The following is a 69158-nucleotide window of genomic DNA, read 5'->3' on the forward strand; positions in this document are numbered from 1 at the left end:
CAGCGGCAGTTAGTAAGGCAAATAGGATGTTAGGAATTATTAAAAAAGGGATAGATAATAAGACAAAAGATATCATACTTCCCCTATATAAAACTATGGTACGCCCACATCTTGAGTACTGCGTGCAGATGTGGTCTCCTCACCTCAAAAAAGATATATTGGCATTAGAAAAGGTTCAGAAAAGGGCAACTAAGATGATTGGGGGTTTGGAACGGGTCCCATATGGGGAGAGGCTAGAGAGACTGGGACTTTTCAGTTTGGAAAAGAGGCGATTGAGGGGCGATATGATAGAGGTATATAAAATCACTAATGGTGTGGAGAAAGTGAATATAGAAAAATTATTTACCTTTTCCCATAATACAAGAACTAGGGGACACCAAATGAAATTGATGGGTAGTAGGTTCAAAACTAATAAAAGGAAATTTTTCTTCACACAGCGCACAGTCAACCTGTGGAACTCCTTGCCCGAGGAGGCTGTGAAGGCCAGGACTCTATTAGGGTTTAAAAAAGAGCTTGATAAATTTTTGCAGGTTAGGTCCATAAATGGCTATTAGCCAGGGGTAAAGTATGGTGCCCCTGGCCCTCAGAACAAGGGCAGGAGATGGATGGCAGGAGACAAATCACTTGATCGTTGTCTTCTGTTCTCCTTCTCTGGGGCACCTGGCGTTGGCCACCGTCGGCAGATGGGATGCTGGGCTGGATGGACCTTTGGTCTGACCCAGTATGGCCGTTCTTATGTTCACTGGTCTCCTCAAGGATGGAGCTCACAGTCCTGGGTTCAGCAGGCCAATGCTCAAACCTCTGCACCACCCCTCCCTGCTTGTCCTTGGGGCACAGCACAAGGCACCAGTAGGTGCCTCAAATCTGCACTAACAGAGAATCAGCCCAGGGTCTGAGTCCCACTAGTTTCAAGTCCTGAAATCAGCCACACCCGGACCCTACTCCCCAGGCTATTGACCTGAGATGTGAGATGTCTGTGGCGGAGGTGGGACTAACCGCTGGGCCCTGGTTGCAGGCGTATGCCATGAGGGGAGCGCGCCTGGCTCTCACTCTCTGTGTCACTGCCGAGCGAGAGGGAGCTGAGGAAGACATCCGGGCCCTGGACAGAATGTTCCAGACTTTGGGCTTTGAGAACCGCGTGGTCAGGGATCCCACCGCAGAGGTAAGTGTCTCCACTGCCCCCGGGAAGCAGGTTCCCTCGGTGACCCTCCCAGAGCCAGAATCATCCCTGGGTGGGAGCTGGTCAGAGCAAAGGTCTGTGGGCAGCGCCGTTGTAAATTACAGCAGCCTTGGGACTGCTCTAAGGGCGGCTCTGCTGAAAGATTGTCCTTGGGCGTGGACATTGCACTCCAACAGTGCCCCTGCCACAGGAATCCCAGCACCAGAGAGATGCCTCCCTATCGGCCAGCGTTCCCCTCACCCCTCGATTGTAATCCCTGGGGAGTCCCCTCCTTGGACCCACTAGCCTGCACTGCCTCCTCCCACTGCAGGGAGCCCCTGCATGTCCCATACTGTCTCTAATGGCCGTTTGGTTTTGTGGGGGGGACAGCTCCTAGAAATAAACAGGAAGAGAGATGGGGGAGACTGGGTCAGTCTCCTAAAACCAAAGAGGAAGAAGGGGCTTTCGAAGTGCGAGGGATCCTTTCGAAAGGCCCCCGTCTACACGGGCAGCACGTGACTCAAAAGCAGCACTTCATGGCAGCGCCTCATGAGCATCTTCCCAACTCGCTCATTACTGTGCCCCTTCTAAAAGGAAGGGGCTAGTGTAGACGTAGCCCTGGTGTTTTGTCTGAGTTTGCTCCATTTGGTCAAAGGGCTTCAAGAAACAGCTGAAGAAATTTAGAAAGGAAATGGACTCCAGGAGCGACCTCGTGAGCTGCTGCTTTGTGGTCATCATGGCGCACAATGGGAAGAGCAAGAAGCCTGGAGACCACCAGGTTGTGTTTGGTGCCGATGGGCAGGAAATGGAGCTGGAGGAGCTGTTTGCAGAGATGACTAACAAGTCCTGCAAAGTGCTGCGGGGCAAACCAAAGGTCTTCATCATCCAGGCCTGCCGGGGGGGTGAGTCACCATAAAGTCCAGGGACTGGAAGCCATTAGCTTTTCCTTGTCAACAATCACCACCTGCCTCTTTTGGAACCAGTCTCTGTCCTGTGCCTCACTGTTCTACCATCCCCTGAAATATCAGTGACCGCCTTTCAAACTCACAGTCCTTTTCTCAGCCCGGGGCCAACCTGCCCCTTTCTTATTTGCTACCTCGAACCTCCCCGTACAGACCTGATGCACTGAGTGTACAGGAATACGGCCGTATCCCTTGAAATGGGTGTGAGTTCTTTAGGGGCATGCGCTGTGGTCTCTGTCTAAGAAGCCACCCAAGCAGTGCATGTGTGTGTGTGGGTGAATCTGGGCCTGGCATGTAGGGGAAAAAATGGTTACTTGAGGCCATTACACAAATCTGAAAGGGAAGCTGTGTGGTTTCAGAGAGCAGAGACAAAGGCGTCCTTGGGAAGACATCTGACACAACTTACAGAGCTGGAATCAACAGTTCCTCCAACAGAGCTATCTCAGCCAGCTCTTCTTCTGATGAACCAGACATCATGAAGCTGATCCCAACACACACTGACAGCCTGTTCGTCTACGCATCTGCCCCAGGTAGGAGAGCAAACCCCTTCTCCTACACAGACAACGCCCCACAGCTGAAGGAACCATGTAAGAGAGGATAAGTCCATCAATGGCTTTTAGACAGGCTGGGCAGGGATGGTGTCCGTATACTGTTTGTCAGAGGCTGGGAATGGGCTACAGAGAGGGATCACTCGATGATTCCCTCAGAACAAAGCAGCAGAAATGTAGCACTCTAAAGACTAACACAATGATTTATTCGTAGATGAGCTTTCATGGGACAGACCCACTTCATCAGATCAATCTCATTTCCAACACAGACTGACATTTACAACTACAGAGGACCAAAAAAACTGCAATTAAAACTGACAAATCAAATACACAGGACTGAAGGAGAGGGATGGGGGAGGGGATGTGAAGTGTCCTGCCTGAGATAATTATGTGCATCAAAGGAAGGGAAGCCGTCCTTGTAAAGAGTGAGGTGATTGATGTCTCTGTTCATACCACATTTAATGTGTCCAATTTGAATATGAATTCCAACTCACAAATTTCACTCTCTAATCTGGTTTTAAATTCTTTTTGCTCTAGGACACAAATTCTCAGGTCTTTAACAGAGTGGCCCACTCCATTGAAGTGTTCACTGACCAGCTTATGTGCATTGAGTTTCTTGATGTCTGCTCTGTGTCCATTCATTCTTTGGTGAAGGTTTTGCCCAGTCTGTCCAATGTACATAATGTCAGGGCATTATTGGCACATAATGGCATATATGATGTTGCTGGAAGTGCACGAGAATGTACCTTTGATCTTGTAACTAACAATTAGGTCTAGTGATGGTATCCGCAGAATAAATATGTGGACAAAGTTGACAGCAGGGTTTGTTGCAAGGAAAAGTTCCCAGATTAGTATTGTTGTGGTGTAGCCTGATTGCTGGTGAGAATCTTTCTTAGCTTAGGAGGTTGTCTACAGGAAAGGACAGGCCTGTCACCTAGAGCCTTCTGGAGTGTAGCATCCTGATCTAGAATAGGTTGTAAGTTTTTAATGCTGAGTTGCAGGGATTTGAGTTGGGGGCTATAGGTGATGACAACTGGTGTTCTGTTGTTGATCTTCTGGGGCCTATGTTATAGTAGCTGGTTTCTGGGTATTCGTCTGTCCCTGTCCATTTGTTTGTTTACTTCTCCCGGTGGGTAATTAAGTTTTACGAATGCTTGGTAGAGATCTTGTAGTTTTCAGTCTGTGGCAGTAAGATCAGAGCAGATGCGATTGTATCTAAGAGCTTGACTGTAAATGATGGATCATGTGGTGTGAGGCGGGTGGAAGCTGGAAGCATGTAGGTAAGTGTAGCCGTCAGTGGGTTTCCGGTAGAGGGTGGTGTTGATGTGGCCATCAGTGATTTGTCTGTGGTATCCAGGAAATGTATTTCTCATGTGGAATAGTCAAGGCTAAGATTGATGGAAGGATGCAGGTTGTTAAAATCTCTGTGGAATTCTTCCAGAGGCTCTTTATGGATCTAAATGATAAAGATGTCATCGATGTAGCATAAGTAAAGGAGGGGAACAGGGGATGAGAGCTAAGGAAACGTTGTTCTAAGTCAGCCATAAAAATGTTAGCATACGGCGTGGCCACGCCAGTGTCCACAGCAGCACTGCTAGTCTGAAGGTAAAAGTTGTCCCCAAATAGGAAATAGTTGTGGTGAGGACAAAGTTACATAGCTCAGTCACCAGATTTGCTGTGGTAACATCAGGGATGATATTCCTGATCACTTGTAGTCCATCTTCATGTGGAATATTGGTGTAGCATGGAAAGGCTCTACCTCCATGGGGGGCCAGGATGGAATTGTCAGGAAGGTTTCGAATGTTTTGTAATTTCCTCGGGAAGATACCACTGACTTCTTGAGTGGATTGCTGTGGACTTGGTGGTCCCCCTGGAAAAGTCTGCTCAGGGGGCCTCAGCACATATTGGTAGTCCTCGATTATGCCACCAAATACCCAGAAGCCGTTCCCCCTAAGGAATACTAACTCCAAGACCATAGCCAGGGTGTTAGTTCAAATTAGTTCAAATCTTCTCAAGGGTAGGAGTACCCAAGGAGATCCTGACAGACCAAGGAACCCCCTTTGTCTCAAACCTCATGAAGGGCCTGTGTGATTGGGCAGCAAAATGGCAAATGAAATTTAATGTGGGTAAGTGTAAGGTAATGCACATTGGAAAAAATAACCCAAATTACACGTACTACATGATGGGGTCAAATTTAGCTACGACAGATCAGGAAAGGGATCTTGGAGTTATAGTGGATAGTTCTCTGAAGACATCCACGCAGTGTGCAGCGGCAGTCAGTAAAGCAAATAGGATGTTAGGAATAATTGAAAAAGGGATAGAAAATAAAATGAAGAATATCTTACTTCCCCTATATAAAACTATGGTACGCCCACATCTTGAGTACTGCGTGCAGATGTGGTCTCCTCACCTCAAAAAAGATATATTGGCATTAGAAAAGGTTCAGAAAAGGGCGACTAAGATGATTAGGGGCTTGGAACGGGTCCCATATGGGGAGAGGCTAGAGAGACTGGGACTTTTCAGTTTGGAAAAGAGGCGATTGAGGGGTGATATGATAGAGGTATATAAAATCATGAATGGTGTGGAGAAAGTGAATATAGAAAAATTATTTACCTTTTCCCATAATACAAGAACTAGGGGACACCAAATGAAATTGATGGGTAGTAGGTTCAAAACTAATAAAAGGAAATTTTTCTTCACACAGCACACAGTCAACCTGTGGAACTCCTTGCCGGAGGAGGCTGTGAAGACCAGGACTCTATTAGGGTTTAAAAAAGAGCTTGATAAATTTTTGCAGGTTAGGTCCATAAATGACTATTAGCCAGGGATAAAGTATGGTGCCCTGGCCTTCAGAACAAGGGCAGGAGATGGATGGCAGGAGATAAATCACTTGATCATTGTCTTCTGTTCTCCTTCTCTGGGGCACCTGGCATTGGCCACTGTCGGCAGATGGGATGCTGGGCTGGATGGACCTTTGGTCTGACCCAGTATGGCCATTCTTATGTTCTTGTGGTGCCTAAGCTGGACAGCAGCCTCCACTTCTGCAATGACTTTAGGAAGGCAAATGAGGTATCAAAATTTGATGCATGACCTATGCCCTGGATAGATGAACTAATTGATCAGTTGGGGAAGGCCCAGTTTCTATCCACTCTCGACCTAACTAAGGGATACTGGGAGATCCCCCCCAGCCAGGGAAGCCAGAGAGAAGATGGCTTTCACAACACCAGAAGGCCTCTAGCAGTACACTGTCCTCCCTTTTGGGTTACATGGGGCCCCAGCAATGTTCCAGAGGCTCATGGATAAATGGCTACATATGCATCGCCAGTATGCAGCCACCTATGTTAACAACATCGTCGTCCATAGCCCAGATTGGGAGATCCACTTAAACAAAGTAGAGGCCATACAGACACCTTGAGGGAGGCCAGGCTCACCGTGAACCCCAAATAATGTGCATTTGGGATGGCTGAAGCTAGCTACTTAGGGTACATTGTGGGGAGGTGTGATGGGGTTCAGGGGTCCCCCTGCACTGCACCCCGTCCGCTGGCAGGAGAGACTCTCACTCAGCAGGCACAACAGCAGGTTTATTAGGGAACAGATGTCCAGTTTCTCACAGAAGCAACAGCATAGCCGCCAGAGACAGTCCTTCCAACCTGTCCTGGGGGGAAGACCCCGAGGGGTGTCCCTCTGGGGTGTAGCTTTCCCCCTCCTCAGGCTGGCTGCCTTCCCTCTCCCTTTTCCTCGCCTCTAACTGCCGCCCCCGATTCAAAACCCAGCTCAGCTCCTCCCTGCTCTTTGTTTAGGCAGAGGTGTTATCTGCCAGTTGTAGCCCTAGGGTCATCCTTAGCCACTGGGAGCTGCTGCTTGCCTCGGACATCCAGCCTGACTCACACATGCACCCCCCACCACTCCATCACATCTCTCCCCTCTTCCAGACCGCACTGAGCGGGGTCACTTAGCCAGTGACCTGGGGAAGTTCGGGGCCCTCCCTGCGTGACAGGGCATCTGCTATGGTGTTGTTGTTCCCCTTGACGTGGACCACCTCCATGTCGTAGTCCTGCAGGAGCAGACTCCACCGCAGGAGCTTGGCGTTGGCCCCTTTCATGTGATGCAGCCAGGTCAGGGGTGAGTGATCGGTGTACATGGTGAAACGCCGTCCAAACAGGTACGGCTGCAGCTTCCCCAGCGCCCACACCATGGCCAGACATTCCTTCTCTATGGCTGCGTAGTTCTGCTCCCGGGGCAGCAGCTTCTTACTCAGGTACACGATGGGGTGTTTCTCCCCTTTGTCAGTCACCTGCATTAGCACCGCCCCCAGCCCCACGTCCGAGGCATCGGTGAACACCAGGAAGGGCTTGTTGAAGTCTGGATTTGCCAGCACTGGGGCCCTGACCAGAGCCTCCTTCAGCGCGCAGAGGGCCTCTTGGCACTGCTCGGTCCAGACCACCTTGTCAGGCTTTCCCTTTTTACACAGCTCCGTGAGGGGGGCTGCGATGGAGCTAAAGTGGGGCACAAACCTCCGGTAGTACCCCGCCATCCCAATGAAGGCCTGGACCTGCTTCTTAGTCTGGGGTGTTGGCCAATCTCTGACAGCCTCCACTTTAGCTGGCTCTGGCTTTAAGCAGCCGCTGCCCACCTTGTGGCCCAGGTAGGTCACCTCAGCCATTCCCACCTTGCACTTCCCCTGCCTTGATAGTCAGCCCGGCCTTCTGGAGTCGGTCCAGCACCTGCTTGAGTTGGGACACATGGTCCTCCCACGTCTGGCTGAAGATGCAAATGTCGTCCATGTAAGCCAGGGCAAAGCTCTCCATCCCTTTCAGTAGCTGGTCCACCAGACGCTGGAAGGTAGCGGGTGCCCCCTTGAGGCCGAAGGGCAGGACCAGGAACTCGTAGAGCCCCACAGGGGTGATGAAAGCCGACTTGAGCCGGGCATCTTCGTCCAATGGCACTTGCCAGTACCCCTTGGTGAGGTCAACAGTGGTGAGGTAACGGGCTTCCCCCAGCTTGTCTTATAGGTCGTCAGGCCTGGGCATGGGGTAGGCGTCCAATACAGTGATGGCGTTAAGCTTGCGATAGTCCACACAAAACCGAACAGACCCATCTTTTTTAGGGACTAACACCACGGGAGAGGCCCAGGGGCTGGACGAGGGTTGGATCACCCCCAGAGCCAGCATGTCTTCAACCTCCCGCTCTATGTCCTGAGCCGTCCTCCCTGTGGCTCTGAATGGCACACACTTGATAGGGGCGTGGGTGCCTGTCTCTATTCGGTGGACAGCCAGGTCAGTGTGTCCGGGTCTGTCCGAGAACAGCTGTTGATGCAAATGCAGCACCTCCTTGATCTCCGTCTGCTGGGCAGGGGTTAGCTGGTCTGAGAGGGGAATAGACTCCAGCAAGGAGCCGGCTCCAGTCCTTGTGAGTAAATCCACCAAGGGATCATCCCCCTGCCCCTCCCAGTGTCTGCACACGGCCAGCACCAAGTTCTGCCTGTCCCAGTAAGGTTTCATCATGTTCACATGATAGACCCGGTGGCTGTGGGCCCGGTTCGACAGTTCCACCACATAATTCACGTCATTTAGCTGTTTGACGACCTTCAAGGGCCCATCCCAGGCCGCTTGCAGCTTGTTCCGCCGCACAGGTATAAGGACCATCACTTGATCCCCGGTGGCATAGGCTCGGGCCCTGGCGTTACGGTCATACCAGACCTTTTGCTTCCTTTGGGCCATGGAGAGGTTCTCCCTGGCCAGGCCCATGAGCTCGGTGAGTTTTTCCCGGAAGGTCAGTACATACTGTACCACTGACTCCCCTTCAGGAGAGGCCGTCCCCTCCCACTCTTCTCTGAGCAAGTTCAAGGGTCCCCGTACCCTCCTTCCATACAGCAGCTCAAACGGGGAGAACCCCGTGGATTCCTGGGGCACCTCCCTGTATGCAAACAGCAGGTGGGGTAAGTACTTGTCCCAGTCATGGGGGTATTGATTCATGAAGGTTCTCAGCATCTGCTTCAGAGTCCCATTGAACCTCTCCACCAGCCCATTGGTCTGCGGGTGGTAGGCTGTGGCCCAGGTGTGCCGGACCCCACACTTGTCCCACAAGCTTTGCAGTAGGGCCGACATGAAGTTGGACCCCTGATCTGTGAGGACCTCCTTGGGGAACCCCACTCTGCTGAAAATGGACAGCAGTGCATCAGCCACGGTGTCAGCGTCGATAGAGGTCAAGGCCACAGCTTCTGGGTATCGCGTGGCAAAATCTACCACTACCAAAATATATTTCTTCCCCGAACGCGTTGCCTTGCTGAAGGGGCCCACTATGTCTATAGCCACTTTCTGGAAAGGCTCCTCTATGATGGGCAGTGGCCTCAAGGCAGCTTTCCCCTTGTCCCGGCTCTTCCCCACCCTCTGGCAGGGATCGCAGGACAGGCAATACAGACGGACAGCTGCAAAGATCCCTGGCCAGAAAAAGTTCTGTAACAACCTTCTCCTGGTGCGGTGGATCCCCTGGTGTCCTGCGAGCGGGACATCATGGGCTAGGTACAGCAGCCTGCGCCGGTACTTTTGGGGAACCACCAGTTGCCTCTGGACCTTCCATGGCTCCGCTTTGCGTCTGGGAGCCCATTCCCGGTACAGGAATCCCTTTTCCCACAGGAATCTCTCCCTGCAGCCCTCCCCCAGCTGTGGAGCTGGGCTGAGACTGGCCAGTTCCCTCAGCTTCTGCAAGGAGGGGTCTCTCTGCTGCTCTGCCTGGAATTCTTCCGCTCGGGCAGGAGCGGATGCTACTTCCCCATCCCTGCCTGGCTCCAGCATCCCTGGCCTGTGAGATCTGGTTTTTGGGGGCCCCCTTTCTCTCAGGGTTGGCCCCTGTGGCTTTGGCTGGGCCTGTACCCCTGAATCTGGGGAGCGCACCCCTCGTTTTCTTTGGCTACGGGTCAGGACCAGGGCACGAGGGCGTTCACCTTGCCAGTTCTCCAGGTCAGCGCCCATCAGTACATCTGCCGGCAAATGGCTGTGCACGCCCACTTCCTTGGGGCCTTCCTTCTTCCCCCATTTCAGGTGCACCCTCGCCATGGGCACCTTGAAAGGGGTCCCATCAATTCCTGTTATCGTCAGGTGGGAATCGGGTATCATGCAGCCCGGTGCCACCACCCCGGGTCGGGCCAGCGTCACGTCAGCGCCTGTGTCCCAGAACCCCGTGACCTTTTTCCCGTCTACCTCGAGGTGTTTGAGACACTTGCTCCACAGAGGCATTGCCGCCCCCACTCTGTAAACTGGCCTCTGAGCATTTGGTCCCCCTGAGGAGCTGGTCTGTGGGGCGGATTCGGCCCAAGCCGAGTGCCCATTGTCAGCACCACCCGCCTTGGCCGCCAGCCCCTCTGACTTCTGGGACCCCACCCAGTTGACTCCATGACCCCCCGGCCTGCTCAACCTGTCTGGGAGCCTGGGGCACTGGGCTGCTCTATGCCCCTTTCGCCCACAGCGGTAACAGCCTGGGTCTTGTTGTGTCCCTCGGGCCGGCTGCTCTGTCCGGGTTCTGTTTGGCTCTCTGGGGGGTGGGTGGCTGGCCCCTCTTTCCTGGGCTTGCCCAAGAGGTGGTCCCCTCTGTCGTACAGTTAGGGACCGGTCTCTCTGAGATTCTCGGTTTCTCCAGGACTCCCTCTCCCTCCGGGACTCCCTCTCTCTCCGAGACTCCCTCTCTTTGTGGGGCTCACTTTCAAACCTGGCCCGACTGTTTGTGAAGTCATCTGCCAGTTTCCCTGCATCATGCGAGTCCCCTGGCTTCCGGTCCACGAGCCACACCCTCAGGTCAGGTGCGCACATCTCGTAGAATCGCTCCACGACCGCCAGCTCGATCAGGTCCTCTACGGACTGGACTCCCATTCCGAATGCCCACTTCTGGTAGTATTGCTTCAGGCGGGCGGTTGTATCTACGTGGGTTTCCTCTGGCCTCTTCTGCGCCTCCTGGAACTTCTTCTTGTACATCTCCGGAGTCAGCCCGAACTTATGCAGCAGGGCCTGTTTGAACCGTTCATAGTCCCCAGGCTGCAGCCCCACCAGCTGGCTGAGCACCGCTGCGCCCTTCCGGCCCAGCAAGGGGGTGAGGTGCCGGAGCCACTCATCTGGGGGAACCTCATGCAACTCACAGGCTCGCTCGAAGGCGGTAAGGAACTCGTCCATGTCCCCTGGGTCCTGACACTGGGCCAGCACACGCGTCTCCAAGTGACTGGCCACCCCGAGCCGTCTGGCCCTCTCCCCGCTTACCGCAGCTGGGGCCTCTTGGCGTCTCGCCTCTGCCATGGTTCGCTCATGCTCCCGCTCTCGCTCTCTCTCCTCACGCTCTCGCTCTCTCTCCTTCCGTTCTCGTTCTTTCTCCTCCCGCTCTGTCTCTTGTAGCTGGCGCTCGTGCTCACGCTCTCTTTCTCGTTCCTGGCGCTCGTGCTCACGCTCTCTTTCTCGTTCCTGTCGCTCACGCTCTCTTTCCCGTTCCTGGTGCTCCAGTTCCTTTAATTTCACCTCGAGTTCCAGCCGTTGCAGGTCTGCGGTGGGGGACTCTGCCCGCGATGGACCACCGCTAGCTGAGCGCGACCTGGCGGGCACCGCGTCTGTCTGACGGCGTCGAGCCCCCGCTCCTGTCGGAGAATCCGAAATGCTTCCCGAGGCTGACCGGCCACTTTCTGCCAGGACAGGCTCTGCCCCCCCGGATCGGTCATTCTCTTCCAGCTGTGCAATCAGCTGGGCCTTGGTCGCCTTCCCCACGGTCAGGCCCCTCTCTCTGCACAGCCCCGCTAGCTCTGCCTTCAGGAGTCGGGTATAATCCATCTCCCCGCTATTTCCCGGGGTATCCACTCACCAGCAGCAGCTGCAGGAATGGCTCTGTTCTCCCTCTGACTCTTGTGAGACTCCTTCCTTCTCTGGTGCTCAGTCAGCCACTGCTGGGAGCTCATCCGTGGGTGCAGTGCATCCCACTCCTGACACCAGTGTGATGGGGTTCAGGGGTCCCCCTGCACTGCACCCCGTCCGCTGGCAGGAGAGACTCTCACTCAGCAGGCACAACAGCAGGTTTATTAGGGAACAGATGTCCAGTTTCTCACAGAAGCAACAGCATAGCCGCCAGAGACAGTCCTTCCAACCTGTCCTGGGGGGAAGACCCCGAGGGGTGTCCCTCTGGGGTGTAGCTTTCCCCCTCCTCAGGCTGGCTGCCTTCCCTCTCCCTTTTCCTCGCCTCTAACTGCCGCCCCCGATTCAAAACCCAGCTCAGCTCCTCCCTGCTCTTTGTTTAGGCAGAGGTGTTATCTGCCAGTTGTAGCCCTAGGGTCATCCTTAGCCACTGGGAGCTGCTGCTTGCCTCGGACATCCAGCCTGACTCACACATGCACCCCCCCCCACTCCATCACAGGAGGGTGTGATGAAGCCCCAGCTGAACAAGGTGGAGTGTGCTTGGAAGTGGCAAAGGAGACAGCCTGTCAAGAATATGTTGTTCACCGTCCCAAGCAGGCCAACCCCGCAGGGTTGAGCAGAGGGAGGGGATGTGTAACAGGGTCAGGGCAGCAGACCCCGGGTGGACGGCAGCCCAGAACCCAGCCTGGGCTAGGGGCAAGGCGGAAGGAGTGAATCAAACTCCCAGGTGGAGGCAATAGGGCGTGGTGCAGGTAGTCAGTTAGCAAGGTCCAGCTGAGCTAACTGCTGGGAGGCTGAAAAGCAGGGCGACAAGCAGAGCAGCGGGAGGAGAGAGGGGAGAGGAGGCAGAGGAGCGTGAGCGATGCTGGGAGGGAGGGAACAATTTAGCAAGCACGGATCGGGAGGATGAGAGCGCCGACAGCAGGGCTGGGCAGGGAGCAGCAGCGGGCTCCCCTTCCCACGCCAGGCCAGCAGATCTGTGAGGAGCAGAGGCAAGGGGCCCGAGCCGGGGCGGAGGGGGGCACCTCGCCACACAGGCTACAATGGGAGGATTCCACCTCTGACCCCGCAACTTGGTTACTTGCCATTCCCCAGGGTACGTCGCCTATCGAAGCCCACAGGCGGGATCCCAGCTGATCCAGACCATAGCTGAGGTCTTCAAGGAGTCTCGAGGCTTTCACGTGCTTGAGTTACTGACCGAGGTAAGGGGCACAGGAGGGGTGTTCTCCCACCTCTGCAACTGGTGAATCCTTTGTACAACTCTGTGTGCATCACTGGCTCTTTTAGCCAAGGCTGTGATCTGGAGGCTGAGCCAGATCTAAAAGTCCACAGGGAGAGAGCTCAGCCCTCCCCATGGTGCTCACAGCTCGGCGGTTGGACCTGGGCTCAGGAGCTCAGTGGACAATGACCTGGACACAGTTAAGTGTCACTAAACACCCCATCACTGTAATGTGCCTCAGCTCTCCCAGCCCCAGGAGCTCATTCTGTCAGTTGAACAGTGATACGGCTGCCCAGAGAGCAGAGGATGTGGACACTCGATTCATTTCACTGTGGACTGACAGGGCCTCGCTGTACGTCCGTCTGCGTCTCTAGTTGGCCAAAACAAAACTGTCTATACAAAGTGCTAATGCAGTTACCTTCTGGCATGGGACATCGGTAAGACCCACCCTGCATTTATGTACCCACTGCTGGTATGTGTTCCATAGAGGAGGCTGAAAGATTGGAGGAGGAGGAGAAAACAGCTGTAAGTTTGATCCAATGGCTGGGGAAAACAGTGAGAGACTTTAAGAGCTCGGCCTGTTTAGCTTCCCTAAAAGAGGACCGACAGGTAACCGCACAAGAGTGACAGTGACCATCCAAACAAACAAGTGTCCTTTTCCCTGCACAATTATTCAACACCATGTCCGAAGCCGGGGATTTTATCCACCCTGACAGCTGGGAAGTTTTTCCTTATGCCCAACCCAAGCCTCCTTTGCTGCAGTTGAAGCCCATTGCTCCTTGTCCTGTCACAAGAGCTTCAGAGAATCATTTTTCTTCCTCCTCTTTGTAACACCCTTTTAGGTACCTGAAAATGGCTCCCGTGGCCCCTCTCAGCCTGCTCTTTTCTACGCTAAGCAAGCCCAGGTCTTTCAGTCGTCCCTCACAGCTCCTGTTCTCTAGACCAGCGTTGTCCCAAAGCAATTGAATCAATCGCCACATGCTGCTCCCGCAGCCAGGTGCCCTGGCCCTCCTCCCCGGTGAGTCACCAAAGCTGTGACGCCAGAGCCTCCCAGGTCCGAAGAGCCGCGCTGCCCAGCCCCAAGCCACCCCATGGCCCAAGCGAACCACAGGAGCTGCCTCCGCCGCTGCTGCCACGCTTGTCCTGCCAAGTGAGGGGGGCACTTGGGCAAGGGGTGCTCCATGTGTGCAGCTCTAACGCGCCGCTTTCACCACGCCTTCCTGTCCAGTTTGCAACATGTGGTGAACATACAACATACTGAGCACTGTGGGGCCAGACCTTTCGCCATTTTGGTGCTCTTCTCTGGAGCTTCTCTGAGTTGTCCACATCTTCCCTGCAATGTGATGCCCAGAACTGGACACAGTTCTCCAAGCGCAGAGTGGAATGGAGGAAGGACTTCTCCTGTCTCACACGCAACACTCCTGTCAACGCGTCCCAGAACCACACCGGCTGGTTTTGCAGCAGCATCGCACTATTGACTCATACTGAGCTCGTGGTCCACTACGGCCCCTCGAGCCCTTCCTGCAGTGCTTCTTCCTCAGGAGTCCCTTCCCGTTCTGTATGTGTGAAACTGATTGTTTGAACTTCATCCTGTTTATCCAATTTGTCCAGATCTTTTTGAGTTCTGACCTTATCCTCCGCAGTGCTTGCAACCCCTCCCAGCTTGATGTCATCTGCAAACTCTATGACTGTGCCCTCTATGCCAATATCTAAATTGTCGCTGAAGATGCTGAACATAACCAGTTCCAGAACTGACTCCTGCACAACTCACTTGTTATGCCCTTCCAGCCTGACTGTGAACCACTGACAACTACGCTCTGAGAATGGCTATCCATCCTGTTACGCACCCACTTTATCGTAGCCCTATCTTAGTTGCATTTCCCTAGTTTACTGATAAGAAGCTCATGCAATACTGTACCAAATGAGTTACTAAAGTCCGGGTATACCACATCTACTGCTTACTCTTGTCCGCAAGGCTTGTCACCTTGTCAAAGAAAGCTATCAGATTGGTTTGACATGATTTGTTCTTTACAGATCCATGCATTTACTTATCACCTTATTATCTTCCAGATGTTTGCAGGTGAATTCCTTCATTATTTGGTGCATTGTCTTTCCTGGCACTGACGTTAAGCTGCTGGTCTGTGGTTTCCTGGGTTGTCATTATTTCCGTTTTTATAGATGGACACTATCTTGGCGGTCACTCAATAAGAAGTAGGATGTCTTGACATCACCCTCCTATTTTTGAGTCCATTGTTGGCTAATCAGCCCAATTCTGGAGACACAGATCTTATCACAGAAGTGGCAGGTGCTGGTGGCTGTTGGAGGGACGTGGGGCAGTTTTTGAATCTCTTTTCTTCTTCTCTGCCTCTCCGCAACTGCTCTGCAGTGGGACCTCTCAAATTGTGCCTCCCCCTCATAGATTGACTCTCTCCTCTGGGGACGGTCCTGGGCAAGATTCTCCCAAGTGTCAACACCAATGCTGCACTTTTCCATGTGTGCCTCCAGCACGTCCTTATATCACGTCCGCTGGCCCCCAATGCTCCTCTGTCCTTCCTCCAACTCGGAAGCAGAATCTGATGTGGGAGGCGCTGCTCAGACGTCAGAACCACGGGACCAGGCCAGCGATGTCAGTGGTGAATGGTAATGGCTTCAGTGCTGGTCATGTTCGACTCTCCCAGGACGCTCGCGTTCATGCGCCTGTCCTCCCAAGGCGTAGTTAGGGCTCTCCTGAGGCAGCGTTGATGATGTTGTTCAAGTGTCTTCAACTGACGCTTGTGTGTTATCCAGGTGTCACATGCGTACGGTAGCACTGGAACAACCACTGCGTGGTACACAAGGAGCTTTGTCTTGGGATAGATGTCCCAGTTCTTGAAGATTCTTTGTCTTGGGTGGGGAAAAGCAGAGCTTTTACAGCTCAGACGATGCTGGATTTCTGCATCAATGTTGACTTTAGTGGAAAGATGACTTCCCAGGTATGGGAAAGGCTCCACATTTTCCAGCTGTTCTCCATTGACTTCAATAGAAGGTACATGAGATTGTCCCAACAGCAAAGGTTGGTGGAGCACCTTGGTCTTTTTGATGTTCAGTGTGATCCCTCAGAAACCCACAACAGACTGTCTTGACCTGCCCCCTACAATGGACGAGGTCAAAAAGGCAAATCAGCCAGACCAGCTCTGGCAAAGCCCCTGGGATGGACGGTACCCTGCTGAAATTTTCAAAGCGACAGCACCAGTGTCACTTGAAGCCCTTCACAACATCTTGATCAGCATCTGGGAAGAAGAAGACAAGCCCAAAGACTTTAGGGATGCCACAGTCATCTCGCTGTTCAAGAACATGGGCAACAAAGGTGACTGTGGAAATTACTGGGGCATCTCCCTTCTCTGTACTGCTGGGAAGATCTTGGCTCGAATCATCCTCAACTGTCTGATCACCAGCATGTCAGAGGAGAACCTACCAGAGGCACAGTGTGGTTTTCGCCCAGGCCTCAGCACCATTGACATGATCTTTGCTGTTCATCAGGTCCAGGAAAAGTGCATAGAGCAGAACTTGAATCTGTACGCTGTCTTTATAGACCTGACCAAGGCGTTTGACACTGTCAACAGAGAAGCCCTGTGGATTATTCTGTCAAAACTTGGCTGCCCGAGAAGATTCATTAACCTCATATGCCCATTCTGCGATGACATGACCGGCTTTGTTCTTTCAAATGGCGAGTCCTCAGATCCATTTGAGATATCCAATGGTGTGAAGCCAGGGTGCGTACTGGCCCCAGTGTTTTTCAACCTCTTTTTCACGTGCATCCTCAGCCACGCAGTTAGGGACCTGGACCATGGAGTCTACATAAAATGCAGACTCAATGGGTCACTTTTTGACCTTCATTGTCTGAATGCTAAAACCAAGTTGCTTGAGAGGCTCATCCTTGAAGCCCTTTTTGCTGACGACTCTGCACTTATGGCACACAAGGAATCTGATCTCCAGCTCATTGTCAAAAAGTTTGCTGATGCCACTCGCCTCTTTGGTTTGACCACCAGCCTCGGAAAGACCCAGGTACTGTTCCAACTTGCTCCAGGATCTGCTGCTCTCCCCGCTTCAATCTTTGCTGAAGGATCAGAGTTAAAAACAGCAGAGGAGTTCAAGTACCTTGGCAGTGTGATAGCCAATGACGGCTCCGTTGACAAAGAAATCGATGCCAGAGTCTGCCAGGCCAGCCGGGCACTAGGACATCTGAGAACGCGAGTGTTGAATCAGCACAATATCCTACAGTCCACTAAACTGAAAGTGGACAAGGCTGTAGTCCTGACCAGTCTCCTGTACGGCTGTGAAACCTGGACCTTGTACAGAAAACATATAAAACTGCTGGAGCACATCCACACACGCAGCCTGAGGACAATACTGCACATTTGATGGCAGGACATAGTTACAAACCTGGAAGTCTTGGACAGAGCAGAAACCACGAGCCTCAAAGCCATGATTTTGAAAGCCCAGCTTCGCTGGACAGGGCACGTCACACGAATGGAGGAGTCAAAAATCCCTAAGCAACTCCTCTACGGTGAACTCTCCCAGGGCAAAAGGAATCAAGGCAGGCCTCACAAGAGGTATAAAGACCATGTGAAGGCCAACATTGCTCATGCTGGTTTAAAACCAGATCAGCTAGAGCAGCATGCAAAGGACCAAACAGGCTGGCATGCTCATGTACGACACGCGTATGACAACTTCGAAGAGCAGTGACGTGTACGCCTCATTCATTCTTGTGAGAGGAAGAAAGCAACAGCAGCAGCCGCACCAACAGAGCCAGCACAATTCCCTTGCCCCCACTGCGAACGCCCATGCCGTTGAAAGCTTGGACTCCTCAGCCACATGCGAGTCCACAACCAATGAGCTTATGCAGGGTCAAGACGTCATCGTCAGACACGACGGACGACCTACTACAATGAGGCCGAGATTCCCATATGCTTCAACAAAGGCACTTAAGATGGTCTGAAGGGCTGTGGGGTAAAGGGCAGCAACCATATTGTCATCCACGTCCTGGAGCTCCGTGATTGAGGCCATGGAGGTCTTGCTTTTAGCCTTCAGTCTCCTGAGATTTTCTATAGAAAGAATGGGAAGTTTTTCAGTCTTCACACCATCCATTCTTTCCTGGCACTGACGTTAAACTGACTGCTGTGTAGTTTCCGGGCTGTCTTTATTTCCCTTTCTATACATTGACGCTGTATTTGCCCTTTTCCAGTGTTCTGAAATCTCAGCTGACTTCCAGAACTTTTCCTAGATGATAGCTAAAGGCTCAGATACCTCCTCTGTCAGCTCCTTGAGTATTCTAGGATGCATTTCATCAGGCCCTGGTAACATGAAGACATTTAACTTTTCTAAGTAACTTTAACTCGTTCTTTTCCTATTTTAGCTTCTGAATCTACTCCCTTATCTCCAGCATTCACTATTATAGGCATCCAATCACCACCAAATGAGTCTCTCTTGACTTTTTACATTTCAAATACTCAGGCTGGTTTCCTTCTGGTGTGTGTGAAATCAAAGACAAGAAATTATTTTTCTTTTGTTTTGTTTTAAATGTAGATGGCTAGAGCTCCCTGAGACTGAATCAGGTCATATCCTGAGTGGTTGACACAGGGGATACCGTGACATGCCCTGGGCATCTGAGTTACACCTCTGTCATGGGTGGGCAGTTCACACCTCAGAGTTAGTTAAACCATCGCAATCCCGCGAGTGGAAGCTCTCGTTTTGGTTTAAGGGCAGCCTATTTTTGTTGAGCTTCAATCTGCTGCTAGTTTGTCTATGACGAACGGTAATGAGGAGTGTCCATCCATGGGGGTTGCCACTGGTTTAACTCAACTAATGCAAGTGTACGTGTAGGGATGGCTGGAGATGGTGAAATCAGACACTGGAGCAGTTGCTGTGAGTCTCGAGCTTTATTCAGTAACTGATCATGATTGAAACGGCGGTTGTGACATTGAGGCCTTTGCCAAATGAATCCTGATGTTCATTCTCACCCAGGTAATTCAGAGAGTTTCAGACACAGATTTTCAGGAAGAGGAAAACTCACTAAAGAACTATAAAATGAGCCCCATTTTCCAGAGCTCGCTGAGGAAGCTGCTGCTCTTGCTGGAGGTAAGCAGTCAGCCAGTTTCAGACACTCATCCTTTGCTTTGTGCTGCTAGGGCCAGGGTTCCTCCAATTGCTCTTGTTATTGCCCCCGCCGGTGCATGTGAGGCGGGAGGTAGGACCAACATTTAGGGGGAGACAGTGGTGAGAACAGAGGGTCCCGTGTTGAATGTTTGTGTGACCAATATATGAGTTTAGTCTTTTTCTGAAGGGATAAATTTATGCTGTAAAATGATCTGCAGGTGCTGGGCTTGGTGAGAGCAGGTGATGCATAAGCGTCCCAAATCCATCTATACTGTGCTGGTACCCCTCACTCTGCCCCACCAGCCCTGTCGGTGCCCCTCCCAGCCCAGCCCTGGCGGAGAAAGCAGCTTAACAGAAAACAGCTTAGGAATTTCCTGCCTCCAGTCTCTTCTGGCTCACATTAGGAAGCATCTTTTCTACTAATCAGAGGAAGTTTTTTGATGGGAGCAAGAGCTAGGAGCGACTGTTAATGTGGAGGTTTAGGTTGGACATTAGGACATTGGACATATGTGCCTGTCTCTGCAGCCCCATTATCCATGTTACTTAGCACCTGCAGACTCCAGGGCCCTTTCAAGCTCCTGTAATGGGGAATCTCTGGGTGACAAACAAGAGGAAGTTCTGTAGAGAAAGAGAGTGAGGAGCTGAAAAGGTCCTGCTGTGATCACTGTGAGTCAGAGTTGCAGGCTCTGTGTTACATTTACACTGCACCCCTGTGGTAACTCATCCCAGCTGTGAACGGGGAGTCCTCGTGCAAGGCCCAGGACTGTGCTAAAGAGATGGGCTGAAGGGGGCAGGGGGACACAGGAACATTCATGAAAGAAGCAGAAACTCTCTGTAAAGAGTTCTTTGTTCTTTAGGAAGAAGAACACCCACCACAGAACTACAAAATGAGCCCCATTTTCCAGAGCTCGCTGAGGAAGCTGCTCTTTCTGCGGGTGAGAGTTTGGCTCTTCCCAGCCCTGACCCCTTTGCTTTGTGCTGCTGTGAAATTTTGTGTCCTTCAGCTCAGTCCTGTCCCAACCTTCTTGCTATGTTCAGGAAACAAACCATGGACGCAGCCTTCCTCCTCGGCCAAATTCACGTCTTTGCCACTCAGTGGCTCCTGATGACTCTGGAGTTAGACTGCAGGTGCCTCTCCTCACTGGCATTTCTCGATTTCCAGAGAAGGAAATTACATCTATGCAAAAATTAAAACTGGAGAACAAAACTGGATTGCAAAGTTACCGAGAGCAGGATATTGAGGTAAGTACTGCAGCAGTTGGGTGTGTCGTGGGTAGCAGCGCAGCTGTAGTTACGACTGAGTCATTTACTGTTTAAAACTAACTCTTGCAAATACAGCACATGAGCACGCACTTGCTGACTTGGATCGGCTTTGGAGTTTGCTGCGCCTGCTGAGGGCACAGAGAGGGTTAGAGGTCCAACCCTGGGGTCCAGCCTTACTTTAGAGCTATTGTCAGTAATCAACTAGAGTGAGGATGAAAGACTCCAGTAAGGTAACAAAATCCTCGGTCGTGCTCCTCACACGTTTCCTGACCTAAAGGACTGTCTGCAATCACAGGAAAGCTGTTCTGGGTCATTTGGTGAAGGGGTTCCTGACACTCAGTGCCCCCTCTCCCCACAGTGCAACCTACTCAATGCACTCCTAGATTCAGATAACGCTCTTGCTGCAGAGCTGTGGAAAATCTAGGGCTCTGGCCCTTGTGAAATTCATAACTGACTGGAAGATGTGGAGCAGTTCACCTATTTGAGGAGTATTATGGGCAGAGACAGAGGAACAGACAAGGATATCAGTGCCAAGATAGGGAAAGCAACAGCTGCATTCAAGACTCTTCATCCCACATGAAGATCACCGATAATATCTGTGAAGACGAAACTGCGGCTCTTCAAGACAAATGGGAAGCGTGCGCTCTTGTATGGATGCAAGACCCACAGGACTAAAAACTCTTCCAATCACAAGCTGCAGACATTCATAAACAGATGCCTGAGGTACCTCCTTCACATCAAATGCAAGGCTTGGTCACAAGTGAGGAGCTTTGGAACAGAGCAGGACAAGAGCCACTTGCCATTCAAACCAAGAGAAGAAGGTTGGGATGGCGAGGTCACACTCTCAGAAAATCACCATCCAGAATTGCCCATCAAGCTCTCACATGGAACCTGTAAGGAAAATGCAAAAGAGGAAGAGCTCGGGCAATGCGGAGAAGTATCAGAGAGGTGGCCGAGTTAGTCTGAATCTTCAATAACAATGAGAAGTCCTTATAGGCTTGTGGGCACCTTATAGGCTAACAGATATTTTGGAGCATGAGCTTTCGTGGGCAAAGACCCGCTTCAGCCGATGCAGGAGTGAGAAGGTCTATTGAGATCGAAGGACAATAACCAGCACATTCTCAGAGCCAGCTGGAAGGTTTGGCCCAAGGCAGAGTGAAGTGGAGGAGACTTGTAGGTGACCTGTGCTCCGCCTGGAGTACAAGGGTTTAAATCAAGTGAGATCAGCTAGTGAACTGTACCAAGGACCAGAAACACTTCCAAAGTCATTGCACTTCTGAAACTTCAGCATCTTTGCTTCCTAGGAGTTGGTGGGCAGTGCTGGGTCAGGGACTCGAAGCTCAGATAGAGCCGTGGGGCTGGGGCGATGTGGGAGGGGCTAGTTTCCACAAAGAACTTGGCACCACAGTAGCCAGTGTAAGAGGCTCCTCTCAGATCAGTCCCTTCTCTGCCCGGCGCACTGAACGCCCGCTGGGAGGCACTAGGCATGATGGGCTAGGTCTGTTCCAGGCCTTGCAAAGCAAGAACTCAGGTGTCCTTGACTCTTACCCTTGTTCTTTGACTGTGTGGCTGCTCAGGACAGCAGTTTCGTTCCAGTTCTTGGGGAGTTACCTGACCTTGGCTTTCACGCAGCTGCTGCTGGAATACCACGTCCAATTCTGGAGCTCACAGTTTCAGAAGGATTGTGACAAACTGGGGAGGAGTCAGGAAAGAGCCCTGGGGATGACTCAAGGCTTAGAAAACCGGCCTACCAGGGAAAGTGCCGAGTCAGTCTATACAATGTAAGATTCAGGGGTGATTTGATATCTGTGCGGGCTCCCAGCCTAGTGAGAACAAGAGGCTGCTGCAGCTGAGAACGGACCGATTGTTTGTCATGTCACCCCGCAGAGATAGCAAAGCCCCGATGTGTGAAATGAGAGGCGCGTGTTGGCAGAGGTGGGACTAACCGCTGGGCCCTGGTTGCAGGCGTATGCCATGAGGGGAGCGCGCCTGGCTCTCACTCTCTGTGTCACTGCCGAGCGAGAGGGAGCTGAGGAAGACATCCGGGCCCTGGACAGAATGTTCCAGACTTTGGGCTTTGAGAACCGCGTGGTCAGGGATCCCACCGCAGAGGTAAGTGTCTCCACTGCCCCCGGGAAGCAGGTTCCCTCGGTGACGCTCCCAGAGCCAGACTGGCTGCACCTCTCCGCCCTGGGGAGACACGAGGGGCTGCGGCACGGCCAGTGTGAGCTGCTTCCGCCCCTCTTCTCGTGTGCGTCCTGCGCAGCCTGGGGCACAGGGCTCCCGTCGGGCTGCCTCAGCGAAGGGGCGACGGCGTCGTCTGCACGTGCTCGCCGGCTGCTCCAGGAGCATCCGGTCCCTCACGCGCAGTGGGAGAGCTTTGAGCAGCGGGCTTGAGAGCCATGAGCCAGCTCATCGGTTTATACCCCAGCCCACCCCCACACCCTCCCTCGCAGACCCCTCCCCCCAGCCCACCCCCACAACCTCCCTCGCAGACCCCTCCCCCCAGCCCACCCCCACGCCCTCCCTCGCAGACCCCTCCCCTCAGCCCACCCTGCACCCTCCTAATCAGGCCCCCAGCCACCAACCCCTCCTGCACCTTGCATCCCACCCAGACCTCCTCCACCGATCCCCCCAGCTCACACCCTTGCAGCCTCTCCTGCACACTGAACCCTCCATTTTGGCCCCACCACAGAGCCTAGGGCAGCCCCACAAAATCTGCTGGTCCTGGACCTCCAGAAGAGTTAATGCAGCCTTGCAGGGGAGCCCCAGGCCTTGCCCCCACCCCTTGGGCTGGAGCGTGAGGAGAACCGGGGGCCCCGAGTTGCACGAGTGCGGGGTCTCTCTTTTCTCCGTTTCGCATTTAGGGGCCATGTCCATGAGGGGTTTGTTCTGGGGGGTTGGGGGGTGGTTTTTTCGTATGTGTGTGGCCCCCAACAGACTTTTCCTTGGGTCCACAGGCCCTGACCCATAGGACATTCCCCACCTCGGTGCTAGGTGTGCAGAAAGCGGCTGCTTCTCTAGTCTCTGTTCTTCCTCTTTTCTCTGCTCCATAAAGCCAGGCCAGAACCCGCAGCCTCCATCCCGTACCCTGCACGTGCCACGCCCTGGGAAGGAGGCTGTATAAATGTCCCAACTGATCCAAGCTGAAATTCAGCTTCTCACCAACCAGCTTAGTGAGCTCACAGTTTTTTGCCAAAGGGTTTCAAGGAGGCAGTGAAGGAATTTAGAAAGAAAATCGACTCCAGGAGCGACCCTGTGAGCTGCTGCTTCGTGGTCATCATGGCGCATGGTCACAGCGGTGTTGTCCAGGGAGCCAAAGGACGGATGGTGCTGCTGGAAGAGCTGTTTGCAGAGATGAGCAATGAGAAATGCCAAGCGCTGTGTGGCAAACCCAAGGTCTTCATCATCCAGTCCTGCCGGGGGGGTGAGCCTCAGACCTTTGACTGTATGGTAGGAGGCCCTGGGGAAGCCTAGGAGCAGGGGTTTGTGCGTGGAGGGTCTGTCATTTGTTGCATAAGGTTCGACCTCTTCCTCTCAGCTGCATTTAGCACCTCCTGCCCATCTGAGGGCTCACAGCTGTGGCGATATTTTCCTCTCCTGCCCACATGCTGCATCTATAAATAGGTGGGGCGCACTTAAGAACGTAAGGACGGCCACACTGGGTGAGACCAAAGGTCCATCCAACCCAGTAGCCATCATCCGACAGTGGCCAGTGCCAGGCGCCCCCGAGGGAGTGAATAGAACATGCAGTGATCCCTCTCCTGTCATCTCTTTCCAGCCTCTGACAGGCCAGGGACATCTCCCTGCCCAGCCTGGCTAACAGCCATTGATGGACCAAGCCTCCAGGGGTTTATCTAGCTCTTCTCTGACCCCTGCTAAGTCCTGGTCTTCACAGCCCCCTCTGGCGACTTGGAGCAGAGCCGGTGCCAGGGGACTTCATGGGCCAGGGTCTGCACACAGAGTTCCTGCCCCCTCCACTTCCATGGCCCAGGGAAAGGAGTGAGCCAGTGTGTGGTAGATCAGCTGGGAGGGATTGAGGGGATGGTAGTTCCCTGCTTAGCAGGTCCATCATATTTGCCCTCCACCTCTCCTTGGTTCTGCACCGGGCACAATAGGGTCAGGCTGGAAGGTCAGGCCCACTGCGTGCAACCCTCAGCTCAGCAAGAGTCAAGGTGCGTAAGCAATGTCCTCTACCAACTACTGAGCCAAAGGGATCCACCCGCCACTGGTGCAAGACAGTGATGTAACCCTGCTGCCAGGGGCAGCCAGCACAGCCAGGCCCAGCTTCCGTCTGTAGGGGCTTCTCTCCATCCATCCGTCCAACACAGGCTTGAGCCCCCACCCAGTGACCTGGGAACTTCCACAGCTCCCGTGGGAGCTTGGGGGAGGCAGTGCGTCCTCTCTCACAGGCACAAGGCTCTGAGCGTAAACAAGAGATGGTTACTGACTGGGAGGGAGGTAACTTGGCAGGAATTTGGGAAAACACCACACAGGGCAGAGGTGATTCTTGATTTAGTCCTAAATGGAGCATAGCATCTGGTCCAAGAGAACATTCCTGGACCTCTTAGCAATAGTGACTATAATGTAATTAAATTTCAAATTCTGGAGGCTGGGAAAATACTACAGTGGCCCTAGACTGTACTATTTAATTTCAGAAAGGGGAATTACACAAAAAGGAGGAAGTTTGTCAAACGGAAATTAAAAGGTACAGGGCCTAAAGTGAAATCCCTGCCAGCTGCATGGAAGCTTTTTAAAGACACCATCATTGAGACTCAACTTAAATGTGCACCCCAATGCAGGAAACGTAGTAAGAGAACCAAAAAGTGCCACCGTGTTTAAACAATAAAGTAGGAGAGGCAGCAGGAGACAAAAGGGCATCCTTCAAAAAACGGAAGTTAAATTCCAGTGAGGAAAATAGAAAGGAACATAAACTCTGCCAAGTGTGGTGTAAAAATATAATTAGGAAGGCCAAAGAAAGAATTCGAAGAACAGATAACCAACGAGTCAAAAAGTAATAGCAAAAAAATGTTTTTAAGTGCATCAGAAGCAGGAAGCTGCTAAACAATCAGTGGGGCACTGGATGGTCGAGATGCTAAAGGAGCACTCAGGGATGATAAGGCCATTGCAGAGAACCTAAATGATTTCTTTGCATCGGTCTTCGTGGCTGAAGATGTGAGGGACATTCCCAACCCTGAGCAATTGTTTTCAGGTAACAAATCTGATGAACTGTCTCAAATTGAGGTGTCATCAGAAGAGGTTTTGTAACAAATTGATAAACTAAACAGTAATAAGTCACCAGGGCCAGATGGTATTCACCCAAGAGTTCTGAAGGAGTTCAAAAGTGAAATTGCAGAACTACTGATTGTAGTTTGTAACCTGTCATTTAAATCAGCTTCTGTTCCAGATGACTGGCAGGTAGCTAATGTAAAGCCAATCTTTAAAAATGGCTCCAGAGGTGATCCTGGCAACTACAGGCCAGTCAGTCTCACTTCAGTACCGGGCAAACTGGTTGAAACTCTAGTACAGAGCAGAATTGTCAGACACATTGATGAACATAATTGGTTGGGGAAGACTCAACATGGCTTTTGTAAAGGGAAGTCGTGCCTCGCCAATCTATTGGAATTTTTTGAAAGGGTCAACAAGCATGTGGACAAGGGGGATCCTGTGGATATAGCACATTTACATTTTCAGAAAGCCTATGACAAGGTCCCTCACCGAAGGCTCTTAAGCAAAGTTAACTGTCCTGGCATAAGAGGGAAGGTCCTCTCTTGGACTGGCAACCGGTTAAAAGATCGGAAGCAAAGGGCAGGAATAAATGGTCAGTTTTCAGAATAGAGAGAGGTGAATAGTGGTGTCCCCCAGGGTCTGTACTGGGACCAGTCCTATTCAAAGGATTTATAAATGATCTGGAAAAAAGGATGAGCAGGGAGGTGGCAAAATTTGCAGATGATGCAAAACTGGTCCAAATAATTAAGTCTCAAGTAGACTGTGAAGAGCTACAAAAGGATCTTAATAAGTTGGGTGATTGAATTTCATCTGCCATTTTGTTGCCCAATGTTGATAAAGGCAAAGTAAAGCCCTCATAGCTCAGGGGTTTTGAACCCTGATCAGTTTTGTTGCTGGCCTCCGGGCTCTCTCCCGTTTGTCCACATCTCTCCAGATGTCTGGCACCCAGACCTGAACTAAGGCCTTCAGCTGAGGCCTCCCCCGGGCCCAGAACAGTTACCTCCCACGTCTTACATGCGGCATTCCTGTTCATACAGCCCAGAGTGAGGGCGGCCTTTTTTGCAACGGCCTCTCCTCGCTCCTTCTGAAAGGGAAACTGCTCAATTGTAGGTAACAGAGACTCTGGTGTTCCTCTGGGGGACAATGCTGCAGTGGACTCTCTCGCGCCTGATAGCCAATCACCCGGCCCTGAGCGCTTCGAGCTGATCCCAACGCACACTGACAGCCTTTTCGTCTATGCGTCTACCCCAGGTATGAGGACAACCCACCCCCCACACAGCAGAAGGGATGGTGTAACTGCACAGCTGTGGGCTGGCTGCTGACTTTCCCACCGGGTGGCAACAGCATTCGGGTACATTTGCAGTCCCATGGTTACTCCAGGCAGCGCATTCCCATTTCCTGCTGGAGTTTCACCCCTCTCCAGACACTCAGTCTTTCCTCCAATAGTCCCTGTGTGGCTGTCCCCCCCTTTCTGTGCCCCGATACCACCCCACCCCACTGCTCCTGGGGGCTGTGGGGAGAGGCAGAAGGAGCACGGGGACAGACTGGGGAGGAAGCTGTAGGTGCTTGTGGAGGGGAGGGTGGGAGAAGGGCTGGAAGGAACTCCTGCAATGTGCACAGAGCAAGCAAAGCCTCCGGCTTCGGGGCTTAAGCCAGTCACTAGCTCGGAGATGCTGGGATGAGACCGAGCCAGCCAGTGCCAGAGGCTGTCCTGAAGCTTGTAGGGCTATGCTGAGGGTGTGTGACATGGGTACCTGCGCACCCTAGGGACTGAGGTGGAACATGTCCTTTCTCCCCACTGCCCCCGGCCTGCGGGGTGCCACCAGTGGGGGCAGCTGCAGTGAGGAGAATCCTTGAACCCTCAGACTGGAAGGGACCTCAGGAGGTTATTGAGTTCAGGGCCAAGGGATGACCTGCATTTATCCTGGTGGTGGGTGGGGGCTGGGAGGAGTGGTGCTGAAATGTTAAGGGAGATTAGAGAGGCTATCAAAATAAAAAACACAGTAATAATAGGAGATTTCAATTATCCCCATATTGATTGGGTGCATGTCACCTCAGGACGGGATTCAGAGATTAAATTTCTTGATGCCTTAAATGACGGCTTCTTGGAGCAGCTAGTGCAGGAACCCACAAGGGGAGAGTCAATTCTCGATCTAGTCTTGACTGGAACGCAGGATCTGGTCCAAGAGGTAACTGTTACTGGACCGCTTGGAAATAGTGACCACAATATAATAACTTTTAATATTCCTGTGTTGGGAAGAACACCGCAGCGGTCAAACACTCCAGCATTTAATTTCAAAAAGGGGAATTACACTAAAATGAGGAAGCTAGTTAAACAGAAACTAAAAGGTAGAGTAATTAAACTAAAATCCCTGGAAGCTGCATGGAAACTGTTTAAAGACACCATACTAGATGCCCAACTTAAATGTATACCCCAAATAAAAAAACACAGTAAGAGAGCTAACAAAGAACCACCATGGCTAAACAGCCGTGTTAAAAAGGCAGTGAGAGAGAAAAGGGCAGCTTTTAAAAAGTGGAAGTCAAATCCTAGTGAGGAAAATAGAAAGGAACATAAACACTCCCAAATTAAGTGTCATAATGTAATAAGAAAAGCCAAAAAAGATTTTGAGGAACAGCTAGCCAAAAATTCAAAAAACAATAGTAAAATGTTTTTTAAATACATTAGAAGCAGGAAGCCCGCTAAAAAAGCAGTGGGGCCCTTGGACGATAAAGATATAAAAGGAGCGATCAAGGAAGACAGTGCCATTGCAGAGCGATTAAATGATTTCTTTGCTTCAGTCTTCACGGCTGAGGATGTTACAGAGGTTCCTAAATCTGAGCCAGCCTTTTTAGGTGACAAATCTGAGGAACTCTCCCAGATTGAAGTGACATTAGAGGAGGTTTTGGAGTTAATTGATAAGCTGAATAGTAACAAGTCTCCAGGACCAGACGGTATTCACCCAAGGGTTCTGAAAGAACTCAAATGTGAAATTGCGGAGTTATTAACAGTGGTTTGTAACCTATCCTTTAAATCCACTTTGGTACCAAATGACTGGAAGACGGCCAATATAACGCCAATATTTAAAAAAGGCTCTAGAGGAGACCCTGGCAATTGTAGACCGATAAGTTTAACATCAGTACCAGGCAAATTAGTAGAAACACTAGTAAAGAATAAAATTGCAAGGCACGTAGAAGAGCACAAATTGTTGGGCAAAAGTCAGCATGGTTTCTGCAGAGGGAAGTCGTGTCTAACTAATCTGTTAGAATTCTTTGAAGGGGTTAATAAACATGCGGACAAGGGGCACCCAGTGGACATAATATACCTAGATTTCCAGAAAGCCTTTGACACGGTCCCACACCAAAGGCTTTTATGTAAATTAGGCGGTCATGGGATAGGAGGAAAGATCCTTTCACGGATCGGGAATTGGTTAAAAGACAGAAAACAAAGGGTTGGAATAAATGGTAAATTTTCACAATGGAGGAGGGTAACTAGTGGTGTTCCCCAGGGGTCAGTCCTGGGGCCGATCCTGTTCAACTTGTTCATCAATGATCTAGAAAATGAGGTGAGCAGTGAGGTGGCAAAGTTTGCAGATGACACCAAGTTGTTCAGGACAGTCAAAACTAAAAGGGATTGTGAAGAACTACAAAAAGATCTCAGCAAACTGAGTGATTGGGCAGCAAAATGGCAAATGAAATTTAATGTGGGTAAGTGTAAGGTAATGCACATTGGAAAAAATAACCCAAATTACACGTACTACATGATGGGGTCAAATTTAGCTACGACAGATCAGGAAAGGGATCTTGGAGTTATAGTGGATAGTTCTCTGAAGACATCCACGCAGTGTGCAGCGGCAGTTAGTAAGGCAAATAGGATGTTAGGAATTATTAAAAAAGGGATCGATAATAAGACAAAAGATATCATACTTCCCCTATATAAAACTATGGTACGCCCACATCTTGAGTACTGCGTGCAGATGTGGTCTCCTCACCTCAAAAAAGATATATTGGCATTAGAAAAGGTTCAGAAAAGGGCGACTAAGATGATTAGGGGCTTGGAACGGGTCCCATATGGGGAGAGGCTAGAGAGACTGGGACTTTTCAGTCTGGAAAAGAGGCAATTGAGGGGCGATATGATAGAGGTATATAAAATCATGAATGGTGTGGAGAAAGTGAATATAGAAAAATTATTTACCTTTTCCCATAATACAAGAACTAGGGGACACCAAATGAAATTGATGGGTAGTAGGTTCAAAACTAATAAAAGGAAATTTTTCTTCACACAGCACACAGTCAACCTGTGGAACTCCTTGCCGGAGGAGGCTGTGAAGGCCAGGACTCTATTAGGGTTTAAAAAAGAGCTTGATAAATTTTTGCAGGTTAGGTCCATAAATGACTATTAGCCAGGGATAAAGTATGGTGCCCTAGCCTTCAGAACAAGGGCAGGAGATGGATGGCAGGAGATAAATCACTTGATCATTGTCTTCTGTTCTCCTTCTCTGGGGCACCTGGCATTGGCCACTGTCGGCAGATGGGATGCTGGGCTGGATGGACCTTTGGTCTGACCCAGTATGGCCATTCTTATGTTCTTGTGGTGCCTAAGCTGGACAGCAGCCTCCACTTCTGCAATGACTTTAGGAAGGCAAATGAGGTATCAAAATTTGATGCATGACCTATGCCCTGGATAGATGAACTAATTGATCAGTTGGGGAAGGCCCAGTTTCTATCCACTCTCGACCTAACTAAGGGATACTGGGAGATCCCCCCCAGCCAGGGAAGCCAGAGAGAAGATGGCTTTCACAACACCAGAAGGCCTCTAGCAGTACACTGTCCTCCCTTTTGGGTTACATGGGGCCCCAGCAATGTTCCAGAGACTCATGGATAAATGGCTACATCCGCATCGCCAGTATGCAGCCACCTATGTTGACAACATCGTCGTCCATAGCCCAGATTGGGAGATCCACTTAAACAAAGTAGAGGCCATACAGACACCTTGAGGGAGGCCAGGCTCACCGTGAACCCCAAATAATGTGCATTTGGGATGGCTGAAGCCAGATACTTAGGGTACATTGTGGGGAGGGTGTGATGAAGCCCCAGCTGAACAAGGTGGAGGTGATTCAAAGGTGGCCATGGCCAGCCAGGAAGAAGCAGGTGCTGTCCTGTCCCAAAAGCTCAGGAAAGAAGAACGCCCCATCCTGTATCTAAGCCGGAAACTTGGGAACGAAGTTACGCCATTGTGGAGAAGGAATCCCTGGCAGTACAGCGGGCCATGGAAAGTGTTCGGCACTATCTACCAGGCTGGAAATTCACCTTAGCCACTGACCTTGAAGTTGATGCATCAGAACAAAGACAGGAATGCCCGGGTGACACGGTGGTTCCTGTCTCTCCAGCCCTTCCACTTCCAAGTGCAGCACAGGGCTGGGGCCCAGCACGGCAAAGGAGACAGCCTGTCAAGAATATGTTGTTCACCGTCCCAAGCAGGCCAACCCCGCAGGGTTGAGCAGAGGGAGGGGATGTGTAACAGGGTCAGGGCAGCAGACCCCGGGTGGACGGCAGCCCAGAACCCAGCCTGGGCTAGGGGCAAGGCGGAAGGAGTGAATCAAACTCCCAGGTGGAGGCAATAGGGCGTGGTGCAGGTAGTCAGTTAGCAAGGTCCAGCTGAGCTAACTGCTGGGAGGCTGAAAAGCAGGGCGACAAGCAGAGCAGCGGGAGGAGAGAGGGGAGAGGAGGCAGAGGAGCGTGAGCGATGCTGGGAGGGAGGGAACAATTTAGCAAGCACGGATCGGGAGGATGAGAGCGCCGACAGCAGGGCTGGGCAGGGAGCAGCAGCGGGCTCCCCTTCCCACGCCAGGCCAGCAGATCTGTGAGGAGCAGAGGCAAGGGGCCCGAGCCGGGGCGGAGGGGGGCACCTCGCCACACAGGCTACAATGGGAGGATTCCACCTCTGACCCCGCAACTTGGTTACTTGCCATTCCCCAGGGTACGTCGCCTATCGAAGCCCACAGGCGGGATCCCAGCTGATCCAGACCATAGCTGAGGTCTTCAAGGAGTCTCAAGGCTTTCACGTGCTTGAGTTACTGACCGAGGTAAGGGGCACAGGAGGGGTGTTCTCCCACCTCTGCAACTGGTGACTCCTTCGTACAACTCTGTGTGCATCACTGGCTCTTTTAGCCAAGGCTGTGATCTGGAGGCTGAGCCAGATCTAAAAGTCCACAGGGAGAGAGCTCAGCCCTCCCCATGGTGCTCACAGCTCGGCGGTTGGACCTGGGCTCAGGAGCTCAGTGGACAATGACCTGGACACAGTTAAGTGTCACTAAACACCCCATCACTGTAATGTGCCTCAGCTCTCCCAGCCCCAGGAGCTCATTCTGTCAGTTGAACAGTGATACGGCTGCCCAGAGAGCAGAGGATGTGGACACTCGATTCATTTCACTGTGGACTGACAGGGCCTCGCTGTACGTCCGTCTGCGTCTCTAGTTGGCCAAAACAAAACTGTCTATACAAAGTGCTAATGCAGTTACCTTCTGGCATGGGACATCGGTAAGACCCACCCTGCATTTATGTACCCACTGCTGGTATGTGTTCCATAGAGGAGGCTGAAAGATTGGAGGAGGAGGAGAAAACAGCTGTAAGTTTGATCCAATGGCTGGGGAAAACAGTGAGAGACTTTAAGAGCTCGGCCTGTTTAGCTTCCCTAAAAGAGGACCGACAGGTAACCGCACAAGAGCGACAGTGACCATCCAAACAAACAAGTGTCCTTTTCCCTGCACAATTATTCAACACCATGTCCGAAGCCGGGGATTTTATCCACCCTGACAGCTGGGAAGTTTTTCCTTATGCCCAACCCAAGCCTCCTTTGCTGCAGTTGAAGCCCATTGCTCCTTGTCCTGTCACAAGAGCTTCAGAGAATCATTTTTCTTCCTCCTCTTTGTAACACCCTTTTAGGTACCTGAAAATGGCTCCCGTGGCCCCTCTCAGCCTGCTCTTTTCTACGCTAAGCAAGCCCAGGTCTTTCAGTCGTCCCTCACAGCTCCTGTTCTCTAGACCAGCGTTGTCCCAAAGCAATTGAATCAATCGCCACATGCTGCTCCCGCAGCCAGGTGCCCTGGCCCTCCTCCCCGGTGAGTCACCAAAGCTGTGACGCCAGAGCCTCCCAGGTCCGAAGAGCCGCGCTGCCCAGCCCCAAGCCACCCCATGGCCCAAGCGAACCACAGGAGCTGCCTCCGCCGCTGCTGCCACGCTTGTCCTGCCAAGTGAGGGGGGCACTTGGGCAAGGGGTGCTCCATGTGTGCGGTTCTAACGCGCCGCTTTCACCACGCCTTCCTGTCCAGTTTGCAACATGTGGTGAACATACAACATACTGAGCACTGTGGGGCCAGACCTTTCGCCATTTTGGTGCTCTTCTCTGGAGCTTCTCTGAGTTGTCCACATCTTCCCTGCAATGTGATGCCCAGAACTGGACACAGTTCTCCAAGCGCAGAGTGGAATGGAGGAAGGACTTCTCCTGTCTCACACGCAACACTCCTGTCAACGCGTCCCAGAACCACACCGGCTGGTTTTGCAGCAGCATCGCACTATTGACTCATACTGAGCTCGTGGTCCACTACGGCCCCTCGAGCCCTTCCTGCAGTGCTTCTTCCTCAGGAGTCCCTTCCCGTTCTGTATGTGTGAAACTGATTGTTTGAACTTCATCCTGTTTATCCAATTTGTCCAGATCTTTTTGAGTTCTGACCTTATCCTCCGCAGTGCTTGCAACCCCTCCCAGCTTGATGTCATCTGCAAACTCTATGACTGTGCCCTCTATGCCAATATCTAAATTGTCGCTGAAGATGCTGAACATAACCAGTTCCAGAACTGACTCCTGCACAACTCACTTGTTATGCCCTTCCAGCCTGACTGTGAACCACTGACAACTACGCTCTGAGAATGGCTATCCATCCTGTTACGCACCCACTTTATCGTAGCCCTATCTCAGTTGCATTTCCCTAGTTTACTGATAAGAAGCTCATGCAATACTGTACCAAATGAGTTACTAAAGTCCGGGTATACCACATCTACTGCTTACTCTTGTCCGCAAGGCTTGTCACCTTGTCAAAGAAAGCTATCAGATTGGTTTGACATGATTTGTTCTTTACAGATCCATGCATTTACTTATCACCTTATTATCTTCCAGATGTTTGCAGGTGAATTCCTTCATTATTTGGTGCATTGTCTTTCCTGGCACTGACGTTAAGCTGCTGGTCTGTGGTTTCCTGGGTTGTCATTATTTCCGTTTTTATAGATGGACACTATCTTGGCGGTCACTCAATAAGAAGTAGGATATCTTGACATCACCCTCCTATTTTTGAGTCCATTGTTGGCTAATCAGCCCAATTCTGGAGACACAGATCTTATCACAGAAGTGGCAGGTGCTGGTGGCTGTTGGAGGGACGTGGGGCAGTTTTTGAATCTCTTTTCTTCTTCTCTGCCTCTCCGCAACTGCTCTGCAGTGGGACCTCTCAAATTGTGCCTCCCCCTCATAGATTGACTCTCTCCTCTGGGGACGGTCCTGGGCAAGATTCTCCCAAGTGTCAACACCGATGCTGCACTTTTCCATGTGTGCCTCCAGCACGTCCTTATATCACGTCCGCTGGCCCCCAATGCTCCTCTGTCCTTCCTCCAACTCGGAAGCAGAATCTGATGTGGGAGGCGCTGCTCAGACGTCAGAACCACGGGACCAGGCCAGCGATGTCAGTGGTGAATGGTAATGGCTTCAGTGCTGGTCATGTTCGACTCTCCCAGGACGCTCGCGTTCATGCGCCTGTCCTCCCAAGGCGTAGTTAGGGCTCTCCTGAGGCAGCGTTGATGATGTTGTTCAAGTGTCTTCAACTGACGCTTGTGTGTTATCCAGGTGTCACATGCGTACGGTAGCACTGGAACAACCACTGCGTGGTACACAAGGAGCTTTGTCTTGGGATAGATGTCCCAGTTCTTGAAGATTCTTTGTCTTGGGTGGGGAAAAGCAGAGCTTTTACAGCTCAGACGATGCTGGATTTCTGCATCAATGTTGACTTTAGTGGAAAGATGACTTCCCAGGTATGGGAAAGGCTCCACATTTTCCAGCTGTTCTCCATTGACTTCAATAGAAGGTACATGAGATTGTCCCAACAGCAAAGGTTGGTGGAGCACCTTGGTCTTTTTGATGTTCAGTGTGATCCCTCAGAAACCCACAACAGACTGTCTTGACCTGCCCTCTACAATGGACGAGGTCAAAAAGGCAAATCAGCCAGACCAGCTCTGGCAAAGCCCCTGGGATGGACGGTACCCTGCTGAAATTTTCAAAGCGGCAGCACCAGTGTCACTTGAAGCCCTTCACAACATCTTGATCAGCATCTGGGAAGAAGAAGACAAGCCCAAAGACTTTAGGGATGCCACAGTCATCTCGCTGTTCAAGAACATGGGCAACAAAGGTGACTGTGGAAATTACTGGGGCATCTCCCTTCTCTGTACTGCTGGGAAGATCTTGGCTCGAATCATCCTCAACTGTCTGATCACCAGCATGTCAGAGGAGAACCTACCAGAGGCACAGTGTGGTTTTCGCCCAGGCCTCAGCACCATTGACATGATCTTTGCTGTTCATCAGGTCCAGGAAAAGTGCATAGAGCAGAACTTGAATCTGTACGCTGTCTTTATAGACCTGACCAAGGCGTTTGACACTGTCAACAGAGAAGCCCTGTGGATTATTCTGTCAAAACTTGGCTGCCCGAGAAGATTCATTAACCTCATATGCCCATTCTGCGATGACATGACCGGCTTTGTTCTTTCAAATGGCGAGTCCTCAGATCCATTTGAGATATCCAATGGTGTGAAGCCAGGGTGCGTACTGGCCCCAGTGTTTTTCAACCTCTTTTTCACGTGCATCCTCAGCCACGCAGTTAGGGACCTGGACCATGGAGTCTACATAAAATGCAGACTCAATGGGTCACTTTTTGACCTTCATTGTCTGAATGCTAAAACCAAGTTGCTTGAGAGGCTCATCCTTGAAGCCCTTTTTGCTGACGACTCTGCACTTATGGCACACAAGGAATCTGATCTCCAGCTCATTGTCAAAAAGTTTGCTGATGCCACTCGCCTCTTTGGTTTGACCACCAGCCTCGGAAAGACCCAGGTACTGTTCCAACTTGCTCCAGGATCTGCTGCTCTCCCCGCTTCAATCTTTGCTGAAGGATCAGAGTTAAAAACAGCAGAGGAGTTCAAGTACCTTGGCAGTGTGATAGCCAATGACGGCTCCGTTGACAAAGAAATCGATGCCAGAGTCTGCCAGTCCAGCCGGGCACTAGGACATCTGAGAACGCGAGTGTTGAATCAGCACAATATCCTACAGTCCACTAAACTGAAAGTGGACAAGGCTGTAGTCCTGACCAGTCTCCTGTACGGCTGTGAAACCTGGACCTTGTACAGAAAACATATAAGACTGCTGTAGCGCTTCCAAACACGCAGCCTGAGGTCAATACTGCACATTTGATGGCAGGACAGAGTTACAAACCTGGAAGTCCTGGACAGAGCAGGAACCACGAGCCTCAAAGCCATGATTCTGAAAGCCCAGCTTCGCTGGACAGGGCACGTCACACGAATGGAGGAGTCAAAAATCCCTAAGCAACTCCTCTACGGTGAACTCTCCCAGGAAAAAAGGAATCAAGGCAGGCCTCACAAGAGGTATAAAGACCATGTGAAGGCCAACATTGCTCATGCTGGTTTAAAACCAGATCAGCTAGAGCAGCATGCAAAGGACCAAACAGGCTGGCCTGCTCATGTACAACACGCGTATGACAACTTCGAAGAGCAGCGACACGTACGCCTCATTGATTCTTGTGAGAGGAAGAAAGCAACAGCAGCAGCCGCACCAACAGAGCCAGCACAATTCCCTTGCCCCCACTGCGAACGCCCATGCCGTTGAAAGCTTGGACTCCTCAGCCACATGCGAGTCCACAACCAATGAGCCTGTGCAGGGTCAAGACGTCATCGTCAGACACGACGGACGACCTACTACAATGAGGCCGAGATTCCCATATGCTTCAACAAAGGCACTTAAGATGGTCTGAAGGGCTGTGGGGTAAAGGGCAGCAACCATATCGTCATCCACATCCTGGAGCTCCGTGATTGAGGCCATGGAGGTCTTGCTTTTAGCCTTCAGTCTCCTGAGATTTTCTATAGAAAGAATGGGAAGTTTTTCAGTCTTCACACCATCCATTCTTTCCTGGCACTGACGTTAAACTGACTGCTGTGTAGTTTCCGGGCTGTCTTTATTTCCCTTTCTATACATTGACGCTGTATTTGCCCTTTTCCAGTGTTCTGAAATCTCAGCTGACTTCCAGAACTTTTCCTAGATGATAGCTAAAGGCTCAGATACCTCCTCTGTCAGCTCCTTGAGTATTCTAGGATGCATTTCATCAGGCCCTGGTAACATGAAGACATTTAACTTTTCAAAGTAATTTTTAACTCGTTCTTTTCCTATTTTAGCTTCTGAATCTACTCCCTTATCTCCAGCATTCACTATTATAGGCATCCAGTCACCACCAAATGAGTCTCTCTTGACTTTTTACATTTCAAATACTCAGGCTGGTTTCCTTCTGGTGTGTGTGAAATCAAAGACAAGAAATTATTTTTCTTTTGTTTTGTTTTAAATGTAGATGGCTAGAGCTCCCTGAGACTGAATCAGGTCATATCCTGAGTGGTTGACACAGGGGATACCGTGACATGCCCTGGGCATCTGAGTTACACCTCTGTCATGGGTGGGCAGTTCACACCTCAGAGTTAGTTAAACCATCGCAATGCCGCGAGTGGAAGCTCTCGTTTTGGTTTAAGGGCAGCCTATTTTTGTTGAGCTTCAATCTGCTGCTAGTTTGTCTACGACGAACGGTAATGAGGAGTGTCCATCCATGGGGGTTGCCACTGGTTTAACTCAACTAATGCAAGTGTACGTGTAGGGATGGCTGGAGATGGTGAAATCAGACACTGGAGCAGTTGCTGTGAGTCTCGAGCTTTATTCAGTAACTGATCATGATTGAAACGGCGGTTGTGACATTGAGGCCTTTGCCAAATGAATCCTGATGTTCATTCTCACCCAGGTAATTCAGAGAGTTTCAGACACAGATTTTCAGGAAGAGAAAAACTCACTAAAGAACTATAAAATGAGCCCCATTTTCCAGAGCTTGCTGAGGAAGCTGCTGCTCTTGCCGGAGGTAAGCAGTCAGCCAGTTTCAGACACTCATCCTTTGCTTTGTGCTGCTAGGGCCAGGGTTCCTCCAATTGCTCTTGTTATTGCCCCCGCCGGTGCATGTGAGGCGGGAGGTAGGACCAACATTTAGGGGGAGACAGTGGTGAGAACAGAGGGTCCCGTGTTGAATGTTTGTGTGACCAATATATGAGTTTAGTCTTTTTCTGAAGGGATAAATTTATGCTGTAAAATGATCTGCAGGTGCTGGGCTTGGTGAGAGCAGGTGATGCATAAGCTTCCCAAATCCATCTATACTGTGCTGGTACCCCTCACTCTGCCCCACCAGCCCTGTCGGTGCCCCTCCCAGCCCAGCCCTGGCGGAGAAAGCAGCTTAACAGAAAACAGCTTAGGAATTTCCTGCCTCCAGTCTCTTCTGGCTCACATTAGGAAGCATCTTTTCTACTAATCAGAGGAAGTTTTTTGATGGGAGCAAGAGCTAGGAGCGACTGTTAATGTGGAGGTTTAGGTTGGACATTGGGACATTGGACATATGTGCCTGTCTCTGCAGCCCCATTATCCATGTTACTTAGCACCTGCAGACTCCAGGGCCCTTTCAAGCTCCTGTAATGGGGAATCTCTGGGTGACAAACAAGAGGAAGTTCTGTAGAGAAAGAGAGTGAGGAGCTGAAAAGGTCCTGCTGTGATCACTGTGAGTCAGAGTTGCAGGCTCTGTGTTACATTTACACTGCACCCCTGTGGTAACTCATCCCAGCTGTGAACGGGGAGTCCTCGTGCAAGGCCCAGGACTGTGCTAAAGAGATGGGCTGAAGGGGGCAGGGGGACACAGGAACATTCATGAAAGAAGCAGAAACTCTCTGTAAAGAGTTCTTTGTTCTTTAGGAAGAAGAACACCCACCACAGAACTACAAAATGAGCCCCATTTTCCAGAGCTCGCTGAGGAAGCTGCTCTTTCTGCGGGTGAGAGTTTGGCTCTTCCCAGCCCTGACCCCTTTGCTTTGTGCTGCTGTGAAATTTTGTGTCCTTCAGCTCAGTCCTGTCCCAACCTTCTTGCTATGTTCAGGAAACAAACCATGGACGCAGCCTTCCTCCTCGGCCAAATTCACGTCTTTGCCACTCAGTGGCTCCTGATGACTCTGGAGTTAGACTGCAGGTGCCTTTCCTCACTGGCATTTCTCGATTTCCAGAGAAGGAAATTACATCTATGCAAAAATTAAAACTGGAGAACAAAACTGGATTGCAAAGTTACCGAGAGCAGGATATTGAGGTAAGTACTGCAGCAGTTGGGTGTGTCGTGGGTAGCAGCGCAGCTGTAGTTACGACTGAGTCATTTACTGTTTAAAACTAACTCTTGCAAATACAGCACATGAGCACGCACTTGCTGACTTGGATCGGCTTTGGAGTTTGCTGCGCCTGCTGAGGGCACAGAGAGGGTTAGAGGTCCAACCCTGGGGTCCAGCCTTACTTTAGAGCTATTGTCAGTAATCAACTAGAGTGAGGATGAAAGACTCCAGTAAGGTAACAAAATCCTCGGTCGTGCTCCTCACACGTTTCCTGACCTAAAGGACTGTCTGCAATCACAGGAAAGCTGTTCTGGGTCATTTGGTGAAGGGGTTCCTGACACTCAGTGCCCCCTCTCCCCACAGTGCAGCCTACTCAATGCACTCCTAGATTCAGATAACGCTCTTGCTGCAGAGCTGTGGAAAATCTAGGGCTCTGGCCCTTGTGAAATTCATAACTGACTGGAAGATGTGGAGCAGTTCACCTATTTGAGGAGTATTATGGGCAGAGACAGAGGAACAGACAAGGATATCAGTGCCAAGATAGGGAAAGCAACAGCTGCATTCAAGACTCTTCATCCCACATGAAGATCACCGATAATATCTGTGAAGACGAAACTGCGGCTCTTCAAGACAAATGGGAAGCGTGCGCTCTTGTATGGATGCAAGACCCACAGGACTAAAAACTCTTCCAATCACAAGCTGCAGACATTCATAAACAGATGCCTGAGGTACCTCCTTCACATCAAATGCAAGGCTTGGTCACAAGTGAGGAGCTTTGGAACAGAGCAGGACAAGAGCCACTTGCCATTCAAACCAAGAGAAGAAGGTTGGGATGGCGAGGTCACACTCTCAGAAAATCACCATCCAGAATTGCCCATCAAGCTCTCACATGGAACCTGTAAGGAAAATGCAAAAGAGGAAGAGCTCGGGCAATGCGGAGAAGTATCAGAGAGGTGGCCGAGTTAGTCTGAATCTTCAATAACAATGAGAAGTCCTTATAGGCTTGTGGGCACCTTATAGGCTAACAGATATTTTGGAGCATGAGCTTTCGTGGGCAAAGACCCGCTTCAGCCGATGCAGGAGTGAGAAGGTCTATTGAGATCGAAGGACAATAACCAGCACATTCTCAGAGCCAGCTGGAAGGTTTGGCCCAAGGCAGAGTGAAGTGGAGGAGACTTGTAGGTGACCTGTGCTCCGCCTGGAGTACAAGGGTTTAAATCAAGTGAGATCAGCTAGTGAACTGTACCAAGGACCAGAAACACTTCCAAAGTCATTGCACTTCTGAAACTTCAGCATCTTTGCTTCCTAGGAGTTGGTGGGCAGTGCTGGGTCAGGGACTCGAAGCTCAGATAGAGCCGTGGGGCTGGGGCGATGTGGGAGGGGCTAGTTTCCACAAAGAACTTGGCACCACAGTAGCCAGTGTAAGAGGCTCCTCTCAGATCAGTCCCTTCTCTGCCCGGCGCACTGAACGCCCGCTGGGAGGCACTAGGCATGATGGGCTAGGTCTGTGCCAGGCCTTGCAAAGCAAGAACTCAGGTGTCCTTGACTCTTACCCTTGTTCTTTGACTGTGTGGCTGCTCAGGACAGCAGTTTCGTTCCAGTTCTTGGGGAGTTACCTGACCTTGGCTTTCACGCAACTGCTGCTGGAATACCACGTCCAATTCTGGAGCTCACAGTTTCAGAAGGATTGTGACAAACTGGGGAGGAGTCAGGAAAGAGCCCTGGGGATGACTCAAGGCTTAGAAAACCGGCCTACCAGGGAAAGTGCAGAGTCAGTCTATACAATGTAAGATTCAGGGGTGATTTGATATCTGTGCGGGCTCCCAGCCTAGTGAGAACAAGAGGCTGCTGCAGCCGAGAACGGACCGATTGTTTGTCACGTCACCCCGCAGAGATAGCAAAGCCCCGATGTGTGAAATGAGAGGCGCATGTTGGCAGAGGTGGGACTAACCGCTGGGCCCTGGTTGCAGGCGTATGCCATGAGGGGAGCGCGCCTGGCTCTCACTCTCTGTGTCACTGCCAAGCGAGAGGGAGCTGAGGAAGACATCCGGGCCCTGGACAGAATGTTCCAGACTTTGGGCTTTGAGAACCGCGTGGTCAGGGATCCCACCGCAGAGGTAAGTGTCTCCACTGCCCCCGTGAAGCAGGTTCCCTCGGTGACCCTCCCAGAGCCAGACTGGCTGCACCTCTCCGCCCTGGGGAGACACGAGGGGCTGCGGCACGGCCAGCGTGAGCTGCTTCCGCCCCTCTTCTCGTGTGCGTCCTGCGCAGCCTGGGGCACAGGGCTCCCGTCGGGCTGCCTCAGCGAAGGGGCGACGGCGTCGTCTGCACGTGCTCGCCGGCTGCTCCAGGAGCATCCGGTCCCTCACGCGCAGTGGGAGAGCTTTGAGCAGCGGGCTTGAGAGCCATGAGCCAGCTCATCGGTTTATACCCCAGCCCACCCCCACACCCTCCCTCGCAGACCCCTCCCCCCAGCCCACCCCCACGCCCTCCCTCGCAGACCCCTCCCCCCAGCCCACCCCCATGCCCTCCCTCGCAGACCCCTCCCCTCAGCCCACCCCCGCACCCTCCCTCGCAGACCCCTCCCCTCAACCCACCCCCACACCCTCCCTCACAGACCCCTCCCCTCAGCCCACCCTGCACCCTCCTAATCAGGCCCCCAGCCACCAACCCCTCCTGCACCTTGCATCCCACCCAGACCTCCTCCACCGATCCCCCCAGCTCACACCCTTGCAGCCTCTCCTGCACACTGAACCCTTCATTTTGGCACCACCACAGAGCCTAGGGCAGCCCCACAAAATCTGCTGGTCCTGGACCTCCAGAAGAGTTAATGCAGCCTTGCAGGGGAGCCCCAGGCCTTGCCCCCACCCCTTGGGCTAGAGCGTGAGGAGAACCACGGGCCCCGAGTTGCACGAGTGCGGGGTCTCTCTTTTCTCCGTTTCGCATTTAGGGGCCATGTCCATGAGGGGTTTGTTCTGGGGGGTTGGGGGGTGGTTTTTTCGTATGTGTGTGGCCCCCAACAGACTTTTCCTTGGGTCCACAGGCCCTGACCCATAGGACATTCCCCACCTCGGTGCTAAGTGTGCAGAAAGCGGCTGCTTCTCTAGTCTCTGTTCTTCCTCTTTTCTCTGCTCCATAAAGCCAGGCCAGAACCCGCAGCCTCCATCCCGTACCCTGCACGTGCCACGCCCTGGGAAGGAGGCTGTATAAATGTCCCAACTGATCCAAGCTGAAATTCAGCTTCTCACCAACCAGCTTAGTGAGCTCACAGTTTTTTGCCAAAGGGTTTCAAGGAGGCAGTGAAGGAATTTAGAAAGAAAATCGACTCCAGGAGCGACCCTGTGAGCTGCTGCTTCGTGGTCATCATGGCGCATGGTCACAGCGGTGTTGTCCAGGGAGCCAAAGGACGGATGGTGCTGCTGGAAGAGCTGTTTGCAGAGATGAGCAATGAGAAATGCCAAGCGCTGTGTGGCAAACCCAAGGTCTTCATCATCCAGTCCTGCCGGGGGGGTGAGCCTCAGACCTTTGACTGTATGGTAGGAGGCCCTGGGGAAGCCTAGGAGCAGGGGTTTGTGCGTGGAGGGTCTGTCATTTGTTGCATAAGGTTCGACCTCTTCCTCTCAGCTGCATTTAGCACCTCCTGCCCATCTGAGGGCTCACAGCTGTGGCGATATTTTCCTCTCCTGCCCACATGCTGCATCTATAAATAGGTGGGGCGCACTTAAGAACGTAAGGACGGCCACACTGGGTGAGACCAAAGGTCCATCCAACCCAGTAGCCATCATCCGACAGTGGCCAGTGCCAGGCGCCCCCGAGGGAGTGAATAGAACATGCAGTGATCCCTCTCCTGTCATCTCTTTCCAGCCTCTGACAGGCCAGGGACATCTCCCTGCCCAGCCTGGCTAACAGCCATTGATGGACCAAGCCTCCAGGGGTTTATCTAGCTCTTCTCTGACCCCTGCTAAGTCCTGGTCTTCACAGCCCCCTCTGGCGACTTGGAGCAGAGCCGGTGCCAGGGGACTTCATGGGCCAGGGTCTGCACACAGAGTTCCTGCCCCCTCCACTTCCATGGCCCAGGGAAAGGAGTGAGCCAGTGTGTGGTAGATCAGCTGGGAGGGATTGAGGGGATGGTAGTTCCCTGCTTAGCAGGTCCATCATATTTGCCCTCCACCTCTCCTTGGTTCTGCACCGGGCACAATAGGGTCAGGCTGGAAGGTCAGGCCCACTGCGTGCAACCCTCAGCTCAGCAAGAGTCAAGGTGCGTAAGCAATGTCCTCTACCAACTACTGAGCCAAAGGGATCCACCCGCCACTGGTGCAAGACAGTGATGTAACCCTGCTGCCAGGGGCAGCCAGCACAGCCAGGCCCAGCTTCCGTCTGTAGGGGCTTCTCTCCATCCATCCGTCCAACACAGGCTTGAGCCCCCACCCAGTGACCTGGGAACTTCCACAGCTCCCGTGGGAGCTTGGGGGAGGCAGTGCGTCCTCTCTCACAGGCACAAGGCTCTGAGCGTAAACAAGAGATGGTTACTGACTGGGAGGGAGGTAACTTGGCAGGAATTTGGGAAAACACCACACAGGGCAGAGGTGATTCTTGATTTAGTCCTAAATGGAGCATAGCATCTGGTCCAAGAGAACATTCCTGGACCTCTTAGCAATAGTGACTATAATGTAATTAAATTTCAAATTCTGGAGGCTGGGAAAATACTACAGTGGCCCTAGACTGTACTATTTAATTTCAGAAAGGGGAATTACACAAAAAGGAGGAAGTTTGTCAAACGGAAATTAAAAGGTACAGGGCCTAAAGTGAAATCCCTGCCAGCTGCATGGAAGCTTTTTAAAGACACCATCATTGAGACTCAACTTAAATGTGCACCCCAATGCAGGAAACGTAGTAAGAGAACCAAAAAGTGCCACCGTGTTTAAACAATAAAGTAGGAGAGGCAGCAGGAGACAAAAGGGCATCCTTCAAAAAACGGAAGTTAAATTCCAGTGAGGAAAATAGAAAGGAACATAAACTCTGCCAAGTGTGGTGTAAAAATATAATTAGGAAGGCCAAAGAAAGAATTCGAAGAACAGATAACCAACGAGTCAAAAAGTAATAGCAAAAAAATGTTTTTAAGTGCATCAGAAGCAGGAAGCTGCTAAACAATCAGTGGGGCACTGGATGGTCGAGATGCTAAAGGAGCACTCAGGGATGATAAGGCCATTGCAGAGAACCTAAATGATTTCTTTGCATCGGTCTTCGTGGCTGAAGATGTGAGGGACATTCCCAACCCTGAGCAATTGTTTTCAGGTAACAAATCTGATGAACTGTCTCAAATTGAGGTGTCATCAGAAGAGGTTTTGTAACAAATTGATAAACTAAACAGTAATAAGTCACCAGGGCCAGATGGTATTCACCCAAGAGTTCTGAAGGAGTTCAAAAGTGAAATTGCAGAACTACTGATTGTAGTTTGTAACCTGTCATTTAAATCAGCTTCTGTTCCAGATGACTGGCAGGTAGCTAATGTAAAGCCAATCTTTAAAAATGGCTCCAGAGGTGATCCTGGCAACTACAGGCCAGTCAGTCTCACTTCAGTACCGGGCAAACTGGTTGAAACTCTAGTACAGAGCAGAATTGTCAGACACATTGATGAACATAATTGGTTGGGGAAGACTCAACATGGCTTTTGTAAAGGGAAGTCGTGCCTCGCCAATCTATTGGAATTTTTTGAAAGGGTCAACAAGCATGTGGACAAGGGGGATCCTGTGGATATAGCACATTTACATTTTCAGAAAGCCTATGACAAGGTCCCTCACCGAAGGCTCTTAAGCAAAGTTAACTGTCCTGGCATAAGAGGGAAGGTCCTCTCTTGGACTGGCAACCGGTTAAAAGATCGGAAGCAAAGGGCAGGAATAAATGGTCAGTTTTCAGAATAGAGAGAGGTGAATAGTGGTGTCCCCCAGGGTCTGTACTGGGACCAGTCCTATTCAAAGGATTTATAAATGATCTGGAAAAAAGGATGAGCAGGGAGGTGGCAAAATTTGCAGATGATGCAAAACTGGTCCAAATAATTAAGTCTCAAGTAGACTGTGAAGAGCTACAAAAGGATCTTAATAAGTTGGGTGATTGAATTTCATCTGCCATTTTGTTGCCCAATGTTGATAAAGGCAAAGTAAAGCCCTCATAGCTCAGGGGTTTTGAACCCTGATCAGTTTTGTTGCTGGCCTCCGGGCTCTCTCCCGTTTGTCCACATCTCTCCAGATGTCTGGCACCCAGACCTGAACTAAGGCCTTCAGCTGAGGCCTCCCCCGGGCCCAGAACAGTTACCTCCCACGTCTTACATGCGGCATTCCTGTTCATACAGCCCAGAGTGAGGGCGGCCTTTTTTGCAACGGCCTCTCCTCGCTCCTTCTGAAAGGGAAACTGCTCAATTGTAGGTAACAGAGACTCTGGTGTTCCTCTGGGGGACAATGCTGCAGTGGACTCTCTCGCGCCTGATAGCCAATCACCCGGCCCTGAGCGCTTCGAGCTGATCCCAACGCACACTGACAGCCTTTTCGTCTATGCGTCTACCCCAGGTATGAGGACAACCCACCCCCCACACAGCAGAAGGGATGGTGTAACTGCACAGCTGTGGGCTGGCTGCTGACTTTCCCACCGGGTGGCAACAGCATTCGGGTACATTTGCAGTCCCATGGTTACTCCAGGCAGCGCATTCCCATTTCCTGCTGGAGTTTCACCCCTCTCCAGACACTCAGTCTTTCCTCCAATAGTCCCTGTGTGGCTGTCCCCCCCTTTCTGTGCCCCGATACCACCCCACCCCACTGCTCCTGGGGGCTGTGGGGAGAGGCAGAAGGAGCACGGGGACAGACTGGGGAGGAAGCTGTAGGTGCTTGTGGAGGGGAGGGTGGGAGAAGGGCTGGAAGGAACTCCTGCAATGTGCACAGAGCAAGCAAAGCCTCCGGCTTCGGGGCTTAAGCCAGTCACTAGCTCGGAGATGCTGGGATGAGACCGAGCCAGCCAGTGCCAGAGGCTGTCCTGAAGCTTGTAGGGCTATGCTGAGGGTGTGTGACATGGGTACCTGCGCACCCTAGGGACTGAGGTGGAACATGTCCTTTCTCCACACTGCCCCCGGCCTGCGGGGTGCCACCAGTGGGGGCAGCTGCAGTGAGGAGAATCCTTGAACCCTCAGACTGGAAGGGACCTCAGGAGGTTATTGAGTTCAGGGCCAAGGGATGACCTGCATTTATCCTGGTGGTGGGTGGGGGCTGGGAGGAGTGGTGCTTTTTTTTTTTCTTTTCCAAGGGAGAAAAGAAAAGGTGCCGGCACTCAAGCCCTGCTGGAAGCCTCAGCTGTGGGATCTCCAGCCAGGGCTCCGGGGAGACCTTGCGGCTGGGAGCCAGCTGGGATATGGACCCCTGCCAGCAGCCTCAGCCGTGGGATCCCCAGCTGGGGAGGTGCCTGGGTGGTGGGAAAAGTGCCAGAACACCGTTCTGGTGCGTTGCGGCAGAAAAGACGCTCTGGGGAGGAAATGCCCAGCAGAGGGGCAGGTGCGGCTGTCTGGGGAGGGTTTAAGGTAATTAAAGCACTTTCCCGTTCCCCAGGACACGTCGCCTATCGGAACACAAAGGCTGGATCCTGGTCGATTCAGACCGTAGTGGAGTTCTTTGAGGGGGGTGAAGGCACTCACATGCTGGACTTGCTTACCGAGGTAAGAGCACAGGAGACGTCCTCTCCAGCTGGCGACTCCCTTCTCAGCCAAAGGAGTTTGAGCTCAGGCTGGGATCTGGAGCGTGAACCAGATCCAGATGCCGGCAGGGAGAAAGCCCAGCCCTGCCCATAGCGCCCACAGCTCGGGCGCTGCTCCTGGGACCTGGGAGTTCAGTGGAAAACTTTAAAGCAGTGAACCCTCGAGTAATGGACTAATGCGGGGAGGGGTGCCCATCAATGGTGACAGTCTGTTCTATGGGGGGTTTACTGCACTCGTCCTGCCGCCCCCCAGCCAGGCTCCCTCAGGACACCCCCCCCCTGAAAAAAAGGGGCAACTCACTGTTGGAGCTACCGGAGCTGCTGCCATCGGAGGAGCTGCCACGGCAGCAGGAGCTGTGGCTGGAAGAGCCGCCTGCCACAGCCGGTGGCCCCAAGCCACGTGGCTCCTGCCACTGGAGCTGCTGCACGCTCCTCCTACCGGGGTGGGGGCACAGGCGAGAGCTGTCTGCCCACGTACGCAGCCCACCCCATGGGAAGGGTGCCTGGCAGCTCCGCCAGCAGCAACTGTCCTGGCAGCAGCAGCGGCTCCGGTGGCTGGGGCAAGTTTTTTCCTTTTTGAGGGGGGCAGATTTAGGATTTTACGGGCCCCCATGAAGTGGGTTTCAGGAACAATGGGGTCTGGTGGGCATCCGCTAAATCGGGGCCTGTAAAATTGAGGGTTTGCTGTATTAGCTTTCAAAATTATACACAATTTTTCAACACTGTGTTTGATGTTTGGTTGTTTAAATGGTCACAGCTATGGGCGATCATGAGGGGATGTTGGACAATTATTTAACGTCAGTAGTTGGTGAGATTCAAAGCGTTAAAACCTTATAACCCTTAAACCACAAACTGTCAACATCTTGTACCCAAATGTACCAGGTCAGCTTCCTTAAGCCAAATGCTCAGAACTTCTCAACTAGTGTCTCTTACTTCATCTAGTTATAAATACCAATTGTGGCTATGGGGAATGATTTGTCAGCGTGGAGGTGTGTACAGGGAACTGATATTGACCTACATTTACCGATTAAAAATGTGATTCCTTGCAAGCCTAGCTCAAAGGTGAATATTGTAACTCCTGCTTGTGCTGGGGTGCAGTCACAGCAGACCCCAGGGATATTCCCTGAGGTGCTGATCATGCCACTGCCACCCACCTTCTTGCTGTCTGGGGCTGCCCTCACCCCATCCTGTTGAGCCTCCGGTTTCCCTCAGCCGACGTACAAAGCTGGGGCTACTGTCCCCCCATGTGGCGCAAGGCACACACTGAATACTACTTCACCTCCAGATGATACAGTTCTAGGGCACTGCACCCCAGAAACCAACTCCCAAAGGAGACTCAAAGCCCCAAATATGTACATCTGACTCAGCGCAAAAGTTTTGCCCAGGGAAAGCTCATGAGAGGAATAAGGACATTTTGAAATGTGCAGGGTCCTTTTGAAAAGGACGCCTGTGTAGCCATGCCGAGCCGCGAGCATTCAAAAGTGGCACTTTTGAAGTGCCGCGGCCGGCAGCATGCTAATGAGGTGCTGAATATTCATTTCAGCGCCTCATTGGTATTCTCGATTTGGCCATTAGCATGGCCATTTCCAAGGTATGGCCAAGTGTGGCCACCCCCCAAATGAAATCAATGGGCAGCAGGTTTAGAACAAATAAAAGGAAGTTCTTCCTCAGACAGCACACAGCCAACCTGTGGAACTCCTCGCTGGAGGAGGCTGTGAAGGCTAGGACTGTAAGAGTGCAAAGGAGAGCTAGATAAATCCATGGAGGTTAGGTCCATCAAGGGCTGTTAGCCAGGGGCTAGGAATGGTGTCCCTGGTCTCTGTTTGTCAGAGGCTGGAGATGGCTGGCAGGAAAGAGGTGGCTTGATTGTTACCTGTTCTGTTTAGTCCCTCTAGCGCGCCTGGCACTGGCCACTGTCAGCTGACAGGACACTGGGCTGATGGACCTTTGGTCTGACCCAGTCTGGTCGTTCTTATGTTCTTACCCCATGGATAACCACATGACTAGATCACTTGTCCGTCCTTTTTTGGGGCGTTCTGCCGCTGATGGATTTCTAGATGGCACGTCTCCGCTAAATTCCTGAGATCTGGACTGGAGTCTGATGAGGCCATTTCTGTGTTCAGCCCATCTTCACCTGGCTGGGAGGTGGCCACACCTCCCATTGGGAACCTCAGCAGCACGTGCAGAGCCGCTCTTATCACTTCACATGCAAAAATGATACAGACATACAGGCAGCATAAGCCGACTCCGCGACTCGCCAGCTTTCATTAGGCTCTCCCCGGCCCGCTCGGCACAAGGTTTGGTGCAAACCTGGCACAGGGCTTACAGTAATGGGTCTCGTGGTCATTTTAACACCCAATAATGTTACACCCCAAATAAGCAAACAGATGATAACAAACCTGCAGCCACTTGTCTGCTGTCCCCCCTTAGAAGCCCAACATCACTGCTAGCCTCCAGCGCAACCAGTGGGCTGCTTCACCCTGCTCACAGCACCGCTCTGACAGGGGCCATTGCAGATCCCCTTTGGGATGTTCCCCGGGTGCTGAACATGCCCCTGTGTGATGGGGTTCTGGGGTCCCCCAAGCTCTGCACCCCGTCTGCAGGCAGGAGAGTCTCTCACTCAGCAGGAAAACAGCAGGTTTATTAGCCGACAGGACACAGCGTCGTACAGAGGAGTCAGTGCAGCAGGCAGAGACAGCCAGTCCGATCCATGTTGGGGAGAGGAGGCCCCGAGGGGCCCGCAGAGCTGGGGCCTGGGCCCCTCCTTTGTCTCTCTCTCTCCCAGCCCAGACTCACTGCTTCCAACTCCCAGTTCCAATTCAAACCCCTCAGGCTCCACCTCCTCCTTTGTCTGCAGAACAAAGGTGTTACCTGGTCGTCAGGGTTACCCTCAGCAGGAGCCTCACACCCTCTGTGAGCCCCACACACACACACACAGGTATCCCCCACTCCATCACACCCTGACACCCTCCCCCTTCTTCTCTGGGGCTCCCCACCACTGTGTCCTGCTGGGCCAGTCCCTCTAGTTTCCCCCAGCGCAGGCACAAAGTGGGGGTTGCTGCCCCCACATCCCACTTGGCTAAGGCTCTGGGAGGGAGTTTGTTTAGCAGACTTCCTGCTTCTGACATGCTTTAAAAATGCTGCTATTATTTTTGAGGTTCTGGCTGGCTGTTCTGCAAGCTCTTTGCACCGGCCTAATTCTATTTTTACGCTGCATTAGCCAGAGTTGATGCTGCTCTCTATTTTCCTCATTAGGGTTTAACCTCCACTGTTCATACAATGCCTGTATCTCTCACTGCTTTTCCACCTGGCTGTTAACTATGGTGGCACTTTTTTTGATTCTGTTGCAATCTTTTTGAAAATGTGGAGCACACATTTAAGTTGATCCTCCTTTACTGTGTCTTCAAAAAGTTTCCACGCAGCTTGTAGGGATTTAACTCTTGACACTGTACTTCTAATTTCTGTTCAACGAACCTCTTCATTTTTTTGTGTAGTTCCCTTTTCTGAAATTGAATGCCACAGTGGTGGGCTGCTGGGGTGTTTTTCCCACCACAGGACGTTAAATGTAATGACATTCACTGACTAAGCCATCCAGCTGTATGCAGCTCCTGGACCAGTTCCTGCACTCCACTTAGGAATAAATCAAGAATTGCCTCTCCCCTTGTGGGTTCCAGACCCAGCTGCTCCAAGAAGCAGTCGTTTAAGTGACAGCCGCACACAGTCAGAGTGACAAAGCACTTCGTTCTCTGCCAGGTGATTGGAAAGGTTTCTAAGAAACACTTCAGCGTAACTGAGAATGGAACGAGGAGTGCCAGAATTATGAGCCCAGTTTTCCAGAGCTCGCTGAGGAAGCTGCTCGTGCTGAAGGTAAGGGGTCGCTCAGCTCCAGCTCCAACTCTCCCTTCACTGTGTGCTCCTGTAGCCACACGCAGAACTGAGGTTTCTCCATTTGCCCTCTATCGCTCCTGCTGGCGAGCACAGGGCCAGAGGTAGGACTGGCAGCCGTTCCCGTGCTCACGGGGACAATGCCGATAACAAAGGAGCCTCTCACTAACACGCATCACGTTATACCTTGTGTTGGGTGTCTGTTAACAACAAGCACCACATCAAATAGGGAGTCTGGTCTCAGAACAACCCACGGGGATGAACTTAGATTTTCTAACCCCCTGCTGGTGCTCACTGTAGGAGCTGAGCAAGATGAGAGATGTGTAAACTTCAAAAACCCACTTCATCTAAGCACTGCTGGTGCCCCTCACCCCCGACCCGCAGCCCCTGCCAGCCCAGCCCGGGGCTCCCCCATGGGTGTCATGTGCACCCCCCATTCAGGAAGGGTAGTCTCTTCCTGCGGCCCTACCCCCTTCCTACCCTTAACAGCTGGTCCATCAGAGCAGTCCGGGTGAGCCCCAGCCTGAACCCAGGCCACCCAGAGCAGCTCTAAGTCCTGCCACAGCCCAGGGCCGACTGGAGAGCATTAGCAGAGGCTCGGGGGAGGCTTGGCCCCCAGCAGGTTGCTGGTGAGGGCTGCTGTAGTGCTCACTGTTTTGTACTTGCAGGGTTGGTTTTGCATTTTTATTTCTCCCTTGGGGAGAAAATGGGCGTGTTTGTCCAGAGCAAACCGCAAATCTGGTGGGCAAAACAGAAAGAATCTTCGGAAAGAGTCTGAAATGAAAAACTTGGCAGACTCCTTGTCTCTTGTTTTCCTGGTGATAACACATTTACCTGGTGGGGTTTTGTTGTTTGGTGTGTGTATGTGGGGTTTCTTCTTTCCTAGGATGGTGCTCTATAGTCTGGTGAGTGAGATGATTTCTGAAGAATAAGCTTAGCAACGAATCAACAGGTGAATTAAGGACTGGGCTAATTCATAGAGGGACAAAAGGCTGCCACCTTAACCCCTTCCTCTGTGGAGATACACCGCCAAACATCTTCTAAAGACTGACTTTCGACCACTATTGGTGTGTTCACCTGAGCTTTTCCGACTGGCATCACCTTTGTTTTATTGCTGTTTATCCTCAACCCAACTTTACCTGCTTCTTTTTCTAAACTTGTTGTCATGTCCTGCAAGCATTCGCCCATTTCTGCAAGCAGCACGATATTGTCAGCGAAGTCCAGATCTGTGAGCCGCCACTGATTTTCCCAAGTGATACCAAAATTCGTCCTGCACGTTGCTTTCCTCATAATGAAGTCCACAGCCAGAAGGAACAAGAACGGCAATAGAACACACCCTTGCCACACACCAGAGTCAATATGGAAGAAATCGGTCCTACCACTATCAGTCCTCTCACAGCAACTGGAGTTTAGGTAGAGATTTTGGAAGGTGTTGATGTAGTGTTGTGGGATACCATAACTATGTACAATGTTCCACAGTGACTCTCTCTGTACGCTGTCAAACGCCTTTTTGAAATCAATAAAGTTTATTGACCGCGACCGTTGAAATTCAATACTCTGTTCAATGATGTTACGCAACGTGAAAATTTGCTCACTGCATGAGTGTCCACGCCGAAATCCGGCCTGCTCCTCCTGCAGTGTATTATCCACTGCGGCCAGAAGCCTCCTGAGCAGGACAATACAGAACACTTTGCCCGGGACTGGTAGGAGCGTAATACCTCTCCAATTACTACAGTCAGTGACGTTCCCCTTTTCTGGTAACTTAACAATCACTCCCTTCGTCCAATCACTTGGGACACACTCTGCTCGCCAGCATGTGTTCAACAACCCCAGTAGCTCTTGCACGACACTGTTGGCCCCGTACCTTAGTAATTCGGCCGTGATTTGGTCAAGACTGGCGGCCTTGTTATTCTTCAGCCATCTAATGGCTTTATCAATTTCTTCAATTTGATCACGCCTAGGTCTACTTCTAGTTCGTCAGAAGGACTGGAATTACTAAAATCGTAGGTTGTGGCTGGAGCTGGCTGGTTTAATATCTCTTTGAAGTGCTCTACCCAGCGTGCATCTGGCTCTTCTTTACTTAGTAAGATCTTCCCGTTCTCATCCTTGACAGGAACGATGGAATTGCATCTTGCACCTGTTAGTTCTCGGACAATATGATACAGTGTCTTGGTGTCACGTTTCTTAGCTGCTTCTTCTGCTTCAGCACCCCTGCGTTCCAACCATTCTCTTTTGTCAGCCCGGCAGCTTCTCTGAACTTGACGATCCAGCAATTGGTACTTTACAGTAGCCTCTGCTATCTCGTTTGGCGATTTTGCCTGGGCTCTGTGATGGAGTGGGGGATACTTGTGTGTGTATGAGTGGCTCACAGAGCGTGTGGGTCTCCTGCTGAGGTTAACCTTGACGACCAGGTAACACCTTTGTACTGGAGACAAAGGAGGAGGTGGAGCCTTAGGGGTTTGAATTGGAACTGCGAGTTGGGAAGCAGTTAGTGTGGGCTGGGGGAGAGCGAGACCAAGGAGGGGGCCAGGCCCCGGCTCCGGGGGCCCCTCGGGGCCTCCTCTCCCCAGCGTGGATTTGACTGGCTGCACTGACTCCTCTGTATGATGCTGTGTTCTGTCGGCTAATAAACCCGCTGTTCTCCTGCTGAGTGAGAGTCACTCCTGCCTGCGGACAGGGTGCAGAGCTTGGGGGACCCCGAACCCCATCACAGTCTCTATGCTGTTTCGCGATTTTATGCTCATCTATCAGTCTCCAGGTTCTGTCTTGTATCCAGCGTTCTCTTTGCATGCCTCTTCTCCGGCCAATCGCCTCTTCCGCGCTCTTAGTCGCTGCTTGTTTGAACTGCATCCACTGGTCTTCGAGTTCATTTTCACGATGCATTTGTTGGAACTGATTCTTGAGTTCAAGCTTGTACTGTTCAGCCATGGCCTGAGCTCTCTGCTTTTCAACTGCGAAGGACCAGAGCCTTTCTCTTTTTGTTTTTGAGCGAAGGCGAAGCGATGCCATCAGAAGATGATGGTCCGATCCAATATCGGCTCCCCGATACACTCTTGCATCTAACAGCGCTGATCACCAGCGTTTGCTGATACAGAGATAGTCGATTTCGTTGTTAGTGATGCCATGAGGAGACCGCCATGTTTTCTTATGAATATTTTTGCGTGCAAAATAGGTGTTTCCAATGCGCAAGTTATTCATACTACAGAACAGCAGTATGCGCTCTCCATTATCGCTCGTCTGTGTCGCTGATCCCTATGGGCCAATCACATGTTCCCATCCTTGTCTTTTGCCATCTATTTGTGCATTCATATCGCCCATAAGTAGCCTCATGTCATGACTGGGGACACCATTGATAGTGTCTTGCAGCAGGTTGTAAAATTCATCTTTTTCGGTTTCATCAGCATCCTCAGTTCATGCATATACCTGAGTCACGGTAGTCTTTGCATGCCTCGACTGGAACCTCGCTGTGACAATGCGCTCGCTCATGGGCTTCCATCCAACTCATGGGCTTCCATCCAACAGAAAACAAAGGGTGGGAATAAATGGTAAATTTTCACAATGGAGGGGGGTAACTAGTGGTGTTCCCCAGGGGTCAGTCCTGGGACCGATCCTGTTCAACTTGTTCATCAATGATCTAGGAAACGAGGTAAGCAGTGAGGTGGCAAAGTTTGCAGATGACACCAAGTTGTTCAGGACAGTCAAAACCAAAAGGGATTGTGAAGAACTACAAAAAGATCTCAGCAAACTGAGTGATTGGGCAGCAAAATGGCAAATGAAATTTAATGTGGGTAAGTGTAAGGTAATGCATGTTGGAAAAAATAACCCAAATTACACGTACTACATGATGGGGTCAAATTTAGCTACGACGGATCAGGAAAGGGATCTTGGAGTTATAGTGGATAGTTCTCTGAAGACATCCACGCAGTGTGCAGCGGCAGTTAGTAAGGCAAATAGGATGTTAGGAATTATTAAAAAAGGGATAGATAATAAGACAAAAGATATCATACTTCCCCTATATAAAACTATGGTACGCCCACATCTTGAGTACTGCGTGCAGATGTGGTCTCCTCACCTCAAAAAAGATATATTGGCATTAGAAAAGGTTCAGAAAAGGGCGACTAAGATGATTGGGGGTTTGGAACGGGTCCCATATGGGGAGAGGCTAGAGAGACTGGGACTTTTCAGTTTGGAAAAGAGGCGATTGAGGGGCGATATGATAGAGGTATATAAAATCATGAATGGTGTGGAGAAAGTGAATATAGAAAAATTATTTACCTTTTCCCATAATACAAGAACTAGGGGACACCAAATGAAATTGATGGGTAGTAGGTTCAAAACTAATAAAAGGAAATTTTTCTTCACACAGCGCACAGTCAACCTGTGGAACTCCTTGCCCGAGGAGGCTGTGAAGGCCAGGACTCTATTAGGGTTTAAAAAAGAGCTTGATAAATTTTTGCAGGATAGGTCCATAAATGGCTATTAGCCAGGGATAAAGTATGGTGCCCTAGCCTTCAGAACAAGGGCAGGAGATGGATGGCTGGAGATAAATCACTTGATCATTGTCTTCTGTTCTCCTTCTCTGGGGCACCTGGCATTGGCCACCGTCGGCAGATAGGATGCTGGGCTGGATGGACCTTTGGTCTGACCCAGTATGGCCATTCTTATGTTCTTATGTTCTTATGTTAATGCCTGCGTTGCATCCTTGCTGAGTACCAGACCTACACCGTGCACATGTTGGTCATCATTTCCAGAGCATAGAATGGTCTTTCCATCACTAAGTATCCTCTCACTTCCTAACCACCTCATCTCGCTAACGCCGAGGATGTCCATTCGGTAGCTGTCAAATTCGCGAAGTAACTGTGCTAGCTTTCCACACTGTGTAATGTTCGTACGTTCCAAGTTCCGACTTTCGTTGTGGTTTTGGCACTTAGGATCGAGCTCTGCATCAGGCTCTGAACTTCCTTTCAGCTTTCATTCAGCGCCGTCATAAAGGTTTTTGTTTATTTTGTTTGGTTGCACTTGTTGTTTCTGTAGCAATTAATAGGTTTTATGGGATGGGGTTGCTAGCCCAATGCTCAACCTTCCTCCTTTTTCATCCAGGCCTAGGACCAGCAATGGCGGAGTTCATTTGCATACTTGGCTTAATCTAATTCTTGACCTTCCCCCCTCTTCTACCTCTCCACTCTCTGATTTGCTCACCTTGATCATTTTTGTGTGATTTGTCCTTCTTGATTACTGTTTTTGGTTCTCTGTGGCTTAAATATTGAGTCTGTTCTGGGCTGGCTCTGGTCTGAAGAAGTGGGTCTGTCCCACGAAAGCTCATCACCTCATAAATTATTTTGTTAGTCTTTGAAGTGCTACTGGGCTGCATTTTTGTTTTGATAGTGTATAGACTAGCCCAGCTTTCTCTCTGTTACTACGTACACACACGTATCCCCCACTCCATCACATCTCTCCCCACTTCCAGACCGAACTGAGCGGGGTCACTCAGCCAGTGACCTGGGGATGTTCGGGGCCCTCCCCGCATGACAGGGCATCGGCTGCACCCTCGGTGCTCCCCTTGATGTGCACCACCTCCACGTCGTAATCCTGCGTGGGGAGGCTCCAAGTCAGGAGCTTGGTATTGGCCCCTTTCATGTGATGCACCCGGGCAAGTCCCGTTGGTTCCCTCAGGTTGGTCAGTCTCCCTGCTTCGGTCTCTAGTCCATCAGCCACGTTCTCCAGTCGGGCAGGCAGAGCCCATACAGCTGCTGCAGCACCAGCAGATCAAACAGTTCTTCTCTGGTCTGGGCCCTGCCCCGTCTGCCCACCAGTCCATACAGCTGCTCCAGCAAATGTCTGGAATTCAGTTACAGTCCAGTAAAGGAAGGTACTAATGCTTTCCACCCTCGGCATTTAGCCAGACCACCACAATGGTTGTGTGCCTCAGTTTCCCCTTCCATGCCACACAATAGGTTTGGAAGGTTCCTCCTCATGTGAGAGGTTGCAGGACTAGTTACAGGGAACAACGGTGACATGTCAGAATTACAAACTCCTTCAACACACAACTCATGCTTCTACATCCATGGCATCATGTTACATGGCTCTGTCCAAACATTCAGTACACGGTACAATTCTACAGCGTTTGGTAGCAGCACCCACTGGTTACAGCAGTCAGTGTGAGTAACAGAACGAACCCATTGCAACTGTACATTCACATTGCTCTTTGGTAGACCACAACCTTTGTGTAACGTCAGTAGCAGCGAGGGAGCCGTGCTAGTCTATACACTATGAAAACAAAAAGCAGGGTCGAAGAAGTGGGTCTGTCCCACGAAAGCTCATCACCTAATAAACTATTTTGCTAGTCTTTAAAGCTCTACTTAACTGTTTTTTGTTTTGATTTTGTGTAGCACTGTTAGCCGATGGCCGGGTAATGTGGTCTGTGAGCCTTATCACATCCGAGTCTTTAACTGTGAGGACCGGCAGTCCCTTTGCAGCGGGCAGCCAGGATGGCTGTCGGGTGCCCCAAGAGTCTGCCCCATGGAGGCGACACGACTCAGCGCTCGGCTTCTACTGCACCTTACCCCTGACCAGGCTGATCTCGCCAAACGGCTCAGGTGCTTTGTTTGTGTTTGGCCGCGTTACAGTAACTGGGAGTCGGGCTCAAAGCTTAAATGGTGGCTATTTATTAAAAGCAGAAACAAGAATCTCAATGGTTACAAGGTTAGTGCTCTATCTTCTTAACTACTAGTAGGATGATACACATGACATGCCAATTAGATTGTGCAGGGAGATTGAAGTGTTCACCCCCAGGCTTCTGTCCATTGCTGTTCCTGATGTCTGATTTATGTCCATTCACACTCAGTGGCAGATTTAAGGGTGGCAGTTCTGAAACAAAAAAAATTTAAAAATCAAATGGAGAGAGAAATCTCTGAGCTTCCATTTATTGGCAACTTTGACTCCATTAACCAAGGATTAAACAGAGGCTGGGAGTGGCTCGCAGCTTACAAAGGCAGCTTCTCTGCCCTGGGTGTTAATATCTCCCCATTAGACTCTGACAAAGGCTCACATCCCCCTGTCTGATCTGACTTGTTTTTAACTGTTTTGGTAAGTGCTGTTGATACTGGGCCATTTCCACCCTGACTGGATAGACCTGGTCAGCTCTGACCCTCCCTCTTACTGGGACCCCCCTCTTTAAATACCCATCTGAAACACACACACACACACACACACACCCGCTGAAGTGGGTCTTTGCGCATGAAAGCTCATGCTCAAAATATCTGTTAGTCTATAAGGTGCCACAGGACTTCTTGTTGCTTTCTGAAAGTTGTTTTGTGAGTCCCAGACTCAGAATCCACATGAAGGAATCCCTGTTTCTCCCTTACTGGCCCACCAGGCCCACAGCTCCTTTGTCCTTCCACCTGCAACTTCTGCCTCCCCCTGGAATCAGAAGTGGAGCCCAGTATGAGCATATAAGTGTTTCCAGCATCTGGAGATGGGGAATTGCTGGCCCTCTCCTGCATCCTACAGAGATTGACTGTGCAGCTGTTTCACTTGGGTCTCACAGGGCTGCTCACATTCCCTGAGAGTTTTCACTTTCCTGGGACCAACTCCCAATTCCTGAGAACCCTTTACCCTGCCTGCTTTGGACCCTTGCAGAGCACAGCCAGTGGTTCACACTCAGGCAGGTCCTGGCCATCAGGAACTGACACACACTTTTCCCCAGGCAAAGGGCTGCTCTGGCTCTTACAGACAAGCACCTTTCCTATTCACTCTCCTTCACCTCACTCCCATTTCCCACAGTCCCCACAGATGGGTCAGGAAAAGTTTCAGGGAAATTCTCTTTCTCAAGAGCTCCCCCAAACAACAACTCACCCCTGTCTGGCTCCACAGGGGCACTGCTCCCTTGGGCCACAACCAGCTCCTGGGTTTCACCTACACCCAGGATCACTTCTGGCCCACCAGGCAGATTCCCACGTAATCCCCCTCCAGGCAGACAGCCAGTACCACCGGACAGAAGGTCAGGGTCCCTTTCCTCCCTTCTGCTACCAGCTTCTTTATCTTCAGCATAACTCCATTGCCCGTCTGCTCTTCCTGTGTCCTGGCTAGAGGATGACTCTGGTAGGACAGAGTCCTCTCACCCCTCCCAGTAACAGCTCAGCATCAGGCAAAGAACAAGTACTAGAATCATCTGGTCTCTGGGATTTCCCTGATGATGCTAACTGGATCGGACTGAGTTAAAGCATCATCCTCCCTGAGAGACACAGAGGTAGGCCCACTGCCCATCTGGGCTTCAGCTGCACTCAGATCCAGCCCTTGGATCTTGGCCCCATCTCAAGCCCCCACAGGCTGAGACAAAGGATTTAGTTTTGCAGAAGCAACTTTCTTGCACCAAGGACCAGCGTCCTTATCAGGGATACCACTGCCCATCCCAGAGCCATTCCCTCTGCTCCAGCCCCCATGGCTGGATTCAGAGTCACACCTGGAATGCTCTTTCCTGGTGATTCCCTCTTCAGCCACCCCAGGCTGGGGAATCTTCCTCAGACAATGGGCTAGTTTCCTTGCTGGCACCTTTTCCAAATGCAGGCTCTGCTCTCTCCCCAGGCTGCTGCTGCTGTTCAACATAGACAGACAATGGGAGACACTCTCTCCTTTGTCCCAGCCCCCCTGGCTGGTCTCCACACACACACAGAAGGCGAAGCAGCTTCTCTCACAGACAACTTGCCAGTCCCAGTGGACAAGCTGCTTTCCTGCACAGACACACAGGCACCTTCCTCAGCCCAGGCCTGGAAAACCCTTTGCAGGTCTGTCTTGGCCACTAGTAGATGATGGGTTGGAATCGCTCCTTCCCTCCTTGAGCTGTGGCAGGCCACTCGGTTCAGAGCTCCATGCAGTCCAGGGTTCCCTGCCCCGATCCAGGCTCACCTCTGCAGAAGTTTCCTTAACCCTCAGCTCTGCCACTGCACATCCACGCTGCCTTGTCCAGCTCCTTTAATCTTGATTCGGGTTCCAGGTGCTGCCGCTTCACAGCAGAGTTCCTGAGCGTGGTTGCAGCCTCTCAGGCTGACGCCCTCTGCACCCCACGATCCCTGGAAGAATCCCTTCAGTGTGCCAGGCTCCTCGAGGGTCACAAGCTCCCTGGGGTTAGGCCGTAGGCCCCTCCGCCCTCTGGGACCGACTCCAACAGACTCTCAGCGGAACCCCTTCTTCAGTGTGACACCCGCTCTCAAGGACCATGAGCACACTGTCTCGGGACGAACTCATTCAGCGTCAGCCTCCTCAGGGGTCACTTTCTCCGGGGGGTTGGGCCCTCGGCCCCACCACCTTCTGGGGCTGACTCCAACGGACTCCCAGGAGTGACCCCCCCTCAGGTAAAACAAAGTCCTGCGGCACCTCACAGACTAACAGAGATTTTGGAGCATGAGCTTTCGTGGGCAAAGACCCGCTTCAGCAGGTGCTTGAGTTGCGGGGGTTCAGAGGGGTATTTAAAGAGGGGGGTCCCAGTAAGAGGGAGGCCAGAGCTGACAAGGTCTGTTCAGCAAGGTGGAAATGGCCCAGTATCAACAGCACTTATCAAAGTTGATACTGGGCCATTTCCACCTTGCTGAATAGACCTTGTCAGCTCTGGCCCCCGTTACTGGGACCCGCCTCTTTAAATACCCCTCTGAACCCCTCCTCCCCACTTATGCATCTGCTTAAGTGGGTCTTTGCCCACGAAAGCTCATGCTCCAAAATCTCTGTTAGTCCATAAGGTGCCACAGAACTTCTTGTTGTTCTCGAAGCTACAGACGAACACGGCTCCTCTCTGATACTTCCCCGCTCAGGTGTGACACCCTCTCGAGGACCACATCTGCAGCTGCTCAGGTTCAGCCACAGGACCCTCCCCCTTGGGGACCTGCAACTCACTGCCCGTCAGCACACCTGGGTCTTGCTGGCCCCTCTTCTTCCTCCTGGGCCGCTGTCACTTACTGCTGGATGTTCCATCCTCAGGGTGCAGTACATCCCACTGCTGACACCAGTGTGATGGGGTTCAGGGGACCCCAAGCTCTGTGCCCCGTCCCCAGGCAGGAGTGACTCACTCAGCAGGAGACCAGCGGGTTTATTAGCCGACAGGGCACAGCATCGTACAGAGGAGTTGGTACAGCCGGCAGAGACAGCCAGTCCCATCCATGCTGGGGAGAGGAGACCCCAAGGGGCCCCCGGAGCCAGGGCCTGGCCCCCTTCTTGGTCTCTCTCTGTCCCAGCCCAGACTCACTGCTTCCAACTCCCAGTTCCAGTTCAAACCCCTCAGGCTCCACCTCCCCCTTTGTCTGCAGCCCAGAGGTGCCACCTGGGCACCAGGTTACCCCCAGCAGTAGCCCCCCACCCTCTGTGAGTCTCACATGTATCCCCCACTCCATCACACCTGGCTTACCCAGCACCGATCCCAGCTCTCGGCCCTCTCCACTGACTCAGAGTGGAAGCTGCGCGGCTGCAGTACAAGAGAGACCAACCGCAAGCCAGTGGTGTGGTTTCCCTGCTTCTGTATGAGCTGCTGAGGTGCAGCAGGGTCAGAGGGGGCAGGTCGCAGAGCTGCTGATACCTGCCCCACCCCCCACAGGAGGCTCCCAGGAGCAGCTCCAAGGCAGAGGAACTTAGGGGGTGACTGGGGAGCCAAGACCCCCCCCCCGGTTCCAAACCCCTCAGGGATAGGCTGCTTTGCCAGGAAATCCTACAAGCAGTGGCCAAAGCGCTTTCTAAGGGAGCAATGCAAAGCTTGCAGTGAGCATGTGCTGTGAGAGAGAAGCAACCTAACAACCACACAACGGTAACCCAGACAGCATTAAGGAGGCAGTGAGCGTATTGTCCCTGGCTTGGCAGGCATGTTGCTTCAGCCCCTGCCTCCAAGTGGTGGATTCCACATCCGCGCGGGGCCGCTCCCTGACACAAGACAGTTGTAAGAACTTCAGACCATCAGCCAGAATCCACAGTGTACAAATTCCACAAGCCCTCCCCTTTCCATGTTCCCTGCGCTTCCGGCACTCAGCCCCCAGGCAGGGACATGCAGCGAGGGCGTCCAAAGGGAGCTGCTTCCACATCTTCCCATTTGCTTACTAGTTTTCTTACCAGCGCTGCTTAATAACAGTGTCTGATCGGAAGCTGGTGCAGTGATCAGTGGGCGAGGGAAGCGGCCAGTGCAGACAGCCCTCGAGGGACACCTTGCCCCTTTCCTAAGTGACTGTGATAAGGCTGGGGGTGAAACCTCCCAGAAACCTGGGCTCAGAGTCTGCTGCATGAGAGATGAGACAGGGAGTCCTCGTGGCCGGATGGGTCTCTGAGTAATGGGAGCCGGGTCGAGGCCTCAGAAAGATCCTTTTGTTAGCTGATTACACCAGGGCTGTGCAGGAGCCATGAAAGTACCACGCAGCAGTGGGACAACACCTTTGCTTACGTGAAAGGCGTCGCGCACAGGGTCCTGTCCATAGTACTGGGTTTGTTGAATTAGATGTCTTTAGTGTGGAGAGCAGAAGGCTGAGAGGGGACACGGTCACACCTTTTAAGTACCTAAAAGGGTGTTAGAGGAGGAGGGAGAAAAATTATTCCCTTGAACCTCTGAGGACAGGACAAGCTGCAATGGGCTTAAACTGCAGCAAGGGAGGTTGAGGCTGGATGAGGAAAAGCTTCCCACCAGTCAGGGCAGTTAAACACTGGAATAAGTTGCCTGGGGAATCTGGAATCTCCATCCTTGGCGATACTCAAGAGCAGGTTAGACAGACATCTGCCAGGGATGCTGCTTGGTGAGGGCAGGGGACTGGACGACTCGCTGACCTCTCGAGGTCGCTTCCCGTTCTCGTGTTCCAGGATCCTATTGCTACGCGCATCCCTGCGGTTTCCCGGCTGGGTGGCTGCAGCACAGCCCAGGTCTGCCCAAGAACCCTCCCACGGCTGAAACTGAAGCACTAGGGGTCCTGTTTGCTGAACTCCAGTGCACATTTCTGTACCGGGCCACAGTGCACATCAGCCAGTCCATCGTCTGCAGCCAAACCCTACGGTACAGCGACCCGCCGACAGCACGAGGTGACGGCTGCTGTGGGTGGGACCCGCTGCCTCCAGTCTGGGGCGCACTAAGACTCGCGGGCTTGCGCAGAAGCGGGGAGCGTCGGAGGAGGAGCAGGAGGGGGAGTCGCTGGTCCTGCCCAGGGCCGGTGGAAGGAGGTGGGGCAGTGCAGGGGGTTGGGTGCCCCTTTCCTCCGCTCGTCTCCTCCTCCGCCCCAGCAGCCGCCTCCTTTCCTGTGACGCTTGACTCCGCCTCCGCCGCCCTGGGGCTGCCTAGCTCGGCCTGCAGCCCCCTGAGCCCAGCTGTGCTGCCTTCTTCCTCCGGCCCCCCAGCCCAGCCCCTCTCCTCCAGGTACCGCAGCAGCGCGAAGTGACCGATCTGCCGCGAGCAGCAGGCGCTGCCCCGCCCTCTCCGGCCCGGCTGGCTCCGCGTCTGCCCCCAGGCCGCTCTCCAGCCGCCAGCCGCGCCCCTTGCCAAGCGCGCTCCCCTCCTGCTGCCGAGGCCCTCGCAGGGGCATTTGCCCCTCCAGAGCAGGCCAGAGGGGCAACAAGCGCGCGCTCAGCCGGAGCGGGGGGGCAGGGAGGCGCAGGACGGAGAGCGGGAAGGACGGGTGGGGCAGTGCAGGGGCAGTGGGGGCTGGGAGGGCGGCCAGGAGCTTTCGCTTTCGCTTTCCCTTTCCTGTGACTCAGACTGCACAGGGCGGGCCGGGCTCAGAGCCGGAGAGCCCGGGGCTCGCTCAGCACCACCGCCCCGAGGGCGTCCTGCCAAGCCAGCCCCCCACACCCGTGGGGCGGCTCCTGCGGTCCGGGCGCTCGCTCCAGCGGCTGGGCTGAGGGCCTGGCTGAGAGGCGGCTGGGACTGATGGGCCAGGCAAACCAGGCCCGGGCAGGTCAGAGTCCCCACGAGCAGGCGTGGGCAGCGTGCTCGTTGCAGGGGCCGGCTCTGCAGCGTGACCGAGCCAGCCCCCGACGGGCGATGCCAGGGCCGGCACCGGCAGAGCGCTGGGTCCCTGGGTACAAGGCAGGAGGTTTGCAGTGTAACCGGGATGTCTCTGCAGCTGCCGGCCCGTCCCCGCCGCTCCTGGCGCCTGCGTGGAGATAAACCGACGGCGCTTGCTGGCCCCGCGCTGAAGCTCAGGACAAAGGGGGAGGGCTGAAGAGAACTCCGCCTCCTGAGATGAGTCCTCATGGCCAATGGGGCGATGCAGATACCTCTGAGTGACGGGGCAGGAGGCCAACGAGGGAGTTAGCAGCCCTGGGGCCTGTCCTCCGAGTGCGCTGGGGCCGAGCAGGGCAGCGCTAAGGGGAGAGGAGGTGCCTGTGCCGGGCAGAGGGCAATGCTGGGAGCTGGAGCGGGGGCAGCGCAGGGCAGCCGAGCCAGCTCGGGGTCAGGGCAGAGCTACAGCGGGAGCCCCGGCTCCAGGACTGGCCCTGCTACCCAGCTCTGGAGCCAGGAGCAGCGCGGCAGAGAGCGAGGGGGGCTCCACGCAGACCAGACTGGGGGGTCTGTGACCCGACTGGGGCTGACACTGGGTAGAGGTGCCTGGCAGGAGTGGTGGGGCAGTCGCCAGGCCAGAGCGACGTTCGCCCCGTGGTGTCGGCACAGAGCGGCCAGGGCCTGGCGGGGAGGCTGGGCTGGGCCGGGATCTGAGGTTCCTCGTTGCTTTTCCCTTTTCGTACGCTGTGTTTGGTTGGCCGGCGCTGCGGAGCTCAGTGGGCAGCAGGGACGTGCTGGTGCGGAGCGAGTGCCAGTCACCGAGGGGGGTCCCCAGGCCCTGCCCACCCCCTGCACAGGCAGACGTGGCTCTCACTCAGCTGGAAGGACAGAGGTGTTTTGGGCGATGGTGCGGTACAGAGGCGTCAGCGCAGCAGCCGGACACCGTCCGTCCAACCCGTCCTGGGGAGGGGGGCCCGAGTGGGGTCCCCAAACCTGGGTCCTTGGTCCCCCTTTGTGTGTCTCCCCCAGCTCGGGCTAACAGCCAGTTCCAATGCCAGCCAGCCAGGCCCCTCCGCTCTCCTTTGGCCTGGGTCCCTGGAACAACGGTGTCGCCCAGCAGCTCCCATCACACGGTGCATGATGCTGCCTGGTGGGACTCAGGGAAGGTGCGGGGACCTGTGGGGCATCGGGCAATGCTGCCAGCCAAGGAGGGGGTGAAATCCGCCCCCCACATCATCAGACCTCTGTCCCTTCCAGACCGAACTGAGGGGAGTCACTCAGCCAGTGACCTGGGGAAGTTCGGGGCCCTCCCTAGCTACGTCTACACGTGAACCCTACATCGAAGTAGCTTATTTTGATGTGGCGACATCGAAATAGGCTATTTTGATGAATAACATCTACACGTCCTCCAGGGCTGGCAACATCGATGTTCAACATCGACGTTGCGCGGCACCACATCGAAATAGGCACAGCGAGGGAACGTCTACACGCCAAAGTAGCACACATCGAAATAGGCGCTGCGAGGGAACGTCTACACGCCAAAGTAGCACACATCGAAATAGGCGCTGCGAGGGAGCGTCTACACGCCAAAGTAGCGCACATCGAAATAAGGGTGCCAGGCACAGCTGCAGACAGGGTCACAGGGCGGACTCAACAGCCAGCCGCTCCCTTAAAGGGCCCCTCCCAGACACAGTTGCACTAAACAACACAAGATCCACAGAGCCGACAACTGGTTGCAGACCCTGTGCCTGCAGCATGGATCCCCAGCTGCCGCAGCAGCAGCCAGAAGCCCTGGGCTAAGGGCTGCTGCACACAGTGATCATAGATCCCCGCAGGGGCTGGAGAGAGAGCGTTTCTCAACCCCTCAGCTGATGGCCGCCATGGAGGACCCCGCAATTTCGATGTGCAACGACGTTGAACGTCGAAGTAGGGCGCTATTCCCATCCCCTCGTGGGGTTAGCGACTTCGACGTCTCGCCACCTAATGTTGATGTTAACATTGAAATAGCGCCCAACACGTGTAGCCGTGACGGGCGCTATTTCGAAGTTAGTGCTGCTACTGCGAAGTAGCGTGCACGTGTAGACATGGCTCCTGCGTGACAGGGCATCAGCTCTGGTGTTGTTGTTCCCCTTGACACGTACCACCTCCATGTCGTAGTCCTGCAGGAGCAGACTCCACTGCAGGAGCTCGGCGTTGGCCCCGTTCATGTGATGCAGCCAGGTCAGGGGTGAGTGATCGGTGTACATGGTGAAACGCCGTCCAAACAGGTACGGCTGCAGCTTCCCCAGCGCCCACCCCATGGCCAGGCGTGGCTGGTTTGAGATGGAACTGGCAGGTGGGAGGCAGTTACTGTAGACTGGGGGAGAGACACAAAAGGGGGCCAAGGCGCCAGCTCAGGGGCCCCTCCCAAACTGGATTGGATGGACTGACTCTGGCTGCCTGTAGGGCACTGCATCCCCGTTGCCGAATCACCCGTCTGTTCTCCCTGCAAAGGACTGTGCTCCATAGCAAAGGGAAGGGGGCCCTCAAGGGCAGGCAGGACGCCAAGCCTAGGTGAGGGGTACCTGTGGGGGGAGGGAGGCGGGGGGGGGTCGCCCAGAGAAGCGGGGAGAGGACGTCAGGTGGCACCTCTGTAACCCTTGTGCCGGCAGGAGCCAGCGGAGCTGGGACCGGGTCAGTCTCTAGGGGTTCCTCTCTGTCCGTCCGTCCATCCGTCCAACACAGAACTGGCTCCCAGCCCCCACTCTAGCATCTTATCGCTGGTGTTTCCTTGTGCTAGCCCCTGACTCAGTGGATCTCCCCGGACCTGCAGGTAGGAGGGATGGAGCAACTTCGGGCAGACATCACCTGCTCCATCTGCCTGGAAACGTTGAATGACCCCATCTCCATCGACTGCGGCCACAACTTCTGCCGGGGCTGCCTCTTGGCTCACTGGAGTGATGGCTCGGCCCAGGGACACAGCTGCCCTGAGTGCCAGGCTCCCTGCTCCAGGCAGAGGATGATCCCAGACATGCGCCTCAAAAGCCTGGTGGAGAAAATCACTGAGCACCTGCAGCAAGAGCCACAGGGGGTGAGAATTGTCCTACTGGCTGGGGGAAAGGACCGTTCTGCTGTCGGGGTGCTGGGTCCAGTCCAGTCTCAGGGCAGGGACCGGCTGGCTCGGGGGGCACGAAACGGGACATGGGGCTTTCCCCTCTTGGGGGGACCAGCCCTGACCTGGGTACCGCATGAGACCGGCTGGCTCAAAGGGAGGCAAACAGGACACGGACTCAGAGATCTGAATGTAAAGCGACCAGGATGATGTTTTTCCAGCAGTGACACATGGGGGGCCAGAGGGGCCATGGGCCCCCCGGGTGGGAGGGGCCAGGTGGAAGGGCAACAGCGAGGCTGGGGGTCCAGTGCGGGCAGGAGGCGTCTGTGTCCCCACACCCACCAGCTGCAGGGATAGGGAAGCACAGCAAGGCGGCCCCAGCCTGCTCTGCTCTCCAGCCGCGCAGCTCCACTACATGCCAGTGAGTGCGGGGGGGGGGGGCGGGGGGGGGTCCCCCCCCACCCTCTGCCCCAGGGCGGCTCAGTGCCAGTTAGTGTGGGGGGATCCCACCCTCTGCCCCAGGGCGGCTCAGTGCCGGTGAGTGCGGGGACGTCCCACCCTCTGCCCCAGGGCGGCGCAGTGCCGGTGAGTGCGGCGACGTCCCACCCTCTGCCCCAGGGCGGCTCAGTGCCAGTTAGTGTGGGGGGATCCCACCCTCTGCCCCAGGGCGGCTCAGTGCCGGTGAGTGCGGGGACGTCCCACCCTCTGCCCCAGAGCGGCTCAGTGCCAGTTAGTGTGGGGGGATCCCACCCTCTGCCCCAGGGCGGCTCAGTGCCAGTTAGTGTGGGGGGATCCCACCCTCTGCCCCAGGGCGGCTCAGTGCCGGTGAGTGCGGGGACGTCCCACCCTCTGCCCCAGGGCGGCTCAGTGCCAGTTAGTGTGGGGGGATCCCACCCTCTGCCCCAGGGCGGCTCAGTGCCGGTGAGTGCGGCGACGTCCCACCCTCTGCCCCAGGGCGGCTCAGTGCCAGTTAGTGTGGGGGGATCCCACCCTCTGCCCCAGGGCGGCTCAGTGCCGGTGAGTGCGGGGACGTCCCACCCTCTGCCCCAGGGCGGCTCAGTGCCGGTGAGTGCGGGGACGTCCCACCCTGTGCCCCAGGGCGGCTCAGTGCCGGTGAGTGCGGGGACGTCCCACCCTGTGCCCCAGGGTGGCTCAGTGCCAGTGAGTGCGGGGACGTCCCACCCTCTGCCCCAGGGCGGCTCAGTGCCGGTGGGTGCGGGGACGTCCCACCCTCTGCCCCAGGGCGGCTCAGTGCCGGTGAGTGGGGGGGGGTCCCACCCTCTGCCCCAGGGTGGCGCAGTGCCGGTGGGTGTGGAAATGTCCCACCCTCTGCCCCAGGGCGGCTCAGTGCTGGTGAGTGCGGGGACGTCCCATCCTCTCCCCAGGGCTGCTCAGTGCCAGTGAGTGCGGGGACGTCCCACCCTCTGCCCCAGGGTGGCTCAGTGCCGGTGAGTGCGGGGACGTCCCACCCTATGCCCCAGGGCGGCTCAGTGCCGGTGAGTGCGGGGACGTCCCACCCTCTGCCCCAGGGCTGCTCAGTGCCAGTGAGTGCGGGGACGTCCCACCCTATGCCCCAGGGCAGCTCAGTGCCGGTGAGTGCGGGGACGTCCCACCCTCTTCCCCAGGGCGGCTCAGTGTCGGTGAGTGCAGAGAACATCCCATCCTCTGCCCCAGGGTGGCTCAGTGCCGGTCAGTGCGGGGACGTCCCACCCTCTGCCCCAGGGCGGCTCAGTGCCGGTCAGTGCGGGGACGTCCCACCCTCTGCCCCAGGGCGGCTCAGTGCCGGTGAGTGTAGGGCATCTGCCACTGCCACCCTCTGCTCCATGAGTCCCCGGGCACTTCGGCTAGGCAAGGAGGCAGGGTGGGCAGAGCAGAGGTGGGGCAGGAGCAGGGGCATGTCTTGGGGCAGAGGGGGTTTGTCCTGGCCCTTCCCTGGGCTGGGTGAAGTGCAACCCCACCTCAGGATCCCCTTCCAGCAGTGGCCTTTGCCTTTTGCACACTGCAGGCCATGGCAGCTCCCCCACCCACTCCTGTAATGAGCTGTGAAGCTCTGGCTGCGTTACTGCCCTCCTCAGATCCCAGAGTGTACTGAAAAAATGAAGCACCTGCCCAAACCCTGGCATTGTGGGGACTTCCAGAGCTCACAGAACAAGCCCCTTGCCTGCCTGTTATCTGCACCCATTGCTCAGCTTCAACTGCTAAACAAATCCGCAGCTCAGCTCGAAATCTTCATGCGCCCGGTGCAAATGTCAGCACCGTGTTTTCTGATACAGGCATCATCATCAGTAACTGTGGGCTCAGCGCCCGTTGGTGTCTGGTCCCTCTCTCACTATTTCCTTCCAGCTGTCCCTGCCCGGTGCAGCGGCTCCGTTTCCGCAGACAAGCTCCGCACCAATCTACTACATCATCCGCCCATTCGCTGGGGGCTCGGCCTCTCCTCTTCCACCCGTCCATTGTGCCCAATACCAGGGTCTTGATTTTTCGTTCGTCGGCCATTCTGCAAATATGTCCAAAGAGTTGTAGCTTCCGTTGTATAACCTTCCGCAGCAGGTTCTCTTCCGGCTGGGTCTTCCTGTAGAATTCCTCACTGGTGACCTTCTGCCTC

At 53.0% G+C, this 69158-nt stretch overlaps 4 protein-coding genes across 7 annotated transcripts in view; all 4 read left to right on the forward strand.

The window, feature by feature from the left end:
* Positions 1–1024: 1024 nt before the first annotated feature.
* On the forward strand, positions 1025–20592 carry LOC142015214 (caspase-14-like). The gene is made up of 7 exons (XM_074998630.1): positions 1025–1162; positions 1815–2061; positions 2592–2708; positions 12647–12753; positions 18774–18887; positions 19763–19840; positions 20527–20592. The coding sequence occupies exons 1-7, from the start codon at positions 1025–1027 to the stop codon at positions 20590–20592; spliced, it is 867 nt and encodes a 288-aa protein (XP_074854731.1).
* Positions 20593–22142: 1550 nt separating this feature from the next.
* On the forward strand, positions 22143–39320 carry LOC142015215 (caspase-14-like). The gene is made up of 7 exons (XM_074998631.1): positions 22143–22280; positions 23370–23621; positions 26489–26648; positions 31374–31480; positions 37502–37615; positions 38491–38568; positions 39255–39320. Exons 1-7 carry the CDS (start codon positions 22143–22145, stop codon positions 39318–39320), a joined length of 915 nt encoding a protein of 304 aa, XP_074854732.1.
* A 1550-nt stretch (positions 39321–40870) lies between these two features.
* LOC142015216 (caspase-14-like) lies at positions 40871–52217 on the forward strand. Its single transcript, XM_074998632.1, has 6 exons — positions 40871–41008; positions 42176–42427; positions 45295–45454; positions 46481–46587; positions 50379–50492; positions 52149–52217. Exons 1-6 carry the CDS (start codon positions 40871–40873, stop codon positions 52215–52217), a joined length of 840 nt encoding a protein of 279 aa, XP_074854733.1.
* A 10445-nt stretch (positions 52218–62662) lies between these two features.
* Positions 62663–69158, forward strand: part of LOC142015050 (E3 ubiquitin-protein ligase TRIM50-like) — a 12978-nt gene continuing 6482 nt past the window's right edge. Inside the window, exons 1-3 of one of the 4 annotated variants that reach the window (XM_074998441.1) lie at positions 62663–62877; positions 63584–63839; positions 66242–66532. In XM_074998441.1, coding sequence (XP_074854542.1) covers positions 66284–66532 — 249 coding nt within the window. In that variant the 5' untranslated portion in view covers positions 62663–62877; positions 63584–63839; positions 66242–66283. Of the gene's footprint in view, positions 62878–63583; positions 63840–65675; positions 65690–66241; positions 66533–69158 lie in introns of those variants that run through there. The other 3 variants (XM_074998442.1, XM_074998440.1, XM_074998443.1) reach the window with 3 other exon arrangements.

Source organism: Carettochelys insculpta, chromosome 6 (assembly GCF_033958435.1).
Source record: "Carettochelys insculpta isolate YL-2023 chromosome 6, ASM3395843v1, whole genome shotgun sequence".
Taxonomy (NCBI): Eukaryota; Metazoa; Chordata; order Testudines; family Carettochelyidae; genus Carettochelys; species Carettochelys insculpta.

Excerpts from the sequence above, each read along its gene's own strand:
- LOC142015214 (XM_074998630.1), top strand. The coding sequence starts at position 1,025 with ATGAGGGGAGCGCGCCTGGCTCTCACTCTCTGTGTCACTGCCGAGCGA. Across the intron at positions 2,709-12,646 it reads CCCACAGCTGAAGGAACCAT|GGTACGTCGCCTATCGAAGC; the intron begins GTAAGAGAGGAT and ends GCCATTCCCCAG. Across the intron at positions 12,754-18,773 it reads TGCTTGAGTTACTGACCGAG|GTAATTCAGAGAGTTTCAGA; the intron begins GTAAGGGGCACA and ends ATTCTCACCCAG.
- LOC142015215 (XM_074998631.1), top strand. The coding sequence starts at position 22,143 with ATGAGGGGAGCGCGCCTGGCTCTCACTCTCTGTGTCACTGCCGAGCGA. Across the intron at positions 26,649-31,373 it reads CGTCTATGCGTCTACCCCAG|GGTACGTCGCCTATCGAAGC; the intron begins GTATGAGGACAA and ends GCCATTCCCCAG. Across the intron at positions 31,481-37,501 it reads TGCTTGAGTTACTGACCGAG|GTAATTCAGAGAGTTTCAGA; the intron begins GTAAGGGGCACA and ends ATTCTCACCCAG.
- LOC142015216 (XM_074998632.1), top strand. The coding sequence starts at position 40,871 with ATGAGGGGAGCGCGCCTGGCTCTCACTCTCTGTGTCACTGCCAAGCGA. Across the intron at positions 41,009-42,175 it reads TCAGGGATCCCACCGCAGAG|GGTTTCAAGGAGGCAGTGAA; the intron begins GTAAGTGTCTCC and ends TTTTTGCCAAAG. Across the intron at positions 42,428-45,294 it reads CTCAGACCTTTGACTGTATG|GGAAACTGCTCAATTGTAGG; the intron begins GTAGGAGGCCCT and ends TCCTTCTGAAAG.